This window comes from Telmatherina bonti (genome assembly GCF_933228915.1).
Source record: "Telmatherina bonti genome assembly, chromosome: 7".
NCBI lineage: Eukaryota > Metazoa > Chordata > Actinopteri > Atheriniformes > Telmatherinidae > Telmatherina > Telmatherina bonti.
In genome coordinates this window covers 25,379,168-25,432,572 of record NC_136625.1, presented here as the reverse complement: position 1 = coordinate 25,432,572, position 53,405 = coordinate 25,379,168, and the positions used below count along the sequence as shown (strand labels likewise).

General features: G+C 39.5%; 2 protein-coding genes across 2 annotated transcripts; one reads left to right on the top strand and one right to left on the bottom strand.

The window, feature by feature from the left end:
* Positions 1 to 7,207: 7,207 nt before the first annotated feature.
* LOC306757949 (BTB/POZ domain-containing protein 2-like) lies at positions 7,208 to 13,331 on the bottom strand. Its single transcript, XM_079243141.1, has 9 exons — positions 12,799 to 13,331; positions 12,576 to 12,695; positions 10,864 to 11,020; positions 9,436 to 9,541; positions 9,141 to 9,338; positions 8,863 to 9,055; positions 8,558 to 8,645; positions 8,319 to 8,465; positions 7,208 to 8,235 (listed from the first exon to the last, which is right to left on the bottom strand). Exons 1-9 carry the CDS (start codon positions 13,305 to 13,307, stop codon positions 8,074 to 8,076), a joined length of 1,680 nt encoding a protein of 559 aa, XP_079099267.1. The 5' UTR covers positions 13,308 to 13,331; the 3' UTR covers positions 7,208 to 8,073.
* A 2,728-nt stretch (positions 13,332 to 16,059) lies between these two features.
* LOC306757944 (protein unc-13 homolog A) lies at positions 16,060 to 46,082 on the top strand. The gene is made up of 41 exons (XM_079243135.1): positions 16,060 to 16,172; positions 20,443 to 20,472; positions 20,648 to 20,747; positions 23,424 to 23,541; positions 23,621 to 23,744; positions 24,372 to 24,442; positions 24,667 to 24,721; positions 25,116 to 25,145; positions 26,242 to 26,455; positions 29,431 to 30,516; positions 30,654 to 30,756; positions 31,933 to 31,976; positions 32,530 to 32,608; positions 33,063 to 33,137; positions 33,248 to 33,467; positions 34,071 to 34,298; positions 34,491 to 34,632; positions 34,855 to 35,024; positions 35,165 to 35,280; positions 36,104 to 36,267; positions 36,479 to 36,632; positions 36,904 to 36,972; positions 37,204 to 37,293; positions 37,570 to 37,698; positions 37,824 to 37,951; positions 38,420 to 38,505; positions 38,630 to 38,756; positions 38,859 to 38,955; positions 40,077 to 40,220; positions 40,301 to 40,378; positions 40,863 to 40,940; positions 41,019 to 41,107; positions 41,200 to 41,343; positions 42,328 to 42,451; positions 43,035 to 43,091; positions 43,211 to 43,291; positions 44,431 to 44,578; positions 44,951 to 45,007; positions 45,350 to 45,436; positions 45,533 to 45,689; positions 45,770 to 46,082. Exons 1-41 carry the CDS (start codon positions 16,151 to 16,153, stop codon positions 46,056 to 46,058), a joined length of 5,604 nt encoding a protein of 1,867 aa, XP_079099261.1. The 5' UTR covers positions 16,060 to 16,150; the 3' UTR covers positions 46,059 to 46,082.
* The last annotated feature ends 7,323 nt before the right edge of the window (positions 46,083 to 53,405 follow it).

Sequence of the window (53,405 nt, the reverse complement as noted above, 5' to 3'; positions counted from 1 at the left end):
GGCTTTATATGTAAGGAGAAGGATTTTAAATTCTATTCTAGATTCAACAGGCAGCCAATGAAGAGAGGCTAAAACTGGAGAAATATGATCTCTCATGCTGGTTCTGGTCAGAACTCTGGCTGCAGAATTCTGGATCAGCTGAAGGGTTTTCAGGGCATATTTAGGACAACCCAGTAATAGAGAGTTACAGTAATCTAGTCTCGAAGTAACAAAAGCGTGAACCAGTTTTTCTGCATCACTCCGAGACAGAATGTCCCTAATTTTGGCTATATTACGTAAATGAAAGAAGGCTGTTTTAGTAACCTGGTTAATATGTGGGCCAAAGGACAGGTCAGGGTCAAATATTACTTCAAGGTTTCTCACTGTAGCACTGGAAGCTAAAGTAATGCCATCCAGGTTCATTACAAAACCGGAAAATTTAGCTCTGAGTTTTTCAGATCCAACGAGAATTACTTCAGTCTTATCTGAGTTTAAGAGGAGAAAATTTCTAGACATCCAAGTCTTTATGTCTATGAGACAATTTTGTAGCCTATTGGGCTGATTTGTTTCATCTGGTTTAAAGGATAAGTATAGTTGAGTATCATCTGCATAACAATGAAAGTTTATTCCATGCTGTCTAATAATTTTGCCTAAAGGGAGCATATATAGCGTGAAGAGTATTGGTCCAAGTACAGAACCTTGAGGAACTCCATGACTTACTGTAGTTTGGGAGGAGGACTTGTCATTTACATGAACGAACTGAAGTCTATCAGATAAATATGATTTAAACCAGCTTAACGCTGTACCTGTAATTGCAATCACCTGTTCTAGTCTTTGTAACAGAATGTTATGATCGACTGTATCAAATGCAGCACTAAGATCAAGCAAGATAAGTACGGACACAAGTCCTTTGTCTGAGGCCATAAGAAGGTCATTAGTAACTTTCACCAATGCTGTCTCAGTACTATGATGAGCTCTAAATCCTGACTGAAACTCCTCGCATAAATTATTTCTGCTCAGGTGGGCATGTAGCTGAGCGGAAACTATTTTCTCCAGAATTTTGGACATAAACGGGAGGTTAGATATAGGTCTATAATTTGCTATCACCTCTGGATCCAGAGATTGCTTTTTAAGTAAAGGCTTGATTACAGCAGTTTTAAATGATTGTGGTACATATCCTGTCACTAAAGACATATTGATAAGATTTAGTAGTGATGTATTAATTAAAGGGAAAATGTCCTTAAAGAGGCTCGTTGGGAGAGGGTCTAAGATACAGGTGGATGGTTTAGATGAAGCTATTATTTTAGTTAATTCAGAGGGTTGGACAGGACAGAAACTATTTAGACACAAGTCAGATCCTGGTTCTAAGGATGCTTCGGAGACCACAACAGGCTCAACATTATAGGTAGAAGGAAGAGTATTGTGAATTTGATCTCTAATAGTGTCAATTTTATTCCTGAAAAAATACATGAAATCATCACAGCTAAGTGAGAAAGGAATACATGGCTCCACAGCGCTCCGACTCCTAGTATCCTAGCTACAGTGCTGAAAAGAAACCGAGGTTTGTTTTTGTTTTCCTCTATCAATGATGAATAATAAGCTGTTCTTGCCGTACGTAAGGCTTTTTTGTATACGCTTAAACTTTCTTTCCAGGTTAAGTGAGACTCCTCTAGTCCTGATGAACGCCATCTGTTCTCCAAACGCCTTGATGCCTGTTTTAGAGCTCGAAGCTGTGAATTAAACCAGGGAGCCTTCATAATCTTACCTAATTTCTTCTTCTTTAGGGGAGCAACATTATCCAAGGTTGTACGCATTGAAGCTGTTATAGTATCAGCATGTTGATCAATCTGAGCAGGAGTAAGGCTTAAAGGGGGACTCTCAGTCATGCTAACACATGGTAGATGTGAAAAAATTGATTCAATTGATTGTTTAAATTTTGTAATATTATTGTCTGATAAACATCTACTATAGTAGAATTTATTTTTGGTCAGTGAGTAATCAAATAAAGTGAATTCAAAGGTTAACAAGAAGTGATCGGACAAGAAAGGGTTTTGAGGAAATACTTTGAGCTTATCAGTCTCAATACCATATGTTAGAACAAGATCAAGAGTGTGACCATGAGAGTGGGCCATTATTCCATCAGACTGTGGGTTAGGCAAGATGGTGAATGCCAACAGGTAGTCAGAAATGTGTTAGCTTTGCATAAATTATTTTTAATTCCTTTTTTTTTTTTTTTAGAATATTACATATCTCTGTATAAATTAGAAAATCTTTGGTATTGACTCAATGTTGTGCTCAATATATTTTATTTCGCTGGCAGGAGCTGTAATTTTAAGGAAATTACTTTACACACACACACACACACACACACACACACACAAAACAAAAAAAACGGGGGGAAACCCACAGACATACATTAAAGCTATGGCAAAAAACATCAAAGTTTCAGAACTTCACAGTATTTTATTAGAATTTGAGCTTGTCTTTTTTAGGCAATTTAAGGTGGAATTCTTTAGCATCTCCTATATCTGAATATACATTTTATCATGTCACTTGATGGGACAGGAGTTTTGTAAGGGATGCTCTCCCATTACTTCCATTTACAACCAGAGGGTTTTTTAATTTGTTTTTTGTTTATTTTACAATAATCTTGAAATCTTGAAATGTAGTTGAAAAAGGAAGATAAATAGAACAAAAAATAAACGATTTGCCTCCGAGTCACAACACTCAATTCAAAATCTGATCTTCTTAAAATCTAAATAAATGTTTGTCATATTCAAGCAGAGTATTGTCCAATATATGCAACTTATTTTTTGTATATGTGGTGGATTCCAATGCCAGCTGATTTTTGTTTGTTTTTTAATCGGAGCAGACATGAGACAACATTCTGTCCTGAGAATTTAATCAGCGATGACATGTTTAGCCGCATGTCATCCTTCAACCGCTGGTTGTCTAGGTGGTGTCCCGATAACAACGTGGGTTTTATAGATAATTGGAGCGCTTTTTGGGGAAAGCCTGGTCTTATTAGGAGAGATGGCATCCATCCCACGTTGGATGGAGCCGCTCTCTTATCTAGCAATATGGACTCTTTTATTAGTCAGCTAAATTGACAACTCAGGGTTGGGACCAGGAGGCAGAATTGTAGTCCTACACACTTTTCTGCAGCTTCCCACCTGCCGCCGCCCACCCAAAACCCCATTCCGACCTTATACAACTTCCCAGCAGTAAGAATTAAACAACACAAAAACACTTCTGGGGTTAATCGTGAAAACCTCATAAAAATAAAAACAATGGATCTAATAAAATCTGAAAATAAGACAATAAAGTGTGGCCTACTGAATATTAGATCCCTCCCAAATAAGTCTTTATTAGTCAATGACTTGATAGGTGATCACCACATTGATTTATTCTGTCTTACGGAAACCTGGTTACAGCAAGAGGATTATGTTAGTATTAATGAAGCTACGCCAGCTAACTATTTAAACTTTCACATTCCTAGAACTACAGGCAGAGGAGGAGGTGTTGCAGCTATTTTTAAGTCAGAATTTTTAATTAATCCTAAGCACAAAACTAACTATAAATCCTTTGAATTCCTGACATTAAATTTATCTCATCCAAAATGGAATTCAGAGAAACCGCTCCTTTTAGCATTAGTGTATCGCCCACCTGGACCTTACTCCGAGTTTCTGACCGAATTCTCTGATCTCTTGTCTGAGTTAGTGCTGACTACTGATAAGGTCATTGTACTAGGTGATTTTAATATTCATGTTGACGTTGAAAATGATAGTTTAAGCATTTCCTTTAGCTCTATTCTAAACTCAATTGGGTTTTCACAAAATGTCAATGGAGCCACTCACTCTCATGGTCACACTCTTGATCTTGTTCTAACATATGGTATTGAGACTGATAAGCTCAAAGTATTTCCTCAAAACCCTTTCTTGTCCGATCACTTCTTGTTAACCTTTGAATTCACTTTATTTGATTACTCACTGACCAAAAATAAATTCTACTATAGTAGATGTTTATCAGACAATAATATTACAAAATTTAAACAATCAATTGAATCAATTTTTTCACATCTACCATGTGTTAGCATGACTGAGAGTCCCCCTTTAAGCCTTACTCCTGCTCAGATTGATCAACATGCTGATACTATAACAGCTTCAATGCGTACAACCTTGGATAATGTTGCTCCCCTAAAGAAGAAGAAATTAGGTAAGATTATGAAGGCTCCCTGGTTTAATTCACAGCTTCGAGCTCTAAAACAGGCATCAAGGCGTTTGGAGAACAGATGGCGTTCATCAGGACTAGAGGAGTCTCACTTAACCTGGAAAGAAAGTTTAAGCGTATACAAAAAAGCCTTACGTACGGCAAGAACAGCTTATTATTCATCATTGATAGAGGAAAACAAAAACAAACCTCGGTTTCTTTTCAGCACTGTAGCTAGGATACTAGGAGTCGGAGCGCTGTGGAGCCATGTATTCCTTTCTCACTTAGCTGTGATGATTTCATGTATTTTTTCAGGAATAAAATTGACACTATTAGAGATCAAATTCACAATACTCTTCCTTCTACCTATAATGTTGAGCCTGTTGTGGTCTCCGAAGCATCCTTAGAACCAGGATCTGACTTGTGTCTAAATAGTTTCTGTCCTGTCCAACCCTCTGAATTAACTAAAATAATAGCTTCATCTAAACCATCCACCTGTATCTTAGACCCTCTCCCAACGAGCCTCTTTAAGGACATTTTCCCTTTAATTAATACATCACTACTAAATCTTATCAATATGTCTTTAGTGACAGGATATGTACCACAATCATTTAAAACTGCTGTAATCAAGCCTTTACTTAAAAAGCAATCTCTGGATCCAGAGGTGATAGCAAATTATAGACCTATATCTAACCTCCCGTTTATGTCCAAAATTCTGGAGAAAATAGTTTCCGCTCAGCTACATGCCCACCTGAGCAGAAATAATTTATGCGAGGAGTTTCAGTCAGGATTTAGAGCTCATCATAGTACTGAGACAGCATTGGTGAAAGTTACTAATGACCTTCTTATGGCCTCAGACAAAGGACTTGTGTCCGTACTTATCTTGCTTGATCTTAGTGCTGCATTTGATACAGTCGATCATAACATTCTGTTACAAAGACTAGAACAGGTGATTGCAATTACAGGTACAGCGTTAAGCTGGTTTAAATCATATTTATCTGATAGACTTCAGTTCGTTCATGTAAATGACAAGTCCTCCTCCCAAACTACAGTAAGTCATGGAGTTCCTCAAGGTTCTGTACTTGGACCAATACTCTTCACGCTATATATGCTCCCTTTAGGCAAAATTATTAGACAGCATGGAATAAACTTTCATTGTTATGCAGATGATACTCAACTATACTTATCCTTTAAACCAGATGAAACAAATCAGCCCAATAGGCTACAAAATTGTCTCATAGACATAAAGACTTGGATGTCTAGAAATTTTCTCCTCTTAAACTCAGATAAGACTGAAGTAATTCTCGTTGGATCTGAAAAACTCAGAGCTAAATTTTCCGGTTTTGTAATGAACCTGGATGGCATTACTTTAGCTTCCAGTGCTACAGTGAAAAACCTTGAAGTAATATTTGACCCTGACCTGTCCTTTGGCCCACATATTAACCAGGTTACTAAAACAGCCTTCTTTCATTTACGTAATATAGCCAAAATTAGGGACATTCTGTCTCGGAGTGATGCAGAAAAACTGGTTCACGCTTTTGTTACTTCGAGACTAGATTACTGTAACTCTCTATTACTGGGTTGTCCTAAATATGCCCTGAAAACCCTTCAGCTGATCCAGAATTCTGCAGCCAGAGTTCTGACCAGAACCAGCATGAGAGATCATATTTCTCCAGTTTTAGCCTCTCTTCATTGGCTGCCTGTTGAATCTAGAATAGAATTTAAAATCCTTCTCCTTACATATAAAGCCCTCCACAACCAGGCACCACTATATATCAAAGACCTCATAGTTCCTTATATACCAAGTAGAGTACTTCGTTCGCAGACTGCAGGCTTACTTGTGGTTCCTAGAGTCTCAAAGAGCGGAGCAGGAGGCAGAGCCTTTGGTTATCAGGCCCCTCTCTTATGGAATAAGCTCCCAGTTAGTGTTAGGGAAGCAGACACCCTCCCCACCTTTAAGACTAGGCTGAAGACTTATCTTTTTGATAAGTCCTATAGCTAGGGATGGTTAGCATCCCTTAGTTATGCTGCTATAGGTTTAGACTGCTGAGGGACATTTCCTGATACACTGAGCTTCTTTCTTTTTCTCTTTATCTCTCCCTTTTACCCCCCCCCCATAACAGTGTTGCATCATTAACATGTATGTCTCCTGTCTCAGCAGGTCTCCCTGGCCGGGAGTAGCAGTTCCTGTTGTCTGTTGTCTTTCTGTCCTCTTCCCCCCACACAGCAGAGGCAGATGGCTGCCTGTCCTGAGCCGGGTTCTGCCGGAGGTTTCCTTCCTGTTAAAAGGGAGTTTTTTCCTTCCCACTGTTGCCAGTGTGCTTGCTCAGGATGGGAGATTGAGTTGGACTCAACTCAATCTGTTGGTTTCCTTATATAGGCTGTTATGAACTGGCCTTCATTATGTTTTCCCCTCTGTCTGTAAAGCGTCTTGAGATGGCATTGCCGTGATTTGACGCTATATAAATAAAGTTGAATTGAATTGAATTGAGAACCAGAAATGAGCCAAAATACAATTTTTAGAGGTTTATCCCACAGTTAAGCATAGAAATGTTATCCTGCAGATAAAATTTAGGGGTTTTACATTCAAGAAAGCCACCAAGAACATGACATTAGGAGTGACAATTTCAAATTTTCTTAACATACCTACTGCACTAAATGCAACTGAGAGGATCGGGTTTTTACTGCTACTTTTTAAATGAAGACATAACAGTCTCCATTTTCATCCAGTTATAAACTTATAATTTTCCTTTAAATAATAAATGATTTAAAATTATTATTAAAATTAAATAATAAATGGAGAAAAATAGACGAGAACACCTTCAAATAGTGCAAAATTTAGCTTGAAGGCACATTTTGTTGCCTTTCTGACAGATTTGGGTTAGATTTTAACTTCGAATCATCATGCTAAGCTAACTGGCTACTGGATTTAGCTACTGCTATATTTCTAAGTGGCACTGATAGCTCATGCTGAAATGTCAATAGGATGAAAAACATACAAAAGAACATGCTTTTGTTTACCTCTTTATATTTATTTCAAGTTACATATGTTAATAAATGCCACTTTAATATACAACCCTTTAACTTCCAAACCAAAAGGAGGAAATCTCTTCCACACACACTTTTTAAAACAAAGCTAAAAAGAAAATTTGAAGAGTTAGTGTGCATCCATAGAGCAACCAAATAAACATATGCAAGGCCAAGAAGTGCAAAGTATCTTGGGTATAGGCAACTACCAAGCAAGGACACGAGATATCACAGACTGTACTGTTAAGTAGAAACCAAAACAATTGCTCACGTAATATTAAGATTAATATGAAATTTGGCTCAAAATCACCAAGATTTCATAAAGCCTATGAAGGTCTGTCATTCAAGTTACAACTAATGTGGGATTGAGTGAAGTTCTAGTCTGTACAAATGCTGATGAGGACTTTGTCTTGGCAAATCTGATAAAACTGTACATTCATACAGTTGCGACTCTCCGTTGCACAAATGCTAGAGGAGTACAAGGTGAATCATACAGCGTAAGAAGAATTCAGTGTCAAGCCTTATGCCATCAATCAAAAGAAAAGACATCAATACTGTGAATAATCTGATAGACTCCTTCATTCCCCTAAATCCTTTGTGGAGCTGGTTTCAGTCGCGCCTGTTTCAGAGACAAGTATCGTAGCACAAAAAGGAAAGACGACATCTAAAGTGGCAGGCTTTGCCCCGTGTAGTGACCCACATCACAAGTCTCCTAATCTGTCCTCCCAACTGTAGTGCATCATGTTGAAGGAAAAATATGAAGTCTGACAGATTAGTCCCCAGTACAGCTGCTGAGGTGTGGCCCTGCGCTGGTTTCATGTCACATTTGATGGAAGATCACTGTAATGACTGAGGTGACTATGTGTAGAAGATGACCTCAGGAATCTGTCCATCTTCTACCGAAGTGCCGTTGTTGTTTCCTGCTGCGTAGCAGAAGGTGAAACAGGTCTTTGTGCCAGTGGATGAGGACTCGTGGGTTACCTTTCGCATTCCCTTAGTCCCATAATGAGAGTCTGGACCCTGTAATAGACAAACAGGTTGGAAATCTGCTGCAAAAGATCACTTTTATTTTTTTATTTATAATTTTCAGTATGCTATCAAACCTTAAGTGTTGCACAAGCAGTGTAGTTGACGTTGGGTAAAATCTCCACTGGCTCTTTGAACATGACTCTGAATGTGTTTGCTGACCCATCACAGCTGAAGCCTGTGTCGTTCTGTCCCAGCACTGTGTTGCTGTCTGTGTGAATTATCTGGAACAGCAAAGATTTCCAAAATGAAAGAAAAATACATCCCGACAGAACATCTCCATCAAGTACTCACTAGAAGAAATTCAGTACTGTACCTGTATGTTGACTTGGTAGTCTGTAGGTCCATGTATGGAACCATAAAGTCCAAATCCAACCACAAATATTCTTCTGTTTACAGAGAACCTGTAAGTAAAAAGAAACCATTTTTTAGCACTATATGTTGGGTTTTTCCTGCCAACTCACAGTGGTGTCTGTAATGGTTTTGTTATCTTCTTTTAATAAATAATCTAGCATCTTTTTCAGCAAACAGTCAGCAGTGCTGCACTATTACAAGATATTACAGCTACACTTTTCCAACTTTTTGACTTAAAACCTTTATAATGTTCTCCTGTTAACCCACCGAATGCGGTCACTTGTCCCACTGTATCCCCAGCGGCTCTCCACATGACCAAAACGTGTGATGCTGCACTCCTTCCCGCGAAGACAGCAGCGAGGACGGTCTATGAAATCTACACGAGGCTTTGGGTTTACAGTGAAGTGAAGGAAGAGACTCACCACCTCTCTGTCAGTCAGAATATTGGACTGCGCTGGACCTGAACGTACCAGGAACACAACGCAAAGACGTTAATCAAGCTCTGAATCCCAGGTTGTGTTTGACAGTTTTACTGAGATTGTCACCTGCAGCAAACTCCTCAATGGTCATAAGAGGGAAGCGGATGAGCGTGAGGGCTTTTCCCAAGACTTTACGCTTGTTCTCGGGTGTGGGCTGCAGCTGCTGCCTATGAGCTTCGGCTTCAGCCCAACGCACAGCAGCTCCAAACAAACGCACCTCTCTGACGCCAAGAGTGTCTCTCTCCAACACTGCCACCAACGTATCTATTGGAGGGAAAGATGAAGAAAAAGAAGATTAATTTTCAAATACAGGAATTCCTAACAAATAGAAACAATGAAACCATTTACAGAGACACATTACCCAGATCTATATCTGTGAATCCCTCAGCGGCGAGAGCATCTCCAGTGTTCTTATCAATGTTCTCTAAACAGAGACTGGCGAGCTGTGGCTCATCAAACAGTCGTGCCTATAAAAAAAAAAAAAAAACAAAAAAAAAAAACACACAGTTGTTCTTTTTTTAGTTTTTCTTTTTTGTTTTTTTTTAAATAAAAACAGCCAGGTTAAAACTGATAAGCACATTTAATTTCATAGAACAGTGTTTGCATTCAGAAAACTTCTACAATAGCAGTGCAGAGTGCAGGAATTTGTATTAGGGACAGATTTTCTTAGTGCAATTATGTCTATGTCTATAAAATAATAATGATGATTTTAGGATTATTTTGTGTTCATTAATTTCTCAGACCTACAAATGCATAAAATTACACAAAGTTGTCAAAAATAAAGATAAATTTGGTAATCTTGCTCAAATATGTTTTTTTTCCCAACTCTGCGTAAAGTAGTTGCTCGTCCTGATAGTAGTCTATACATTTTTTAACCATGAATAAGAAATATTGGTAGACCCCTCAGTTTACTGTAAATCTGTAAAAACTCTGACCAATCAAAACATTGAAGTTGTTCATTTCTTATATTTTGTAATCTACTTCTCCCGGCTCCCCTCTCCCGCAGCGCCTACCTGATAGCCACACCCTGCATGTAAAAAGCGCGTTAGGATGAAAATGCAAAGTAGTGAAAAATAAACTCGGAAGGCAAACATGACTGAGAATATGCAGGAAGGATTTCTCAGCTCGGTTTATTTGCCTCCTTCCGCTAAATGGCCAAGAAAGAGAAAATCGGTGGAAAAAGCTGCGAATAAAAAAGCCTTGGATCGCATGTCTCAACAGATTATTAATTGGAGAGGGAGGAACCAAGACAGGATGCCACTTTCAAATCTTGCTAGCGCCAAAACATTACCTATCCCAGCTTTAACAGGTTAAGAGGTTAATTTGTGGAAATAATGCTTTAATGTTTTTGTTTTAACACATCAATACATAAACAACCTCTTATTCACGCCTTATCAAAAATCCAAAAATGGGTTTATTCAGCAAGAAGAGCTTATTTGTGGCATGAAGGTGTCATAAAAAGAATCCACTAAAACCACTTCATTTTCCTTAAGACCCAGTTGAACTAATAACTGTTTTAGCTCTGTGTTTTAATCCGCTGTTTTGGTTCAGACATGTTCCTTTAGGCAAAGTAACAGTATTGAGGAATCTTTTTGCAATTAATTAATTGTGACATTTATTATTGTGATTAATTGTGACATAGATTATGTGTCAATAGATTTAACTGTAGTTACACACCCACTCATGCACAAACAACACATTCTAAAATGCAATTAACAAATAAACAAAACTAATGTCTGTAAAATTAAACCAAAAGACACAGGAAGATTCATAAACCAGGGAAGCTGACCTGTGTAAGCAGCATGAAAGCATTGTCTGCTCTGAGGTTCTTCTTGAGGAACTCCACACAGTGAGCCTCCAGGGCTGGAACTGCATACTTCTTGGCTGTGTAGAGTGTGGTCATCACAGTCTCCGGTCCAATCTGGACTTCATCAGAGTACAGAAACCTACATGATGTTAAATAAAAGCAGCACAATAATGTTATTCTACAACAAGAACAGAAATCAGGGCAGTTCAACTCTGGCCTGTGAGGCCACAGTCCTGCTGGTATCCTGCAGGTTTTATGCACCTTCATGCAGCAATACACCTGATTCAAATGAAACAGACCCAACAGCTTGTTAAGTTTTGCTTTGCCTTAATAACTTAAATCATGTGTGTTGAAGCAAGGAAACACTAAAACCTGCTGGAAAGTGGATGTTGAGCAGGGCCATATAACTCCAACCCTCAGCTACTGCAGGTTTTAAATGTTGATTTAAAAGTTTTTATCATTAAGTTAAAACAACCTTTTCATTTATCATATTAAAAACAGTAGGATAGATATAGGTCAATAGCTATGGAGAATATTACGATTTAAATGACCCTTCTTCAGTACGGGTCTCCCTGATGCCATTTTAAAAGTAGATGGGAAGATGCACCTCTGAAGAGAATAATTAACCATGTCTAAAAGCTCACAATTAAATTATATATATATAATTTTAAAAGCTAGGATTTAAAAGGCAGGTTTTTGTGTTTAGTTGGAAGCAAACTCAGCCAAGTACCTTGGCATCAACCAGGACAAAACTCTCCAGTGTTTCCTTGAGTTAAAACATTTCTTCAGATATGTTTAAAACAAAACTTTGTTGGGATGAAAGTTGGATCTAAAAGGATTTATCTTACTTCTGAAGTGGTCTGCAAAGTCCTCGCATTGAGTTTCTGATGCTGGGAAGAAGGGCTTGCTCAAATTCCTGTGCAGTAAAAGATCTATCACTTTCAAAATAAAATTCAGGGTTGTTTTTATTGCCCTTAGTGAGGTTTGAATAGTGGAGTGTTTGTTAAACAATGATAGTAGATTTAAAGTTGGTCATGAAAAATTTTTAAACGAATCATTAATTTTGATTTCCTCCATTTTCTGTTTGCACTCCTGCAATTTCATTTCAGAGTCTTAATTTAATAATTTCTCCACAACAGTGTGGGTTTAGATTTTATCATTTTAGTTCTAAGTGAAGCTGCAGTATTGATGGCTGACATGACTTTACAGTTAAAATGATCAACAATAAAATCACATGATGCAGGTAAAATCTGAACAGGAGTTTTGGATAAAATATCTCTTAAATTCAAAGCCACCTCTGAATTTGTATACTGCTTTGTCACAGTTCTCACCAGGGCCTTCTGGTGGTAAAAAAAAAAAACAAAAAAACAGAGAAGCCGTCTGACAGTCAGGTCAGCAACAGAGGACACAGCAGTGGACAGGCGATGAATCCAGGGTGTGTCCTCTGTTGTGAGTAGCCTGTGGGAAGTGCTACGAGGTGTGTTGCAGCAGGGTGGCATCTAAACCTGCTGGACACTGTGAGTCTGAGTTGAATAAAACGGGTATAAATCACATCCTAGTCCTGCTAAATCTTGGGTGTGGGCAGTTTTTAAACAAGGTGAAACATGAACAGTGAATGTTAAATCCCGCCTTCCCGTTGTAGTGGCCATAAACACCAAACTGTCTTTGTCGATATAACATTTAATGATACTAACTTCAGCAGGGCCAAAAAGGCAGCCGGCTCCACGTCAGGAAGCTCGATCTCCGTGGAAGTGGTCGCCATCCCACCGTTGAACATGGCATCAAACACTGCACTCCCCACGGCCAGAACAAACCTGACAGCGTTAACGCACCGCAGAAACAAAGAACAAACATTTCGTTCCGCTTTGCACAATCTGAATCTGCTTGAAGTCTGTGCGATTAATGTAATCGTCTAACCTGTGTGCAGGTATTCTCTGAACACCCATTCCTTTGCCCACCAAGAAATGAACGTCACTGAGCACCTCGTTGTTGAAGAGGAATGCAAACCTTTCCTTCACGGTGCTCTTTGTTGCTTGCCAGTTGTACACCGGCTCTCTGTACACCAACACGGACGCAGCTGCCGGGGTGGCGCTCGGTGCAGTCGCCGGGGAAGCATTTGAAGCTGCGGTGGCTGTCATGTTGGACGCCGTGGTGGACATGGCCCCGGCTGCCGCAGCAGACTGCTGCAGGGAGTTCTGCGCAGTCGGCGGAGCTCCGTTAGAAACGCCGTTGCTGTCTCCCCCGCCAGGCCCCAGCTGCGGGTTGGGACGCCTCGCCGTTCCTTGTGCTCCCCCAGCTGCACCGACCGCTCCCCCGTTGGATGCTGGCATTGAAAAAACACTGTTGCTCGGCTGACTGTTTCCCAAAGGACCCGGGCCAGAGAAACTAAGGCAAGGAGGCCTGCCGCTGTTGTCTCCAGCGGCCATCTTGAACCTGGCGTAGGCGTAAACAACACACTCTGTCGCTTTGAGTATTTCCAGTAGTGGACAGGGTCTATTTGTGTCATGCTTCCCCCTAGAGTATGGACTAGTACTGCAAGATGCTCAAAGGGACAGCAGATTCACTTTATTCACATACTCAAGACAGACAGTTGATTTATCTTTGCAAAAATATATTTTAAAGGAAAATATCAAAGACATACTTGCTCTGTGACACATATATACCTCAAGGCTATTAAGCTGAGGTAAGAGGAAATAAGATAATGGAATATAAATCCACTTGTGTGGGTCTTTTGCATTATGTTCAATCAAAATCTAAATACTGAAGACAAATGGCCAAACAGAGTATGTGTTCTAATGTTGTAAGTATATTTTCTAAAGATGTAATTTCTCATGACAAAATTTTGTCTCTGTATCATTTTCAGTTAAATATAGGCTACTTAACTTATATGTAAGTTCTTGTTTTCTGTTTTTAATTTAAACTATTTCTGTTCTTCTTAATTGCCATATATATAGGAGATTTTATATATATGCTTTTTTTTTGTCTTACCTAGAATGAATGTATGGAGGTGTTAAGAAAAAATGCATTTATTCCCTATCCTACAAAATCTCCTGTTTTTCCCTTTCTTTGAGTCTATAATCTACTTGCACCAGCTTTATTTCTTGTGATACTTTGATAGACTCTGCTCTTGTTGGATGCATGTTTGAAAGCTTCCAATCCTAAGTACAGAACTCAAATTTTGGCCTCAAGATCAAATGTCATACTTTTTTTTGTCTTTCTGTGTGCAGTTGGCATGTTCTGTTATTGCATGGGTAGGTTTTCTCTGGTTACTTTAGAAAAAAAAACACTTTAAAAAAATGCGCTGGTGAGGTTAATCTCTCTAAATTCTCCCTACGAGTGGGTGTGCATTTTTTTGTTTGGTTGTTTGTCCGTTTTTTTTTGTTTTTTTTTAAATTTTATTATAATTTTTTTATGTGGTTTTGTCTTGCCTTATTTCTGTGTTAGCCCTCTGTGATGGACTGGCAAGCTGCAGGATCTTCGTTAGTAGTCTATGACCCTCCATTGGAATGAATTGGTATTATAATATGGATGGATGGATGGATGGATAGACACTTTCTTGGTCAGTTTAACTTGACTGTCACATCATTAGTAATCCTACTTTTTCCAATAAATAAAGTTTATCTGTTATAGTCTAGGATGTGAACATTATCAAACAACGTTGCAGCTCAACCTGTATTCACCTGATGAACCTTTTATACCTGGTTCTCCCACTCACTATGTTTGTTTTGATCTCTCATCCATGTTGTGTCTGTGACAACTTCACAATAATAACGAGACGGACTCCATTATCCGGTAGAACAATCCCTATTGAGAAAAACAAGTACCGACATACTTTGTTAAGGAATCAATGCGCAGATGCTGGAACATAGAAACCATGTTACTGCGCCAAAGGTTATAGATCCATATACAACACTCCACACCTTCCCAATACAATCCTCAATCATCCATACCCATTCATTTGTTCATCCCTCCCTCTGTTGTTCATGCAACCATCTAGTAACCCCCCACTTTCTTATATCCTTTCACACTCTCCTCTCACCAATTAATGACTCCTTCTACCCCATCCCCAGTCACCAATTTATATTTTCTTCATCCATCCTCCTTCCATCACCCCTTTCTTTCCTCTCCATCTATCCATCCATCCATCTTCCCCCATTCTGCCTCATCCATCCCTTCTTCCATCCCTCAGCCATCCTTCCATCCTCCATGGTTTTGCCTCGTTAATTATTCAGTTGTAAATCCCCTCCTCTTTCCCCCTATCCTCCCATCCATCCCTTCTTTAGAGAGGAACCTCCCAACCTTGAAACAAATGACATTCAATATGAACCAACCAGAAAACTTTCAAATTTGTACATAACTTCATCCATGGGGTTCATTAAACCAGCAAACATACACTGTTAGTTTATGTTTTGTAAATAAAGAATTACTAAGCTGTTTTCTATTTTCTGAAACCTTTCAAATTATTTTAATTATATCAGCACCTCATTAAAAAACACAAGAAGCTCTGAAGTTTCCCGAATTTATGCAACTTATGAACATTCAGAATATTTCGAGCTTAAATGGATTGTGTTCCAAGATGACCATTTGGGAACGATTGGATGAAGAACAATATCTAGCCTAATATCAAAATAATGTTACAATAATATTAAAGAAAAACAAACAAACAAAAAACACCGCAAAGCATCAGCGAAATGGCTTGAAAGAATGAATGAAAATTCTTGTCGCCATATTGTTCATTGAGTACATTACACAGTTAGGGACTATATTAATTCAGCAACCAAATCCCGCCTCAGTTTACTACTTTCAGGCCACCTCAGTTCACGAGCCCCCCCCCCCCCCCCCCCCCCCCAGCTCTACCTTTGCCTGCTACTCATCAACCGTGACGTCAAACCCGGCGCGGCACGGGGGAGTTGTCCTCGCGCGGAGCCTGCTGGATGCTGCTGAAACAAGATGGCTGTGCGCGCAGGAGGACCAGCGGTAGAGAGCTGAGGCAATGCAGAGGAGGAAGCCGAGGGGGGCGAGGAATCCACTGTGTCAGTCCTGTCCTGCCTAAAGTGCAACAGCCCCACAGAGCAAGACACGAGCGACTCTGAGATGGTACAAATTTCACTCGCGTCACTATTTTTAGGGAAACGTTTTTGTGTTTTTGTTTCTTTCTTTATTTTTTGACGGGTTGAGTTTTAGTGGCAGGAACCAACCAAAAGACTGAGCAAACAAGCAGGGAACACCAAGTAGAGGACGGCCGGGGACGCTCACGTCGCTTTCAGAGATGTCCCTGCTGTGTGTGGGAGGTAAGGAAAAAAAAGAGTGTGAATCCTCCTTGTTTTGATGTTATTGAAGTATCACTTGCTGGTGGTGTAAGTGATGTCTGACGGAGCCTGCGGGCTGTCAGCTCGGAGGAAAAGAAAAGTGTGCAGCCCGAGCAGCAGCGGAGGCTTTTGTGCTGAATAGTCATTTAACACAGCGGCTTGTTACAGAGACAACACGGTCATAGTGGTACTTTTATCAGCATTATTTCATTTATGACGTGCTTGTTTAATTGGCTGCTAAACCTAAAGTGAGAGTTGCATTTTTGATCTGGTTGTGTCGTGACTGGTAGTAACAGTAAACATTAAAGGGCTGTTTGATTTTCTAAAATGAGTAAAAAAAAAAAACAAAAAAAAAAACAACCAATTATATATATATATATATATATATATAAGTGTGTGTGTGTGTGTGTGTTTTGGAGGGGGGGATCTCCTGGTAATACTGTTGCAGTTACTTGGAGTATATGTGTGTGTCATCCACTCATTCATGCGTGGGCAGAAGGAGGAGGATGAGGAAAAGCCCCTACCGCTACCTCTGCCGCTGCCGCACCGCGCGCCGCTCCCCGCTGACGCTTCTGCCGTACCGAGGGAATACTGGCAGCCGGCTGGAGGTGCGCGTCACTCCTCCGCGTTTTCCCTAAAGCGATGCGTCACCTCCTCCCATCAGACTGCCTAAAAGCACCTGATGCTGATGCTGTTGCCTATGAGATGAATAAGCATCTGCTGTGATTTCACATAAACGAACGCCACAGCTTGCTATTCTGGGCGAGGTGTAAGAAGGAATAAACAGGAGGTCTTCGAGTATTTCAAGGAACTTTAGTATGTTTTAATATTTTGTTGGAGTCTGAATCAGCAATACTGCAAAAGCTCTTGTCAAAATGATGAGAATGTTGTGTTTAATCACATTTGCATGGTTACCCATTTGAAGGATTTCTAGCAAATCAAGTCTATTCAAAGCTTGGAAATGTAGAATATATATTCTTCCTCACATTTCTGTCTTGATTTATACATCATCAGTCTGATTACATAACATCATACATGTCTTTTAAAATGGAGATAGATAGATAGATAGGTAGGTTATCTATCTATCTATCTATTAAGCAGCCAACCACACAGGATGTAAATAAGGTAACATAAACACAATTAAACAAACAGAATATATACAAAAAGGAGAAGATATGTGATCATCTCTCATACAGAAGATTTATTGAACAGCGTTTTGGTAAATGGTATGAATGACTTTTTTTTTTTTTTTTACCTTTCTTTATGACAGCAGATTGAAATAGTTTAATCCTTTAATCTCCCCAAAGACAAAGACATGAAAGCCAGCTTTAGAGTGTTAGATGGGAAATACAGTTTTCTCTATCAAAAACCCCGATGTGACGCTGTCTTCTGTTAAAACAGACATCTTCACTTGTCATTGTACGATCAGGTGGAAGCAACAATGAAGTGACCCACTAAGCTATCAATGAACTTGGATATGTGGGACCTCTCCCAGTGGACTATACCTCCTTGCTTTCCAGTGGCAAGGAAATTACTTTAAAAATAGTCTTGCATAATTGTAATTACCCTGCAGCTTAAAGAAATGTAGTCAAACTGCTTGTTTTTGCAGTATCTAGTATTTAGATATAACAAAGAGGGGATTCGATAAAACCATCAATTATGTGTCATTTTAGTTTTTAGAGATAAGTTAACTTTAACTAAGCCAAAACAAGCTGTTCTGTATCTGCATGCAGTGATTAGCTTGTACCAATGTAGGTGGGATAATGGCAATATGTACAGAATTGTAAAATTAAAGTTTTTTTTTAAGTCACGATTTACACACTAAGTGTATTTTAGATGTGACCCCAGCTCAGCCCCTCCCAGCCATGCCCATTCACCACTGACTGTCCCTGCTCTGAGTCAGTCTCAGGTGTCATTAATACCCTGAAAGTCATTCATTCATAAACACTGGCTGCAGCTGTTGGTGCTGTAGACTACGAGACTTGGCAGAGAGCCTTCTCTCTGTTCCGGTTACATCATTCATGCTTACCTGACTAGAGCTATTTCTGGCCTCCACAGTACTTTGTGCCTCTTGAATAGGCAGCATTTCTTTGGTGCATCTGCCGACGAAGCAGAATTCCAGTGCAGCTGTAGATTCACTGAAAATTTTGGCATCTTGTTTTTCCTGCAGATATACAGTATAATTTTAAGTCTGATTTTCTTTTTGTCTTGGACTACTGCAGATAACTATGTAAGTACAATCCTTTAGGATAAAGCACAAGGCATCCCTCATTTTGTCATTGGGTGGCTGAAATGAGCTTACCCACTCCTGAGTATATATTACTTGACAAATTAAATTAGGAGGTCCGCTTGGTTCCCTGTCGACTCTATGTTTGCTTGGAAATCTACTTAATTACCATAAGTCAGAGTCTGCTGTGTGAGAGGTACTTTCTGAATGCATTTGCTCCACAAAATGTACTATTTGGTCCTTCAGCTCAGCCTCAGTGTGCTATGATTAATAAAACCCAAACATATTTTGAATTGTTACACCTTTGTCAAATAATTTTTATCAGACAGTGATGCATAGATATAGCCATGACCCCTTTTTCTATACCTGGGTTTTTCACCCATAACCTACATTTCAGCCACCTGATCTGATGTTAGAGCCCCTAACAGGTTTCTGAGCTATAGGAACATATTGTACACACAGAGTGTGTGTTTTATTTTCTGCTTGCGTGCATGCATTTGGGATGAGCTGGTGTGAGCAGGTGCTTGTTGTATTTCTCATCATAATTCACTCTGTCACAGAGATTTATGACTGTGTGCTAATGTTAAGCTTCAGTTTTCTGCCACTGGAAATCCAATTTCTTTTTTTATTGATCCTCCTCACGTGATGTTATTATTCTCTATTTTAGTATAGATGTACAGTAAAAGAAGCGCCTAATATCTGAAGTGATGTAAACATCTGTAACAGTTCAAACAACTGAATTTGTCATTCATTTTTTCTTTTTTTATATTCAAAATGTTGATTCATCCAATTTTTTTATTTGTTTAAAAAAGGAAGGTAAAATGAAAAAGAAGTGCAGCGTTAGAGCTGCATAAAGATACTCATTTAAAGCATGTATGTCTTTTATTTGCACGTTATTCCTCAAGGTTGTTGAGACTGAAAGGAAGCAGCCATTAATATTTCCATCCTCGCTGCAGGTGCTCATATGGGAGTGAACCACTGCATTTGAGCACGTGTTCTGATGTAACAGCATGCCACTAGTGTAGCTTGAGTTTCGGATGCGTTGCATGAAAAATATTTAAGCATTTAGATAGGGTGCTGTCCTGCTGACTCAGGGCAATTGTCCTTTTTATTTCATGGTAGTTACCACGGTAACTTGACCTTCAGCTGTGGAAGGTCTGTGGAGAAAATTAAGATAAGTCATGAATTGATTTTGTTACTGTGCGTCTGAAGAGGTGAGAATAAGGAGCAGGCTTGGTTATATAACGTGGTGAACATGGGTTTGTTTTTTATTATGTAAACGTGTGTGTGATGTGTACACATCTGCAGTGTGGTAGCGAGTAGTGGGTTGAGGAACATTAAAAATGTATGTGTGAGTTACGTCAAAGCTGGTAAAACAGTGCTGCAGAGAGAGTCTGGGCTGTAAATGCATGCTGGAAAATTCACCGAGACTAGAAAGATCTCTCCAAATATATCCCATATAAGCTAAGTCAACAACAAATACTAAATAATTAAGTTCCCTACTAGTGGGATTTTAGCCACTATGAGAAATGTAACTAATAAGTTCTTATTTATATGATTTTGATGATTTCATGTAGGCATACTGTGTGAGATGTCCATGCTCTAAATGCACTATATGTTACTGTGTGTTGCCTCTAGACAATGGGCCCAGTTGCATGGACCAAAAGGGAAATAAAGTAGTTTTTTAGGCTTGGGCTTTTTGTTTTAATCTGTACAACCAAATGTTTGTTTTTATTTGCTCAAAAATTATGTAGCGTGTGAAATATGTGCTGGACCTTGGCTTCTTTGTGGTCTATAGAAAATATTTATATTCATCAGTAGTTTCAGGAAATGTACACACAGTATTGTTTTAATGTAATAGTCCCTGGTTTGAAATTGATTTTGTTTTTATTAGAATTGATATTGCTCTTCAAGGTGGCACAAACATCTCCTGGCTTTCCTCTCGGTGTAAAAACAGAGGACATGTAAGCCTGAAAACAGATGGTGTTTCTGTGTGTCACCATGTCCCTGTCTGTGTTTCCACAGTGAAGAAAGCCAAGCTGGATGGACCCCAAGGTAAGACCTGGGAACCTGGAAGTAAGAGGATGTACAGAAGGAAAGAGTTGTTGTTATGAACTGTTAATGTTTAAGTAGATTGAGGATACTAGGAAGGATGGAAGTTAATTATGGCGTAGACTTTCAGCATTTATATGTCACATTACATTCTTTTTATTCTTTTTCTCCTTTACAGAAAAATTCAACACTTATGTGACTCTAAAGGTGCAAAATGTGAAGAGCACAACCATAGCTGTCCGGGGCAACTTGCCCAGCTGGGAGCAAGACTTCATGTTGTGAGTTCTTTAGCAATTCTGACAAAGCTCACACCTCGCTGCCTTACTCCTTCCTCTGCATTCTCCTTTAATCCGCCCCTTACACTGCCCATTTCCGCAGCTGGAATGCTTTGCTTTTGTAGCACTTGCTTTCTATCAGTTTTCCTCCCTCTCGTCTCCCTCTTTTTTACTCCTTCATTCCAAATGCACTTTATCGCTGCATTGTTTCACATAGCGCTTCCTCTTCGCATCCAATAACCCATGCTCTTTTTCATCCTCTCTCCCTCGACACTTCTCCTCTCTCATCCTCATTCTCAATCCTGGCTCCTTGGCTCCCAGCCATTCTTTCTTCTCCTCTGTCACTTCCTCTAAATACAGCTTCTTGATCTTCATCTACTCAGGCTCTCCTCCTCCTCCTCCTGCTTCATACTTACCTCATCACCTCTTACATTCATTTTTTCCACTCCCTCTGTTCCTATTTCCGACCATTTGCGGTTATTTAATCTATTTTTTACTTACTTTATTTTAGCTTCAATAAATATTGAGTTATACCTAGTTGTAGTTGGTGAGATTACATAACACTCAGTTTTACCCTTGCAGAGTGATTCAGTGTGGTGATGGCAGTCAAGCAGCAAATGGGCGATAAATGGTTTAGCATATTTATTTAGTATAGCATGTGGGATGCAGCAGGCAGGATTACTGCACAGTCCTGTGCATCTGTGTGATGTTCGGAGGCGTTGAGCATTGTAAAGGGCTTGTATCAGTGTAGCTTCGTTATGTAATGTTTGGGCTGCAGAGTGCACCTCGTGTCCTGTTTTAAATGTCTCTGCCCCCTCAGTTGCTGCCATGAATCAAACAGCCACTTTTCTTAAAACAAGTCACCACTGAGATGGGAAATCTATTCCCTCTATTTCTTAATTAAACTTTCCTCTTTCTCCCTCCAGGCATGCAATACAATCCCTTCCTCCACTGCCTTCATCACACGCCTCCTCACCCTCCTCTTATTCATCCCTCACTTTCTTTCTTTTTTTCTTTCTTTCTTTCTTTCTTTCTTTCTGTTAGATTCCCTCAGGTTTTCTCCCTGTAGAGGCATGTATAACTTGAACAGCTTGCAAGTTATTGTCAAGGGTTATGTGTGAGAGCTTTTGGTGTGTTTAATATGAAAAAAAAAAGCTAGGTCATCTAGTAAAAGTGGCAACAAAACCATTTTTAAAAAATCTATAACTTGGTTCTTTATTTGATATCCTTAAATAAAAGTTTTAATTTATGTTCCAATTCCAGTATTTTGCTTTACTTTAATGTTTATTTGACAGGGACAGCATGCAATTACATGATTACACCAGAGTTAGCTATGATGTCAGTTGCATCGGCAGTTCCTGGGCAGGTAAACGTGCAACAGCAAACACAAAATGAAGATGAGGAATACATAAAACAGATGACAAACAGTTTAAATAAAATACAAATACAACAAGACAATTTAAAATAAGTAAATTACATCGTTATTAGACTTACGCCACTAATGGTGGTGGTCACAATTGTAATTCCTTCCATATCAACCCATTGATTTAGTAAACAACATAACAATTACATGTAATATGTCTATTATCACATGAACTGCTTTAACAAATACCAAACAATACAAAACTAATTTTAAATAAATAATAATTAGAGCCTGTGAAATCTTAATTGTTAAATATGAGGACATTTTTAAGTTAAACTTTCTATGCTCACGTAATGAGATCATGTTGACTACCGTTAGTTAAGTTGATGTTTTTGAAACACAATTTCTTAGTCATGTTCACACTTCATTCAATGTTATGTTTTAACTAACTGGAAGTTATTAAAAAGGGAAAAATAGTGTAGGGAGGGCTGCCATGCCATATGTCTACCAGCATATGAGGTTACAATCCACTTGTTTGATTGTTAACAATGTGTTACATAGTTAGTGTGGTAGCCTGCTTCCTCATATATGCCATAAAGCAGGGCTTCTCAGTTTGGTGCAACAAGGGCCATAATCCAGCAGGTTTTCCCTGTATTCCTGCTCCAACACACCTGACTCAAATTGATAACTCATTGTGTAGAACTTGATAGATTGTTATATCTATTTAATTTTATTCAGGTGTGATGAAGCATAAACACAATGAAAAGTGCTGGATTGTAGCCCTCATAGAATGAAACTGAGTTGCCCTGGTGTAAATTCTACCCTATTCTACCGTCATTTAGCAGACGCTTTTATCCAAAGCGAAAGTCATAAGTCTAAACTGAAATGGTAACTAAAGCTGTCAAGTAAATGAACTGAAATAGAAAATTAAATGTTTCTCTCTGAAATGTTGCAGACACATAAGGTACTCTTGCATCCAGCCAGGTAAAGTAACATTAAATTTTCCTTTAGCCTACTACTTATTGATTTATAACTGTGCATCAAGTGCATAGGATCAAAACATTGCTGTAGAAACTTGCATAATTTTTATCATCTTTGCTTTTGTTGGTAAAAAAAAAAAAAAAAAAAAAAAGAGAGAACATTTGACCTATTTTAGCTGGGTCTATTTTTTCTTTCTTTCTTTTTTTTCTTTTGTTGTTGTTTCAACTCAGACATTTAAAGTCTGTGTGGCCCCAGATATCTCTGAATGCCTTCTTATCATGAAGTCAGCCTCTTCTTCCTTATTTTTAATTTTCCACCTTCCTCTGTCCTTGTAGTGAAATTAACCGCCTGGACCTTGGCCTGACAGTGGAGGTGTGGAATAAAGGCTTAATTTGGGACACCATGGTTGGCACTGTTTGGATTCCTCTCCACAGCATCCGACAGTCAAATGAGGTTTGCCATTAACCACTTCTCAAGTAACACACACAACTACTGAGCGCTTTTTAGAAAAAAAAAATCTCTGTGTACACAGGAAGGTCCAGGGGAGTGGCTCACACTGGATTCTCAGGTCATCATGACAGACAATGAGATCAGTGGCACCAAAGACCCCACTCTACACCTTGTCCTACTTGATACACGCTTTGAACTGCCGCTAGGTGAGAACCCAGCACTCGCGTTGATATAAAACTGCTATTAGGTGGAAGAAAATATGCCGTGCATTAATATGAAACTGTAGGTGGTCATTGCCCCTTTAGGCAGTTGGAAGACGGAGTGAATAAATTGGTCTGTCGGGATATTTTTGCAGCAAATGAAGCCCAAAAATCTGTTTTATTATCTTTTATTATCTTGACTCAGGTTTTAGTTGTATGTCTTTGTGCTGTGCATGCGTGTCAGAATGTTTGTGTCCTTTTCTTGTGAACGGTGATCAAACTGTATTCCTCTAAACATTGATTAGGTGTCATATTCATACTCTTCCTTGTCCTTCAATCAATAATGTGCACCTAACTCTTTAGTATGTTGACCGGACCTATTTATAGGTACTGGCTTCCAGGCTGAGAGTGAAACAGCACAGCGTTAATTTAATTGTTGTTAAATGTTGGGATGAAGCATCTGCAGCTGTATTTCTGGGTTGTTATAAAAACATTCAGTTGTGTTTTTTAAATTTTGTTTTATTGTAATTTAATTAGACAGTTTTCTGTATGATTATATTAAGTGTTTTAGTAGGTAAAACTCCATTTTGATTGAATTTTGTTCCCTCACTTGGCTTGCTGATTGCTTTTCAGATATCCCCGAGGATGAGGCACGCTACTGGGCCAAAAAACTGGAGCAGCTCAATGCCATGAGGGACCAAGATGTAAGCTGTCAACCTGTTTGATTTAATACCTCACCATATCCTTACGTTTTAGAAAGAAGCCTAAATGTTTAATGGGCTAAATATGTTGCAACCTATTTGTTGAAATCCAACATTTTCTCCTCCTTTCCTTGTATAAGGATACATAGAATTTGAGCAATCCCTGTTGATTACTAGCTAACCATTTTTCATCAGTGTTATTATTTTTATTCACCCTGCTGCTATAGTACTCATACCAAGAGGAGCAGGAACCGCCGCTCCGTGTACCAGGAACCCAGTGCTGTAAGTAACCAGTCGCTGATTTAGGTGTTGAGGTGTAATTAGATTACTTTAACTCAACTTGTACATTAAGTGTTTCACCACATGAGTTGTGTGTTAGAGGGGAAGCAGTCCTGGTTTGCTGCTGCTGCAAGGGATCAATAGTGCTATCAGATGTCCACAGGCCAGGTCCTCTAGGATGCCTCTGTGCTTCGGCTGTTGACCCTGTCTGCAGAGCCTGCTGAGCAAGCTGTCTGGGGCAGCAGAGGAGACTCGGATTTAACATTCCTTGATTGCTCTCTTTCCATTCGCTGATTTCGTTTGGACATGTTAAAGCACTGATAGTGTAAAATCGTGTTTAAGTTTTAACCCTGGTGCCATTCATTATAAATATTGACACCCTTCTGTTTCATTGCAGGCAACTGGAGTCTATGGGGAGACCAACAAAGTAAGTACACATACAATACATTGTGTTGATACAACCCCTTTATTTTTCACAAATAACCCTACTCCATTTCTGATGTCTCTATAAAAAACTGTGCATTTAATTTTCTGTTGTCATTAACAGCAAGCAATGAATAAATCTTGCTTTTTATGCCAGTAAGAATAAAGTTTATTTGTTATTCTGAATAATCAACAGACTAAAGTGATTAGAACCTGGATATCCACATAAATATACTGTATATTTCTGCAGAAAAAGTCCCCTATTGCCCCTTCCTAGTTGCTTTTACTGGTCCTGTGAGGAGCAGACGATCTTATATAAGTGCCCGTCAGACTCACCCACACAATTGCAGCGATTCATCTCATCTCTGTTTACTCAAAGAAAAAGGGAAAAAAGGAGAGACAGACTGAAGGTTAATGATAGATGGTGAGCTGATAAGGTACCTGGGGGAGGAAGGAACAATGACACATTCAGAAACATGGTTGTAGTGGAAAAACTCGTTTTGATGCCTTTTTAATTAGTGTTTAGATGCCCAGACAGATGAAGAAAAAGGTGTAAGCGGTGCCGCATCCACACTCGTTGTCTGGCTTTCGGAAAGAGAAAGATGATGGATAATGACAAATGATTAATAAGCAGATGCTTTCACTTTTGACGCCTTTGTGCTGTTTAAGTCTATCATCCCTTCCCTCTGGGATGTTAATCTTTGATCTATGAACGCCACAGCAAAGTAATGCTTTTCCTCAGCGAGCTCTATACATTTTTGCTGAGTTAGGATGATAAGCCTGAGGAGGAAGGAGTTCATGGTGTTCATCATGTGTTTCCTGATGCACTCTGAATGACCCACACCAACCGCAGTTCAGTAGTGGAATGCTGCCAGCTTATTAATATTAAATATTTAATTAACACAGTGTTCAAATATCATCTCAGTGATGATTAGATCCTTTCATCTCAGCTCCACAGGCTAATTGTTTTGATTGAGAGAATCATTTTCTCCGTTGCTTTCTCTTTTTATTTTGTTTTTAAAGTAAGAAAGATAAAACAATGTGTTTTTTAGGACATTATTTTTGTCCCTCATTCTGTGTCTTTATGTGTTTCTGACTAGATGAGGACCCAGATAGCGCTGTGGATGACAGGGATAGCGACTATCGGAGTGAAACCAGTAACAGCATCCCCCCTCCTTACTACAGCACATCCCAGCCCAATGCTTCCGTCCACCAATACCCTATCAGCCACCAGCGCCGCAACTCCAGAAGCTTCTCTTACCCTTGCTCTGGAAACAGTCAAGACCTTGACTACCACCATCAGAGAACTGTCAGGTGTGCGATTTTATTAATTATTTATGGATATGTTGTTTTATTTTTACTTTTGCTCTTTTTTTTAACTACAATTTCATAAAAAAAAAGGAATGATGTGTCTTTCAGTCTTTCAAAGCTGACGTTTTGACACTCCGTGAAAGGAAATGCACTCAAGCTCACTAGAAAATAAATATCCCCACGCAGAAAACAGATAACTCTACAACCAGGGCAGCTGGATTAAACAATTACTTATTTAATTATTTACACTTTAATTGTGCTTTACACTTTGCAGCTAACCAAAATGTTCTGTTGAAGGTGTATTACCATAAGTGTTTGTCACAATACTAGAATTTCAAACTTGATACCAAAAATGAACAGACTACTTAATATCACTTTTCATACAATTAAGGGGAAAAAGGAAACATTTTTGAGGCAGAAAATGCTTTTGATTAAAGAACATAACACCGACTCCCACACTCAGCACTGCTTATTATAAAGGAATATTGGAGTCTCAACACACAATTTAGGAGCTCCACAAAAAATCTTTATTGCATTGTTTTCCTTCGTTTTAGTTTTGACTGCATCACTGGTAAATGTTTGGCTTAGCCTGTATGGGAACGCACAGAAATGAGCAAACACCTTTTTAATTGTACATAAGTAAGAAGTGGTTTATAGTAAGAGAAAATCATGAAGTTAAACTGCTTGTTGTTCAAATGACACATCAATAAACACCATATCTATTATTTCATATAAAATCAAAACATCATACTGATATATATGTAGGCCATTTGTCTTTTTATTATCAAAATATTTAATCTTTTTTTGTACTGATAGTGAGATGGAATAAATATGAATTTGTGAAGTTGAATGTTGACAGGTTATTTAGTAAACACATCAATGTCAGTTTCACTGAGGTGAGCAGAAACAGTTCCTTTGTGTGAGTCAAATGTGATAGAAAACAGCTCTTTATATAAAAAGTTGTTGGATCTGTTCTGCAGACTGATTTGTTGGTTGCTGTCCTGAAAATGCTACAGACCAGCTGCATTTCATCTGTACTTTGTTCATCATGCTGTTGCTTCAGCACATCACAATGTTTAAAGTTTCAAAGTTTTGGTCGAGTCAGTAAATTAATTTTCTCCCCAAATGTTGCACCACAGTGATAGCCATATTTAAAATACACAGCATTCCCATGTTTGTATATTTACCGGGTAAACAGTGTGACCATTTCATGTCAGATAGAAGAGATTGCTGTCTGCTGATTTCACCCGTTCAATCTTCATCTTATCATCATTGCGTATTTTGGCTCTCTTGTCGTGTGACAAAAGTGTCTGAATTCTTAGGAAAATGCACCATCATCCAAAGGTTGTAGTGAAGAGAAAGTCTCAGTCAGCTTTCAATATGGACAAGGGTAGATGAGGAATTAAATTCTATTCATTGTTTCCACATACGTTGTGATAACTGAGACAGGCTCATGGTAACTCTTCATGGTCTCCTCCAAGACACACACAGATTCTCACTATGTCCTGGTGTTTCACAAGATGGTGATGGCAAAACTCGAGAAAAATCCAGCGTAACTTCATAGTGATCCACTGAGCTGTAAATTACCGCTGCCTTGTCTTCTCTCAATGTGACTGTATGCAGTCCGACTGGTAATAAACACGTAAATACACAGTCTGTAGCAATGCTGCAAATTATCTGTCAGTCACAGGAGTTCTGGGAAGATTATTATCGGCATCAATACTTTATTTTATTTTCTATGTGTTTATTTTTATTTGGATTTCCATTAGCTTTAGCTAACAACTGCTATCTTTGTGTGGTTCATTTGAAAAGTACAATCAACACATATGCACAATATACAGACATGCACATAAATGCTTCAGTAAAGTCCATAAGCAATTCTTTTTTAAACAGTTAATATATATAACATATATACATATGTATATACAAGAATAAATACTATGTTACATGAAAATGTAAAATATTTTGATATGATATTGGATATGAGTATGGATATACATTCATACCCACATCCTGTTACTGAAACTTGTACAATATCTGATGACTGCATTGTATGTGTCAATAGATACTTCCACTGTGTTATTTTAAACTTTATAATTATGCAAATTTAAATTTAAAAATCGATTTAAATTTATTAAAATATAACTATTTGTTTTCTTTTTTGACAACTCTATAACTGAATAAGTATTAAATTTCAGTTTTGTTGAGTCTCCTCTGTAAAGGCAAACCATTCATTGGCTTGCGCAGACCCAGTGCTGCTTTACTCTCAGAGTTATTTTCAGGACTGTGAGATTTCTCAGTGGGTATTGATGTATTTCTTTCAGGCAAGGGTTGAAATTATGCATCCTTCCTCTGTTCTATAAATTATTCAGCTTGCAATCTAGTGGTCAATACTGCACATGAGATTAGTAGCTTCTTTGAGTGTATTGGACAAGGCAGCCTCCTCAATCCCCCACCCATTCTTCTCCATCTCCACCCCTCAGATCTCTACACTTCCTCCCTTTTTAGGCTCCCTCCGTCTAGTGTGTCTCTTTGCTCACCACTCCCTTCCTGCTTCACTGTCTGCCCAAGCCTCCATCCATCCTTCTTCCTCTTGGTCCCTCTATTCAGTTTTTAATAACCCCATTTATCAAGGAACACAAACACCTTTTCCCTGTTTGTTGCATTTCTGGGTCTTTGCTCGTTTTTCCTTTTGTCAGCTTTCTGGAAGCCTCTCACCTTTCTGTTCTGCTCTATTTCTTGCTACTTGTCTGGTACTCTTGTATTCCGGCTGCTTTTCATTGATTAGCCATCAGCATTATTCCTGGCTGCCCCAAGACATGTAGAAAAGGTGTTTAGTGAGGCTGTCCAGTGCAGGCCATGTGCTCCAGTACTGTGCCCTATAAGCACTTTTGACAGTATAATTCACAAAAGGATAGTAACCTTTATTTCATGGCGCTGTTATGTAATGTTTGCCATTTCTTTTCTCTTCTGTCCAGCCCCACTGGTAGCTATGCATCATCTGCGGAGCTTAGTCGTTGCAGCAGCCAGTTGAGTGAGGAGGACTATGGTGGCGAGTACGGAGAAAGAGACCCATATGACGAGAATGACTCCTACCACTCATGCCACTCCTCAGTAAGCTACAGTAAAGGCTCTCCAGACTGGGATCCTGATGAGACTCAAGGGGGATACAGCGATGAGTGCGGCTACAGCAAAGATGGAGGAGAAGAGGTTGCTCTGTATGAAGGAGATGACGGAGAGCTGTATGAAGAAGAGGGCCTCTATGAGGATGAGGAGATGATGTATGATGATGAGGATTTGTACAATTTAGATGGGACTCTAAGTGAGGACATGGAGCCACCATTCACTCCAACTCCAACATCAACTGCCCCCCCAACACTTGATGCACCTAGCTCCAGACCTCCTCTAGAGAAACAGTCCTCGTTGCATCAACAGCAGCCTCCTGCTCAAGCCCCTAACCAAGCATCCAACCAGGCTCACCCTCCTGGCATGACCCAGCCTGCCACTGGGCAACAAACAGCCCAAGCACCAAAACAAACACAACCCCAAACACAACCTCAGCCGCAGCCTGCCCCATCTGCTACTTCCTTCTTCTCAATGGCCAAACCTTTAACAGCAGCAGTCACAGGCCTAGCTTCTTCTTTCCTGTCTTCAGTTCCTGCTGCCCAGCCTGCCCAGTCTCATCCCCCAGCCTCAGCTGTATCTCAACAACACCAGTCTGCTGCAGCAAATTCTGTCCCTCCATCCCACCCAGCCACCTTAGCTAACTCAGCTTCCCAGCTGCCCTCCACCACCACTGGCCCTTCTTCCCAGCAGACCCAATCCTTGACATCACCCCAGTCCCATACAAATGATCCCACCACAACACAGTCAGCTCCTCCTGAGGACCAGACTGCCCAGCTGGAGGAAGAAATGTGGTTAGATGAGGATATAATGAAAGAGCAAGAGGCCAGGACGCCCCCTGCTCAGCAGGAGGAGAAGCTTCCAATGGAGCAGATAGAGGAGCAATTTGAAGAGAGCAGACCGCCGACGCCAGAGGAGGAAAAAGAGATGCCACCTGAGAGGTAGGAAGGAAGGCTGAAAGGCAACGAGATCAATGAAATGAATCATCAACAAAAATAGACTTCAGAAGAATCGATAAGTCAGTTTGTAGAAGTGTATCGACAACATTTTGAAAAAAACCCAAAACATTTTCTTTCAGTCCTCCAGTTCCAGAGGAACCCAAAGAGCCAGTCGATCCAGCAGTGAGAGCCAAAGATAACTGGTTAAGGCTCTACAACAAGGTTTTAGAACAGCTGCGGGAGGTAAGCACACCAGTTAATCCCAGTCCCAGTATTGGTTTGTGCTCAACCCTTGCTTCAAATAGCAGCTCAGTATGAGCTTAGAGCTGTAGGCCTGACTCAGCTCTGCCCTGTAATCTAAAACAAATATCTGAGTTCAAGAGATTCTAAAAATGTGCAGCAACTCTTTGAAATATACATGCATTATGCAACATTGATGAGCAGACAGGGCACATGCAGTAACTCCCTGAGTTCTGTTTTGATAGTGTCACCAGAAAGCAGACTTTAAAGTGTTTTTTATCTTCAATAATTGATTATCTTTGGTTCCCTAAAAATTGAAGGACTCGTCAGACAGCCCGCTTTTTATTTTAGTTTGGATGAAGCACCACACCACTGCTTGACAGAACTGCTTGGTTTTTCTGGACACATTTAGTTTTGCTTGGTCAATTTTCACTTGCATATTTTGTTATTTTTTTTCATTACCTTTGAATTCAGTTGTGCAAAGAATTAATCACTTGCTTCAATGTTTATGTTGATGTATGTCGCGTTGCGTTTTTGTACATTTGGCTTCCTTTCCCCCGTCTGTAATTTTTTTGTTTGTTTTGTGCCGAACCACTTTGTTTTCTTTCCAGTTTCATGTCATTGCCATAGTGACACTCGCATGCACTTTGCTCGGCCATCATTGGAGCATGCAGACAGGTAGGTACAGCCTGAATGGTTGCTTGAGAGAAAGGAGGAGATGCATCTGGTTGAAATTCTCACTGTCTAATAGCAGACACCATCATTTTGTTGTCCATCTTCATACAAATTTGAACTCTTATGTTGCAGAAGTTGTGCACCATTTAAATACTGCAGTGTTTCTGATTTTTCAGATATATATTTTAAATTCAATATGAAGCATTTTTTCATGGTTATGTAAACAAATTATGCTTTTGGTAGTGGAATTTATGAGGGTGGCATTATTAAGAAATATTATTAATATTTTTCCAGCTTGTAAAAATTGAGTAAGAACCATTGTTCTCAACACAGTTAGAATAAAATCAGAAATTCAATATGAAACTATCCTGATAAAGCAGCTTGATAATAATTAAAACTTACTGTATGTATGCAGCCCTATTTGTGTACAGTGTATATAGGGGCAAGGAAGGGCAAACGTAAGCTGAATCTTTTCATCTTCTAACACTGCTGTTTCGCTCTCAGGCTCGTGGAGAGACATCCAGCTCGCTGTGGTTCGGTAAAGGAGGGTGAGTATTGTCCAATCATTGTTTGTCACTCAAATGGAAGGGACTGTTCATAAAAACAACTCAGGAAATTTAATTAATTTTAAAATGAAACCATCTTGTCAGGGGAAATCTGCTACCACTGGTTTATAAGTCTGGGACTCCTCTGTTCTGTACTATTCTTATTAACTGGCCAGTGACATTGAATAGTACTGGGCTTTCCTGGCTTAGCTGGCAGATCATTTGCAGATGAGCCTGATGTCAGAGCAGAACAGTGCATGCATACTAATGAATTGCTACATCAGTCAATAAAAAACAAGCAGATATACCAAGGACTTTGGAGTGCTATGACTATTTAAGAGGATTCAGACTGAGTAATTCAACATTCCAGTTAAGTCCTCAAGAAGTCCTCCACTGGCTTTGCATTAGAAAGAATTATTAAAAATGCATCAGTCTCTTGAGTTGCTAAAACAGGGATTTCATGGTTAGACATTTTGGTGTTATGCATGTTTGATCAGCTATAAATAATATTGAGCACATAAATGAATGTATAATGCTTCAAACTTATCTTATTCAGGATGGGAGGAGCACTCTACAGTATTGACAGCATGCCTGACCTTCGAAAGCGGAAAGCCATTCCTCTTGTCAGAGATCTGGTGAGAAATGCAATGAATGTACTGACATGCAGTAATATATAAAAACTTGTGGGGGGGGGGGGGGGGGGGGGGGGGGGGGGTTCAATAGTTTTTTCACTGATTTTTTGGGCCAAATATTCATTTATTTTATATATTTTCATATCTACAATACTGATGCACTTACAATAATTAATCGGTGTGGCTACAGTGTTTTCTCTCAGTGGTTAGAACATACCTGTTGGATTTGTGGGGGTTTACATGCATACACAAACACACATTCATGAAAATTAAAAAAGCGTATTATTTGACAAATCTTTTCTGTGATTTTTGTCTCCTTTAACTCTCCTCCTGTGTTCCATCATGGCCTGGCTGTATTAGGCGATGGTAGGTATCTGTTTATCTCTTAATGAAGTAAAATGGAGCTCTAAACTTTAGTTGATGTTCAGACTTGAACTGTTTGCTATGTGGTTTTCAGTCTTTGGTGCAAAATTCACGTAAAGCTGGAATCACCTCCGCCATGGCGTCCACCACTCTTGGCAATGAGGAGCTGGTGGGTTACCTTTTCACTGGCGTTTATCACAATTCTCCTCAGCTTTTTTCCAACATACAATAACAGCTGAGATATAACTTTTCTTTGTTTTTTTGCTGTGGTATTTGCAGAAGAGTCACGTTTATAAAAAGACCCTACAGGCTCTGATCTACCCCATCTCCTCCACTACTCCGCACAACTTTGAAGTGTGGACAGCCACCACCCCTACCTACTGCTACGAATGCGAGGGGCTACTTTGGGGTATCGCACGCCAAGGAATGCGCTGCTCTGAGTGTGGCGTCAAATGTCACGAAAAGTGCCAGGATCTGCTCAATGCAGACTGTCTGCAGAGTAAGGGGATGCTAATTTTTGCATGCATGCATATATGCATTCAGATTAATCCCCACTGAAGTGCACATGCACCCCGTCCTCCACCGAAACTACTTTGGCTCCTCCTCTATATTCTTCTGCCAGATTGACATCCCATTATTCTTGTCCTCTATCCACTTTCACTTTCTCCTCCCTCCTCCTTTCCAATTTATCTCCTGAGTAATGTGCTGTCACATACCTGCTTCTGTTCCCTCTCTCTTCTACCCACAGGGTTGCATCTATACTTCTTTGACTAGTTCTGATCCACAAAACATAGCTTAGTCAGTAGCCTCTCTGATTATAGTCAGTCCATGAGATGCATAATTCACCTATCTTTAAGAGTCTTGTAAGATCATGTTTCCCAAAAAAATGCCACTTGATGACCAATCTATTATTAAATCAATGGTACTCTCAAAGGCTTAAATTTTAATAGATGCTACCAACAGCTGGTTTTCAAGTTTGAAGAAATAACGTTACAGAAAAGCATCACATAATCCATTTGATCTTTATGTCTTAATTGGCTTTGAAACGCTGTATTTTAAACAATAAAGACCCATTCCTCACTTCATCTTTCTGTCTAATCAGGAGCTGCAGAGAAAAGCTCGAAGCATGGGGCAGAAGATCGGACCCAGAGCATTATCATGGTCCTTAAGGACCGTATGAAGATCAGAGAAAGGAATAAGCCGGAGATCTTCGAGCTAATCCAGGAAGTGTTTGCTCTTGATAAAACAACACATGGCACACACATGAAACAGATCAAGCAGAGCGTGCTTGATGGGACCTCAAAATGGTCTGCAAAGATCAGTATCACAGGTAAATGTTAAGTTTTTGTTTCTTCTTTTATATCTTATTTGGATCAAACACGTTTTTGTTGCAGAAACAGGTGCTGCAGTGCGGCATGCTGTATTGTAGTTATGGTTGACTAAAAGATTTGTCTGATTTTTGTCTAGTCTGACTGTTATAATCTCTATTTTAACAAATCTCTGTCTGTTGTCTTTTCTTCAGTGGTATGTGCCCAGGGCCTTCAGGCTAAAGATAAAACAGGCTCCAGTGACCCTTATGTAACAGTCCAAGTTGGTAAGACAAAGAAAAGAACCAAAACCATTTACGGCAACCTCAATCCTGTCTGGGAGGAGAACTTTCATTTGTAAGTATAGTTGTAGCTCTAAACAGTTTTTATTTCCGACTTATCATTTCATATCAGCGAAATGGAGGTTGTTTAAATAAGATGAATGATCTTAAAACCTTTTCTTTAATCTTCCCACATTTTATTATGTTTCATCTGCTTTATCTCAGAGAATCTCTCTCTTTTTTTTTTTAATGTATTCTAGTTGTGAATTAATGATTTTTCTGTCTCCACCTGATGCAGTGAATGCCACAACTCTTCTGACCGCATAAAGGTTCGCGTATGGGATGAAGATGATGACATCAAGTCTCGTGTGAAACAGAGGTTCAAACGTGAGAGCGATGACTTCCTAGGTCAAACCATCATCGAAGTGCGCACTCTGAGTGGGGAGATGGACGTTTGGTACAACCTGGGTGAGTATTGTTAGTTATGATGGAGAATAAGGAATGGATGAGAGAAGCAGCTAAAAGCACAGTAATAGGAGCACAGAATATAGATAACTGTAGATTTCATTAAACTAAGAAGGTGTGTATGTCTTTCTTTTGTATGACAGACAAGAGAACGGATAAGTCTGCAGTGTCGGGAGCCATCCGGATGCATATAAGTGTGGAAATTAAGGGGGAGGAGACAGTGGCTCCTTACCATGTCCAATACACGTGTCTGCACGAGGTTAGTCTAAACAAATGTTTTATTATTTATGTGGGCAATATGCCCACATTAGGTTAACTGCTAGAGCCATGTATAAGTTATGGTTATTTTGTATGTACATAACATTATAATGGAACCATTTTTGTTGTTATAAGTAATTATCCTGCTGTGGAGAATTTTGTCAGATTTTGTTTAGTTTTATAATATTTTTGTGTTTATATTTTGTAGTTAAATGGACTGTTTTAGGCTCCTTTTAACGTCCTGCAGTTAGGACCATGAAGAGACAGCGCGCTTCGGTGTGCGCATGTTCAGTGGTTTTGTAAACAGAGCAGGACGAGGAGCTACAGTTTTTCTGACCGTAAATCTAAGGAAATATTTTTGTTTATATTTTGTTAAAGTAGTCGCTACAGTTCTGAGGATGCAACACGTAAGTTTTTTAACTGCTTGTTTAGTAAACGGAGATCTTTTTTTGTATCCGTTTGCTCCATTTTTTTCGCCACGAGTCAGAAACCTGATGTCCTGCAAGAGTGGCCTGAACAGGTTCTATTATGTTTAAGTTACATTGCCACTGCATTCACTATAGCAAATTTAAAGTTATAACCAGTTGTAAATGTTAAGAAAGATGACCACCTGGATGTAGGATGGACATTTCTTGGGCGAGTGCTACACATGAGTGTCAATCATCCTATAATCTAGACACAATTAGGAGTTTGTGATTTTGTTAAATGGATCTACATAACCTTTTTAATTATCTGCAAATAAATTTCATATAATGCAAGTGCAACGGCATGAAACATTAATGACATCTTAAAACATAAAATTGTGTGTACCTTTGTGTGTTTAGCATCTTTTCCAGTACACCACAGAGGAACAAAATGGCGGCGTCGTAAAGATTCCTGATGCCAAAGGAGATGATGCTTGGAAGGTGTACTTTGAGGAGACTGCCCAGGAGATTGTGGATGAATTTGCCATGAGATACGGAGTAGAGTCCATCTACCAGGCCATGACGTCAGTATTGCAGTTCTGAATGCCACACTAGGATTACTGTGATGCTTAACAAACCTGAAATGAGAACCTTAGAAGTTATTCCTCTTGCTACTAAATGACTTCAGGAATAAACTTCTAACTGCTGACTAGATATTTGATTTATTCATGAATGAAGGGCCAAAAAAAAAAAGAAAAGTAATTAATCGTTGTCATTGTTATTTCTACCCAACAGCCACTTTGCCTGCTTGTCATCGAAGTACATGTGCCCTGGAGTGCCAGCTGTGATGAGCACTCTGCTTGCCAACATTAATGCTTACTACGCCCACACCACCCAGTCCTCCAACAATGTTTCCGCCTCAGACAGATTCGCTGCATCAAACTTTGGCGTGAGTCCCTGAAAAATTATTACAAGAATTATACCTGAGGCATTGTGAGAAAAACACTCATACTGCTCTGAAAATACTTCTCAGAAATAGTGAGGCTTGATCCCTCTGGGACAGTTGTTGAGAGTTGGAATGTCTCTTGCCTATTTTGTCAGACTTTCAATTAGCTGATCCTTGTCAGACCCACTGTAGGTTTGAGCAAGAAACTGGAAATAAATATCTTTTCAGCTTTGTTGTGTTTCTGTTCTGTTTGTATTTTCTTTTTCCTGTGTAGAAGGAGAGGTTTGTCAAGCTACTGGATCAGCTGCACAATTCCCTGAGAATCGACCTGTCAATGTATCGGGTACTTACAGCTGACTCAAATTTACACATTGCTTAAACAGTCTCATGAGTGTCGTTGATTACGTCTCTCCTGCTGGCATCATCTGCCTGAGCTATTTTTGTGTCAAAATGATGCAGATGCCTCCTTGTCATCTGCTTTGGGGCTGTGATTAAAACAGCGTGAAGTTTTTTTTTTTCTTTTTAGGGTGCTGTAGTAGTTTCTTATGTTTCAATGTGTTTTTGTCTGCTTTAGAATAACTTCCCTGCTAGCAGTCCTGAAAGATTACAAGATCTCAAGTCTACTGTTGACCTGCTGACCAGTATCACATTCTTCAGAATGAAGGTTAGTGTTAATATCAGAAGAATTCTTTTCTTTTTGTCTTTTCTCCACACTAATTATGATTAAACTTAGTTTTTTTTGTTGCCTGAAGCACAGTTCGATAAAAAGATCATTACACTGCTCAAAACCAAAATGACTGGAATAAAACTATGTGTCTTTTGTGTAATTTACTCCTCTAGTCACTGGTTAAATTCCCAGTGAGATTCCCTCCCGCTGAGACAATGTGCGTCTGACACGTGTTTTCGATTCAGCCATATGCTGCATGCTGTTTGTGTTCAGGTCCAGGAGCTGCAGAGTCCCCCCAGGGCAAGTCAGGTGGTGAAGGACTGTGTAAAAGCCTGTCTCAACTCCACCTACGAGTACATTTTTAACAACTGCCACGATCTATACAACAGGGAATATCAAACAGACCCGGTGAGTTAACCTGCACAAAATATCTGTGTGAAAATGCAAACTTTAGTATAAATATATTAATAGATGCATCTTTTTTGTGGTAATTCCACTTTTTTTTTAAAAAAATTTTTTCATTCTAGTCAAAAGCTGTCCCTCCAGATGAGCAGGGTCCGAGCGTCAAAAACCTGGACTTCTGGTCAAAACTCATTACCCTGATTGTTTCCATCATAGAGGAGGATAAAAACTCATACACCCCTTGCCTTAATCAGTGAGTGTGTATTACAATTACATTGCTCCAAGATCCCAAATTAATAATGAAGAAGCAATGTTTGAAAGTTATTTTTCCAGAGACTACAGGATAACAGCTGTGATTTATGGGATTTACAGAACACAGAAACTGAATATATGGGGAAGGATGTCAAATAGTCTTTTAGCTTACTGAAATTAAAAATAAAAAAGATTATACTTTACAGGTGGGGGAGTTAGTTGGAAAAATTTAGTCAAATATTTGTAATAATGAATTGAAGTAAGCCCATAGGGCTTTGTTTTTAGGAAACAGTGAGGATAAAAGCATCTTGCCGTTTTCTTAAGAGGATTTTTCTTTCTGTGGCTGCTGGAAACACGGAGAGGAAGTGCTGGTGGAGTTACATAAAAATGAGCTTCTTGTTAAATAATACAGCACCATTACTGGATACAGAGCTGAATTTAAGCCAAAGTGCTGCCATGTCTCTCACAGGTTTCCCCAAGAACTCAATGTGGGTAAAATCAGCGCTGAAGTCATGTGGAACATGTTTGCTCAAGATATGAAATACGCCATGGAGGGTAAGTCTGTCTCTCTATCGCTGGAATCAGAAGATTTTGGACGCATGTTTGCGTTTGTTCAAATTAGATGAGGAAATAGGAGTGCGGAGAGGGAGTTTCCTCATCTTTTCTCTTTGATATTCAGAGCATGAGAAGCAGCGGCTGTGTAAAAGTGCAGACTACATGAATTTGCACTTCAAGGTGAAGTGGCTCTATAATGAGTACTGCAAGGAGCTGCCTACTTTCCAGAAGCATGTACCTGAATATCCTGCGTGAGTTTTGTTTTTGTTTTTTTTTCCCCTCCATAGCTGTACACCTTTTCTGATGTGTTTACGTCTGTGAAATATTTACATGTGTTCATTCTGTATTTGCAGCTGGTTCGAGCCATTTGTCGTCATGTGGTTGGATGAGAATGAGGAAGTGTCCAGAGATTTTCTCCATGGAGCTCTGGAGAGGGACAAGAAAGACGGGGTATCTGTTGTCATCGCTCATCTCAGATTGAACAATGATCATTAATTATTGTGTTTAACTTTGTTGTTGCCAGATGATGGCAACATTTGTGGCTTGCATCTCTGTAAGTTTTGGGGGAGTTTAAAGTCTGCCCTCAGGGGGCCACAGTCCTGCAGGTTTTTGGTGTTTTACCTGCTTCATCACACCTGAGTTTTATTAAATAGATCCAACAGTCTATGAAGCGCTGCACAATGACTCATCAATTTAAATCAGGTGCGTTGGAGCATGGATATATTGAAAACCTTTAAGACTGGAGCTGGACACTGTTTCTGTAAACATAGAAAAATTAAACACAAACTAAGACTACTTAAAACACTGAGGTTCACAAAATGATATTTCAGTAATTTTCCAACTTTATTTCTTATCTGTAGAGTAGAATAGAAGCAGGTGATCATGAAAGTTTAAGTGTAATTGTGCTGAGAAAGCACTGGAATAGATTTGGAAAGTTTAAATGTGATCTTCAACCTGCAGCGACAATCCTTATTTCTTATGCAAATATATTTCTGTGACTCAGCACATTCCAAGCTGTGAAGAGCAGGCTGTAGGCCTCGAGGCAATCAATAAGGACTTTATATCGAAGGCACATGGAAAGGGAGGGGGACTCTACACACATATACCACGCAGCATGCCACTCTCTGGGCCGTACTCACACTATCCCACTCGCACAGCAAGAAGGTCGATACAAAGCAGCTGAAGACTCTCCCAGCTTGTATGTCAGCGTTCCATTGGGTCCAATTACTGTAGCCTGAGGCAGCGTCTACCTTCCTGTGTCAGCAGAATTGTGGTCCCTAGACTCAGTCACATACTGTAAAACTATTCAGCTTTGGGCTAATGGCTAGGCTAATAATGAGGGTGCTTTTCTCTATCATAACCCACTGATCACCTCCATTCCTCTGATCTAAATGCTTTAAGTTCACCCACCTAATAAGTTACAGGCAGCTGACCAGGGGTCAAGTTTTATTGTTCCCCTTATGGGTGATGGCTCTTGTGGGAAACCAGACTCGACACATGCTGTGGCAACAGTACCTCAAAACCTCAAAACACTTAAACCTTTTCCTCTGGTCTTTCCTCTCGTTCTCCAGTTCCAGGTCACGTCAGAGCACGCTTTGTTCTCCTGTTCAGTGGTGGATGTGTTCTCTCAACTCAATCAGAGCTTTGAAATCATCCGCAAGCTGGAGTGTCCTGACCCTCAGATTGTTGGCAACTACATGAAAAGATTTGCCAAGGTGACCTTCACCGCATCAAGCTCTCAAATAATGTATTTGCTTTAGTACACACTCTAATGTTGCACTTCTCTTTCTGTTAGACTATCGGCAATGTCCTGCTGTCTTATGCTGATATTATTGCAAAAGACTTTCCTAATCATGTCAAGAAAGAGAAAGTGGTAGGTATTTGCGATAAGTTGAAAAAAGTGTGTAACAAATATAGTGGTTTGACTCAATAAGGTCACTGATCGGAGTTTGTGTAATTTGAACTTGTTTTAGGTTGTATGCTGTGTTTACAGTCAAGTTGATTTATCTGAGTTCAATAAACTGCTTTCAAACTTAATTGCTGAGTTCAGGTTGCAGCATTTACAATGAATTAAGGCTGTATAATTAGCTTAAAGTGGTTTAGAGTTTGGGAAAGCAGAGTAGACTGAGCTTCCATGGGGACTAGCGCCCCCTAGAGGAACAGAGAATATTACAAACTCCAGCTTCTCCTGTCATGCATCAGCAAGGAGGGTTGTGCTAAAGGAGCAAATCAGAGGAAAGGAAACTTTCAGCAGCCTGGCCTGATTGATAAAAATGAAAAGATGAGAATATTCATGGAGAAGAATGTGAAAGAGAGAAGTGTGTTTGTGTAATGTTGTTTTTTTTTTTTCTCCAAAGCCATGTATCATAATCAATAACATCCAACAACTCAGAGTTCAGCTGGAGAAGATGTTTGAGGCCATGGGAGGCAAACATGTAAGTTTCCATACATTTCTTTGATTTTCCACTGATTGGACACATCTGTTGTACTCATGACATCCATCTTACCTCTAGCTCAATGAGGAAGCTAGCGACTTCCTGAAGGAGCTCCAGAACAAACTGAACAACGTCATGGACGACCTGAGTCGCATCTTTGCTGTCAGGTGGTTTTTTTTTGTTTGCCTGAAACCCACCACAAACAAAGAATCTGTAGCTGATCTCTTCTTATGCCTGTTCTTTGTGCTCCATGTTGCAGTTTCCAGCCCCAGATCGAGGATAATGTCAGGCAAATGGGGGACATCCTAGCCCAGGTGAAAGGTCAAACTGTCCCAGCCAATGGCAGTGTTGTGCAAGAGGCTGACAATGTTCTGCAACCCATCATGGACTTCCTGGATAGCAAGTAAATATTGATAACTAGTACATAATGATGCCTAAACACTTTAAGATACAACTACAATCATACTAATCGTGTTAATTCTGCAAATCAGTTAAACCTTGCAGGATATTAATTTATAATAATAAGAATACAAGATTTCAAAGGTAAAGACTGAGGAATGTTTCTTTTAAGATTGTATACAATTTGATGCCAGTGGGACTTTTCAAAAACGCTGAAACTGCTTTTATAAATCTTGTTGTGATTTCTGATGTCCAAAAAAACAGGACGGCATCTTTAATGAGTTTGGACACAGATAAGGCAGCCGTTTGTGGATGTTGTCTCTGCTTGGGATTTTTTTTTTTTTTTACATATGGCATTAGGGTTTACTAATGCTGCAATGATCTGTGTTCTCCGATAATGCTTTTCTTTAAGTATTCCTGAGTTCATGTAGTTGTTTCAGCTACAGAATCCTGTTTGTTTTAATGCAGTTGTGTCTGAGGTACCAGAGATCACAGCTATTTACTGAGTGTTTTTGTCCTTGTCCACTACAAACATGGATTTTTCTGGATTATCTGGATCTTGTAATGATATTATGTACCATAGATGATGTAATTATCAAATTATTTATAGTTTTACATTAGGAAACATTAAATTCCCCACACAGACTTTTAAATAAGTAAATAAAGACTTTTATTTACTCCTAAAAGTCTTTCTTGAATGTTACTCAGTGCATTACTGACCAGCTCACAATTGATGTTGTTAGCTATGAAATTTTCCCATTTTGTTTCTTTTACAGCCACATTGCCGGTGTTTAATCCAAATTTATCATCATTTTAAAAAGAACAAAACAATGATGTTTCTTTGGTTTAACATTAAGTATGTTGTTTTCATACTGCTTTGAATTTCATTTTGAAATCATTGGATTTTTACTATTTACAGTTTGTGCACCATCTCAACTTTTGGAAATGGGTCTGTGTAAGAAATTATAGGCTTTTTTTTTGCTTTCAGTCTGTCACTGTTTGCTAAGATCTGTGAGAAGACGGTCCTGAAGAGAGTGTTGAAGGAACTGTGGAAACTAGTGATGAACACAATGGAAAAAACAATTGTGCTTCCAACACTTACAGATCAGACGGTAGGTCGTGGGAAAAAAAACTAATAATGCCTTCTTCCCTTTTTTTTTTCATCTGTTCTGCCCACTTTAATTCAATATTTCCCCTTGCTGTTATAAAGTATGATTCATTAACTTATCTGTCCTGCCATTTCCCCATTCTTGCTTTTGCTCTCCCTCTCATAGGTCATTGTAAGTATGTTTGTGTAGCCTTTTAGCCTTAAAAAGCATGAAGAAACACTTTTCCTAACAACAACCCTAACAACACCCTCTGTAGCCCTTGTCACTTTTCTTCTTGAAGGGTGTAGTACTCCAAAACCTGATTTAAATGGCAGCACAGTGCACCAGAAGCAGCCTAGTGGCTGCTCACTGTTAAAACACTTCAGTCTGAGTCCTTCTGTCCCCTCATAAAAATCTACTCCCAAAATACAGCTTGTTTATTCTATTAATTTGAAAGATATGTTCACTTCAGTCGTAATGAATTGAATTCCTAGCTCTGTTCTTTTCCCAAACACTAACCTCTCACTTAGCAAATCCTCCTCACATGCACAGCTCTGAAACACTTCTTCACAAAATATTAACATGCTTGTCCATCTCTCTTTCACAGGGCACTCAGATGATTTTTAATGCTGCAAAAGAACTGGGTCAGCTTTCCAAGCTCAAGGTGATGAATAAAGATGACAGCAACAACAATTTAAAAGCCTGTTCTGTTGAATTTGACTGAAAGTTACGGATTTCATCAGCATGAAAGATTGAGTTCTTTGTATGTTTTTTGTCCTTCAGGAACACATGGGCCGAGAAGAGGCCAAAGCTCTGACTCCTAAGCAGTGTGCAGTCATTGAGTTAGCACTTGACACGATTAAGGTATAATATGATTGTTTTTTGTTCTTTAATCTGAATATTTGTACTTAAGTGGAATGCTGCTATTTAATAGATGTACATATGCTCAAAGTGAAAATTTAAATGGCTGCTTCATGTGAAAATCAAAATGTTAACATGCTCACATGGTGGTTTTGGACACTAGAAGTCATCTAATGGATATAAGCAGTCAACGGCATGTCTGAGCATTTTCCTCCTTAGGGCTGTGATGCATCGAGGAACGTTTTAGATTAAAACAAGCTTAAGAAAACATCCATAAGGAAGATTTATCTAAATGTGACATTAGTGTGAGTCTGTTTTGCTTCAATCCTCTTTTTCTGGGCTGTTTCTTGTGTATTTGTGGATTTGTTCTTATAGACTGTGGGTCAACCCTGCTTTGGGTTGCCACATTCTGCACTCAGCACCTGCACAATTCCAGATGTATTTTCCACACAATGGACCAAGACTCGTCTTCTATTCCTGATTTAAAAGCCAGGCACTCAATTTTCCTCTCCTACTTAGAAAAAGAAAAACGAAGAGCTTTATCAGTATTGACGAGCATTATGTCTGCCTCAGAGCAGCAGACAACAAGCTCCTTCACAGCTTTGGACAGGGAAGGTAGGAAATAGGGAGGGGTAACAAATGACAGAGGGGAGAGATGGAGCTGATAAATATATTTACAAATTCAAAATGAACCAAAAGTCCAACCTTGAACTGTAATAAATATATTAAGTATTACTTTAGATGAATGAATGAATTATTCCTACATCCTTTAGTAGATGTTTTCCAGGATCATTTTTTACTATATTGCTTAAAATCCCCTTCACAACCAAGTTGCATCAATGAATTAAATGCTCACAAAGCATAAAAATAAGAATATTTAGTCACCAGTGGAACAGGTATGATGGAAAAAAACACCATCCAGTTGTTTTAACCAGCCATTTCTGAACGATTGGGTGGTGATATGTCTATCAAACTCAGTCGTGCTTCATTGCTTGCAGAATGACAACCCTCTTGCACACTGCAAGGCAGTTTGATCACACCAGCTTACACCTCATGCTTTTCTCTCAGTTCACTGTGCCTTCTGTCTCTGCTGGCTGTCAAGTGACATTTAACACACATGTCATGTCCTGGCTGTTATGCAGCAATACTTCCATGCGGGTGGTGTGGGGCTGAAGAAGACGTTCTTGGAGAAGAGTCCGGATCTACAGTCTCTGCGCTATGCGTTGTCTCTGTACACCCAGGCCACGGACAAGCTCATCCGGAAGTTTGTCCTCTCACAAAATGCTCAGGGTACAACTTCAGACAGTAACACACACACACACACACACACACACACACACACACACACACACACACACACACACACACACACACACACACACACACACACACACACACACACACAAGTTTTCATTTACAAGGTAGATTTAAACTGTTTCTTACAATAAATCTTTTTAACTATTCATTCACTGTGGTTAATTGGTGGAAACTGGATTCTTGGGGCTATGGGGAATAACTTGCTTACAGTTTTATGAAGAAAAAAAAAACTTGTGATTATTCCTTAAGTAGCAGCTGATACAGGTCCACCAGGTTGATTCCTGCAATCTGCTTGATGAAAAACCTTTTTAGCCCACTTTAATTCATTCTTCTGTCTGCCTTCAGTTCATGGAGGGAAAGGGATCAGGTACTCAGCCAATGAGGACACTCCACCAGAAAAAGGTAAACCCTCAGCACCTAAACAAAATATTCACATTGGATCAAACTGTTGATGGAAGGTTAAATCTGTCACACATGAACATATAATGAGGACACAGAAAACATGACGCACCAACAGAGAGATTCAGCATGAACACAGCAGAGACTTCAGCTCGAAGTTGAGGACAGAATGTGAAAGACGTGATGAATAAAAGAACAGGTGGCACATGGTGTGATGAAAAAGTGGTCGTCATCTAGAAACTTTCATTGCTTACTTCAGATGAAGAGATTTCTTTCTGTTCTTCAAAGCCAATAGTGTCTGTGATGAATATTGGGCTGATCTTTGTTTTTTGTTTTTTTTCCCAGCATCTGGAGTAGATTCTGTCGGTGAGGTGATAATGAATGTCGACATTTTACCCCAACCGAATGGAGAGCACAAAATCAACGTCAAAGGTAAGAACACAGAGAGACAAGGCTGCGGTGTCATCTGCTTATTTGTCCTCTGCTGTCTTCCAGTTTCACTCACCTAACCTGTGGTTTTCCTCCCAGTGGTTGCTGCCAATGATCTGAAATGGAAAGCTCAGGGCTTCAGGCCTTTTGTGGAAGTCTACATCATCGGCCCTCATCTCAGCGACAAGAAGAGGAAGTTTGCCACCAAATCCAAGAACAACAGCTGGTCTCCAAAGTTCAACGAGAGCTTCCAGTAGTGAGTATCCATTCAACCTGATCACGTATGTCAGCTGTAAATAACAGTCAGGGTCAGCAGCGTGTTCTGTGTCTTTTTAGCTCGCTGGGTACTGAGGTGGGACCAGAGAGCTATGAACTGCAGGTGTGTGTGAAGGACTACTGCTTTGCTCGGGAGGACCGTACTGTGGGCATGGCCGTGCTGCAGGTGAAGGACATCGCCAACAAAAGCAGCATCACCTGCTGGATGTCATTGGGCAGAAGAATCAACATGGATGAGACGGGCCTGACGGTGCTGCGCATCCTCTCTCAGCGTAACAACGATGACGTGGCCAAAGAGTTTGTGAAACTCAAGTCGGACCAACGCTCCGCTGAAGAGGGCCGCAGCTGAGAGAAGAGGAGGATGAAACCCGTGTGCACAAAAGCAGCAGAGACACACCAGATAGACATAGCGTTACGCACACATAGCACTCACGCCTACATAAACAACCGTGTGCAATATACAAGCACACACTTTAAAAAAAAAAAAAAAAAAAGCTCTATTGTAAATATATCTGCATACATTATGCAACATTTACATTGCAATGTTATCAATGCAAAGATGGGGATTTTTGTTCATAAGAAAGATTTGATTTCATTTATTTCCACAGCTGCCCCACTTAAGGCTCTCAGTTTAGGATTACTGTCAGATTAGCAAGTAGTTGTCAGTCCCTTCGCTCACTCTTTCCTACAACACATCACACTTTTTATATGCTGTACATTTAGTTGTGATATGATGCACTGCAGAACAACAAAACCATGTGAATAGTTTGAGAATGACCACTTTGCACTTTTGCTTCTCTGCATCTTCAGGAGAGCAGTCTTTGCCTAGCTACGCTCCGTCTGTATGTATGTTTATTTGCCTGCCTGACAGCGTGTCCTTCTTCAGTGTGTCTCCCACTTTTGTCATTCGCTCTGCATTGTCTTCCCGCAGTGTGATGTGTTGTGTTAAGGTGGAGTTGATACACAGATCTGAGACCAGTTTCTTTATGCCCAATAAATCCAAGAGACCTTGGATTGGTGTGACGGGGACAACAGCGCTGCTAGTTTGTGTTTTAATGTACCAATGTCCTGCATGTTGACCCCCAAAAACACTGTGATTCATTTTGGTGTTACCATGGCAACTATTCCCTTCCCACATAAAAGATGGGTGCCTCCAGTATTTTATCTGTGTGAGCATGGTGCATATAATCCTGTTACACTAAGGGTTTCTCTAAAACATGAGCTGACTAACCATCCCAGTCAAAGAGAAGACACACTGACAGTGTTCAGAGTCAGTTTAGAGCCCAACAGGTGACGTGTTAATAGAAACAGGCTTTGTGGCTGCAGTTCTAAAGCTTCATACTGCTTGAAACGGAGCAATACCCCACTGTCTCTCACCCCTAGAGTGCACATTACCTCCAAAAAGGGCTACAGAATCAGTGGACTGGGATGTCACTTCTGTTAGCAAACTGACCACACGGTTTTCATGCGCACCTGCTCTGCCATGGGAACAGCGCATTACTGCAGGCATACAGCAATTCAGAAAGTCTGAATGATACTGGTGAACTTGGAGAAACCACACAAGCTCTGAAAGGAGACTCTACGTTAACCGACATCTCACTGAAACACATTTCTCCGGGTCACCTGCACACATATATAAACATCTACTTAAGGCAATAGTGGTTTGTTTGGGTGTTCACTGAAACATGTGGACAAACCCTTTGTGAACAATTCTGTGTCTTTTTGTTATTGTGGACATGCATGTGTGTGTGTGTGTGCGTGTATATTTGTGTATGTGTGTGTGTATGGGTTGATGGTTGCACCTGCAAAATGGGCTTTTGAGATTGTGAGCAATACTTACAGACCCAAAATGTATGCGCTGTCAATATATAAATCAGGCGCACCATGTGCACTGTTCAGATCCAAGGAATTTTTTGTAAATCACTGAGATATTTTATTTATGGACTTATAAATCCCCATTTCCACTGGAAGTGTTGAACTTTTCTGGACATGTTTGCTTAGGAGAAGGAAAGGGTTTAGAATTACTATTTGCCTTTAGTAGGACCAAATTTGCAAAAAAACACAGCTCAGTTTAGTTTTTTTTAAATTTTCTAACAAATGAAGCCATCAAAGTCACCGCCAAGCATCATATTCCTTTGATCATGTGGATTGATAAATCCATTGTTCATTCCCTGCAGAGAGGTGAGCAGACACTCACAGCCATAGTCTGGCTCATCTTGTGATCCCTCCATGAAACGTCGGTGACAGTAACTAAGCGCTGCAGAAACCTTTTCTATCACACCGTACTGGCCTGTTACCTGTTATCTTCACTCAAAACTGCTTCAACTTACCAAAAATAAAATCTCTGAATGTTATTTACCTTCAGCAAAGCCTTCTCCGTCTCATCGAAGATTGTTAAATCTTAAACCACAATTAGCTTCGAGAGACCAACTCATGCCTTTGATTTTGGTCATTAGAATCACTTGAGCCATAAAAATATATACTCTGCTTGTTTTTTGTATGGAAAAACTAGTTGTATGGTCTTTGGCAATATTATAAGAGGAACTTCACTGATTTTACACATCAGGGTCTGTCAACTGTCTCTAATAGGAAAGACTTATGCATAGGTCCTCCTGGAGCCTGTCTGATAAACGTCATTATGGGATGCCACTTGTCAATCATGGCTATATGTGATGTAACAGAAAAGTGCCGCAATAACCCAGATTGAAATGCTAAACATGTGGTTACTGGTTTTCATTTGTGCCATTCTACAGATTATCAATGCTACAAATTGATGCAGCGCTCCTTTAATAGTCTGTGCAGTGACACATTTTTCATGGGTTGTCATGTGAAATCCCTGGGCTCCAGACAAAACTTGTAGCTGAAAAAGCAGCAAGTAACCAACCATCTAATTTTGGGCTCGTTGACCGTCTGCTTCACCTGAGTTTATACAAACACTGACTTCTGCTCAAGCACAAAAGGGGACATGGAAGATGACACACATATATGCATGCACACCTACACAACTCTTTGGAGACCAATGATGCCCACCCTGTGAATAGGATCAACTACAATTGCATGATGGAAACTTAATTGTGCCAGCACGCGTCCTTTTGATGTTACTTGACTTTTTATTTGACTTGTTTTTAGCTATGTAATAACTCATTGTGTGTTTCTGTTTTTAAGAAACAAAGAAAAAGATTCTGTAACCAACATGAATGTAAGTGTGAACACAGAACTCGCATGAGAGAATTATTTTTTACTGAGGATGTTTGTAATTTGTTTCTTATCATTATTGATTGTTCTTAACAAGGCGAAGTGGAGCTGGAATGCAGCCTGATTGTGATCTGCTTCCTATTAAAAAGGACTTTTGTGTCACAACCTACAAGTCTCACAGAGAATCACTGCAGGTTTAAGGAATTTTTTCATGCTGTCATTTCATTAGAGAAACCCCACCTGAAACTTGGAGGTAATGAAAGCACCTTGTTAGGAAATGTATGACAGCTTCACCTATATAAAAAAAAAAAAAAATCCAGACAAGTGTTTCAGCAGATGGTGTGGTCTCAGAGACAGCGGGGTGTAACTGACACAAACCTTCAGCTGGGAGCAGCTTCCACCTCACTGTACACTGTTCCCCCACATGACCTCTGTGAGGTGGGGGGACTTCACTTCACACAAGTTGTAAAAAGGAACACAAGGCAAAAGAAAAAGAAAAAACCAATTAAAATACATCATGTATTTATTGTGTGCAGACCACCTATATTAAAATATTTTTAAGACAACTTTTATGCTAATTTAGGTTTTATCAAGTAGTTTAATTTGTCCCAGCTCTTCTTTTAAACTATTAATCTCAGTTGGAAAATTACTCCACATTTTATCCTCTCACTAGATTTTGGCACCCAGAGAGCATTTGGGGGTTAAGAGCCTTTGCTCAGGGCATCGGGCTACTTGTGTAACTTTGAGACCCTAAAATATAAGTATCTTTAGCTTGCTCAACCATCTCAAGCTCTTGCAGAAAGGGGGAGGAATAAATTCACAGGTAAGTGGGGGGGAGTCAGTTTAATACCAAATGAAAAGAATTCTTAAGAAAGTTTTTAATGTGGTCTATGCATTATTACCTATTTTAAATTTATTACTTAATCTGGCTTTCATATTTAACTTTGTACTGACCCATGGCCCTCTCAGTGTGAATAGTCTCATGTCCTAACAAGTCTGAAAAGCATTCGATCTGCTGCAGGTGTGTCGCTGCTGCCACCACAAGGTGCCGTCAGTTCTTCCAGTCTTCTGCACATTTCGACCCTAGCAATAAAGACTTATGACACAGGTTTTATTTTTTTACCGTAAAAAAATGAAACCAAAAACAAGACTTTATTAAAGAAGCATAAAAAATAAAACTCTTGATACATTTCTTATAACCGTCAAGTCAGCTCAAATTATACGATTATACAATTTCTCCGGCTCACGGTTAAAAGGTCCATAAACTTTCAAATAAAATATATTTCAATTTTAAAATTTCTTCAATAATTTTCTCATTTTGTTATAAATTGCCTATATGTAGTACACAGGAAATAAGGAAAATAAAAAATGGAAAATAAAAATAAATTTGAAGTAATAAAAAGGGTCACATTATTGTCTGGGATATTTAGGTAAGCAAATAAATTGTAAAAAATAAAACGTGTACAAAGTTTTTTTTTTTGTTTGTTTTGTTTTTTGTTTTTTTTTCACCTTAAAAATTATTAGCTAATGCCAGGTGGCTTGAAGACATGCAGATGGTTAACTTACAAATAATGATACATGTTCTTTAGAAACTACACTTATCTTCAATTAAGTCATTTTGTTTTTGAAAACAAAAAGATCCTGTTGATTGTTTCCAGGGTATATACACACACATTAGGCTTGAAACCTAGTTTGCTGACATTTTACATTTTGGTTCTGCATACAAAGATATTTAAAGCAAAAAATAGGAGAGCGAGACTTAAAGGGGAGTCTGTCACCCTTTACTGACATGGCTCTCTTAGCATCCCCCTTCTAATCACAAAAAAAGGTCAGAGGTCACTGACTAGCATGCCTCAGGAAACCCTGTTTTAAAACCTTTAAAAAGGAATTGGGGGAGGGGATACAATTGGCTAAAAAATAAAAATAAAAAGTTGCAATCAATCTGAAAAAATTTGTACCTTTTAACAAGTAAAACTACTGTACATTAACCCTAACATTCTCTCATTGGCCAAAAACATCCTGGGGCTACTCCAGGATTTACATTTAACCCATCTGGCAAATACAACACAATTTTTTTTTCCTTTAACATATTAGCTTGGACAGTTTAGGGGCTTCAAGAGTGGCCTCAATAGACTCACACATCATCACATATCTGTTCATTCAGACACATTAGCAGCCCTGCATCTGTTTCATGTGAAGGAGAAGACACGGAAAGCAACTAAGCCCGACAGGAAAGGGGCGTTGCCGGTTTAAACACAGCAGTCCCACAGGGGAGGGGGACACGAAGAATGAAAACAGGGCTTTCAGGTCTATAGTGCACTGGAGATGTTAGTCTGAGAACTAAATGGCCTCCCACTAACTACTTTTGTTCTTCTTTTATAATTCAGTAAGGAGTTGCACAAAAGCACCAAGGACTCGTCTTCACAAAGACTACCAGCTCAGCTCCTGGGCAGGCTTTCTTAAAACTGTCCGTGTACTGCTGCGCTCGACCGGGACAGCCACAGTGGCGACACTGATGTTGTCCCGTAAGTAGCAAACAAACAGTCAAAACAGCAAAGAAGTTTGACGTTATACTAACTGGAGCACCAAAGCACAACAGCAACTGCACAATTCTTTACTCAGCGAGTTACTTTTCATCCTATAATATTAAACCCTGCAACATGTATTGATCTGTGATAACGTGCAGGCAGGATGACACACTGACTGCAGTAACCCCCCACACACTAACAAGATCTAGATGTGATGACTGTGTAGAGAGAACTGGACAAATAATTAATAAAGCAAAACATTCTGCAGCTGCTGGGATTGAACACAGAGTGTCTGGAAGCCCTGGATGACCTAGCTACTAGCTGCCATAAAGAATAAGTTGATTCTTCCTACTGTGTGAGCCTGAAAATGTGACTATGTCTGTGCAGTCAGAGGAAGCCCTTGAGAATTAGGTGTGTTGTTTCAATTCAGTTGTCATGGCTTGTCTCACTTTATGAGCTGATTCCACATATGTTCAAAAGGGCCACTGACGACAGACATCACACCAACATTGCCCAAATCATGTTGAATTAAACACTAAATGAGGCAGTTACTGCAAACTCACACTGAACTTTTCTTAAAAAACACAAACAAAAACAGGCTGTACCTGCCTCACTGGAGTTACTCAGTATATGCTATGAAACACAGGACAAATCTCAAAACTACTAAAACCATATAGTGCACTACATTTCGCCAAGAGTACAGCGCTATATGGGAACAACAGTGTGTCATCTGAGAGTGCCATACAGCTTTGCTGTCGAGAGGGGTGGAAGACCAAAAACCTAACAAAAAAAACGGTAAGAGCTGTTTTTTTTTTTTTTTCCTTTTTGTTTTTAAAAGGGGCTGGGGTACAGTGCATGTGGGGGGAGGGGGAGGAGTCAATCAAGCCCCTTTTTATTGTATCGTGTAGGAGAAGCAGTCTTCTTTCCTTAACCGTATTGAACAAAACATTCTTGTGTGACATCAGAAAAGCCCTAGCTCATCCTGGAGTTCAAAATAAGTCTGTTAGCCACACACTGGACAGTCAAGAGTCAAACTAGTAGAAAACACTAAACAGTGTAACAGACACAGGATGTGAGAGGATAATGTTCTAGTGTGGATGGATCAGAGCGACACCTTCCTTACGACAGAGTGAAGGACAGAAAACAGAACCTATCATAGTGATGACACACTAATGCTCATGTACAATATTTTAAGTGGGCATTATTCTCTCACATACACACCAATACATACACACAGAAGGAGGAAATAAATGTAAAGGGATTGTCAGGCAGCCCAAACATCCTAAATGACCACAGTCACAGTCCATCAGCATCACAGAACCGTAGTTTTCCCTACCTTTTAAAAGGATAATCAAGAAGAATAAATTCAACAGCCACATTCAAAACCTCGAGCAGAATCACCCAAATTCATCCAACGCATTACTGAACTGAATCCAGAATGAAGAAATACATATTCATAGCATTCATTTGGCTTGTTTACTGATGGCTAAATTTTGTGTGGCAACAAGAAACAGGAGTTCATCCTTAACATGTACCTTGAGTATAGTGTTCTGCCAGGTGCCTGACAACACGCCAACCTTTAAAAAAAAAAAAAAAAAAAAAAAGGCTTTCCAAGCTTAGAAAAAAGAGAAACCTTTCCGCTTCATGTCACAAAAAATATAGCAAGAGTGAACGCGGAGGAGAAAGGAATTTGTTGGAACAGGTTGAGAACATTAAAACTAGGAGTAGAAAAGTGCAGGCCTCACTGACAGCTTCATCGAAAAATATCTGTTGAGTACAAAATTGTCAAAAGGAAAGGCTGTGAGAGAGAAAGCAGGCAGAAATCTGAAGAAGCCAGAATGAAGACATGTGGAGACAGACCGACAGCCAGCAGAGCCGGCTGCACCGGGTCGAAATGAAGGCCTGAAGAGAGATAAGACACTAGTTTCCTTCCATAGGTTCACCGCTGAGAGACTGACTGATCCCCATCTGTC

Coding starts and splice junctions, on each gene's coding strand:
- LOC306757949 (XM_079243141.1), bottom strand. CDS start 13,307: ATGGCCGCTGGAGACAACAGCGGCAGGCCTCCTTGCCTTAGTTTCTCT. Junction 12,696..12,798: donor CAGAGAATACCTGCACACAG/GTTAGACGATTA, acceptor TAACGCTGTCAG/GTTTGTTCTGGCCGTGGGGA. Junction 9,056..9,140: donor CATTGAGGAGTTTGCTGCAG/GTGACAATCTCA, acceptor TGGTACGTTCAG/GTCCAGCGCAGTCCAATATT.
- LOC306757944 (XM_079243135.1), top strand. CDS start 16,151: ATGTCCCTGCTGTGTGTGGGAG. Junction 36,268..36,478: donor TCCATCTACCAGGCCATGAC/GTCAGTATTGCA, acceptor TCTACCCAACAG/CCACTTTGCCTGCTTGTCAT. Junction 41,344..42,327: donor ATGGACTTCCTGGATAGCAA/GTAAATATTGAT, acceptor TTTTGCTTTCAG/TCTGTCACTGTTTGCTAAGA.